The sequence below is a fragment of the Schistocerca gregaria genome, chromosome 9, assembly GCF_023897955.1.
Source record: "Schistocerca gregaria isolate iqSchGreg1 chromosome 9, iqSchGreg1.2, whole genome shotgun sequence".
In the NCBI taxonomy this organism is placed as follows: Eukaryota; Metazoa; Arthropoda; class Insecta; order Orthoptera; family Acrididae; genus Schistocerca; species Schistocerca gregaria.
The window spans coordinates 102,274,044-102,346,132 of NC_064928.1; the positions used below are offsets into that span (position 1 = coordinate 102,274,044).

The 72,089-nt window shown below is 43.9% G+C and overlaps 1 protein-coding gene across 2 annotated transcripts; it reads left to right on the top strand.

Annotated features, from left to right (window-relative positions):
- The first annotated feature begins 12,600 nt into the window (after positions 1-12,600).
- LOC126292116 (keratin, type II cytoskeletal 1-like) lies at positions 12,601-57,794 on the top strand. 2 transcript variants are annotated; one of them, XM_049985941.1, is made up of 4 exons: positions 12,601-12,655; positions 44,851-45,063; positions 49,045-49,393; positions 55,803-57,794. In XM_049985941.1, exons 1-4 carry the CDS (start codon positions 12,638-12,640, stop codon positions 56,162-56,164), a joined length of 942 nt encoding a protein of 313 aa, XP_049841898.1. In that variant the 5' UTR covers positions 12,601-12,637; the 3' UTR covers positions 56,165-57,794. The 2 variants fall into 2 exon arrangements, with proteins under 2 accessions (XP_049841898.1, XP_049841899.1); XM_049985942.1 differs by having other exon boundaries at positions 12,604-12,655; positions 44,854-45,063; positions 55,803-56,274.
- The last annotated feature ends 14,295 nt before the right edge of the window (positions 57,795-72,089 follow it).

A 72,089-nucleotide genomic window follows, 5' to 3' on the forward strand; every position in this document is an offset into this window, starting at 1 on the left:
CTGATAGGGATCCCAAACGATCGAGCAATACTCAAGAATAGGTCGTATTAGTTTTTTAATAAGCGATCTCTTTTACAGATGAACCACATCATCCCAAAATTCTACCAATGAACCGAAGACGACTATCCGCCTTCCCCACAACTGCCATTACATGCTTGTCCCACTTCATATCGCTCTGCAATGTTACGCTCAAATAATTAATCGACGTGACTGTGTCGAACGCTACACTACTAATGGAGTATTCAAACATTACAGGATTCTTTTTCCTATTCATCTGCATTAATTTACATTTATCTATGTACAGAGTTAGCTGCCATTCTTTACACCAATAACAAATCCTGTCCAAGTCATGTTGTATCCTCCTACAGTCACTCAACGACGACACCTTACCGTACACCAAAGCATCATCAGCAAACAGCCGCACATTGCTACCCACCCCATCGGAAAGATCATTTATGTAAAACAACAGCGGACCTACCACACTTCCCTGGGGCACTCCAGATGATACCCTCACCTCCGATGAGCACTCACCATAGGCCGAATGGAGCAAGTGAGTAGGAGCAGGTGAGGTAAAGCACTTCGGTACTGCGTGTAAACTAAAAGCACATTTACTACAGGCAAAAACAAGTTAATAAGTGGTTACATAATTTTGCTATGACGAGCACGTAGGTGCGGAGTCGTATTCCAGTCTCAATAGCGAGCCAACACCCTCTAAAGTCGAAGCGATGTACCTAGGCCGTATGGTCTTGACGAAATGCGCAGGAAGTGAGCGCCACAACGTCGGCAAGAGGGCGCTCTGGTGGCGAAGATCTTCCGCTCTCGTAGGGCCATCGGAACTATCGATACCACAGTTTCCTTGTAATGTGCTTCCTCAGTGTAGCCAACACTTGCGTCTAGTATGCTGCTGTAACAGTAGTGTGAGGGAATACTGCATGCTGGTAAAGCATGACAGTCGAAAAATGTAAACACCATCACTTCCTCTGCAGATGGAACAACTTTCGCCTTTTTTGGTATTAGGGAACCCGGCGATTTCCTCACTCTGCTGGCTCGTTTACCTTCAGGACCATGCTCGTGCAGCCATCACTCATTATCGGTGACAATAGATTCCAGAAACGCATCCCTTCCAGCACCAAAGACACACAGTATCTCATAGCACGTCTGCATTGATTGGCGTGCGAAATACAAACGGCGTCTACAAAACAGAGCATTAGTACCAATCTACCGTTACGAGAGTACTGCCGCTTATGGACATTATACACGAAAACCCGCTCTTTTCAACATTAATGGTTGTTGTTTTTGTTGTGGTCTTCAGTCCCGAGACTGGTTTGATGCAGCTCTCCATGCTACTCTACCCTGTGCAAGCTTCTTCATCTCCCAGTACCTACTGCAACCTACATCCTTCTGAACCTGCTTAGTGTATTCATCTCTTGGTCTCCCTCTACGGTTTTTACTCTCCACGCTGCCCATCTAATACTAAATTGGTGATCCCTTGATGCCTCAGAACATGTCCTACCAACCGATCCCTTCTTCTGGTCAAGTTGTGCCACAAACTCCTCTTCTCCCCAATCCTATTACATACTTCATTAGTTATGTGATCTACCAATCTAATCTTCATCATTCTTCTGTAGCACCACATTTCGCAAGTTTCTATTCTCTTCTTGTCCAGAGTATTTATTATACATGTTTCACTTCCATACATGGCTACACTCCATACAAATACTTTCAGAAATGACTTCCTGACACTTAAATCTATACTCGATGTTAACAAATTTCTCTTCTTCAGAAACGTTTTCCTTGCCATTGCCAGTCTACATTTCATATCCTCTCTACTTCGACCACCATCAGTTATTTTGCTCTCCAAATAGCAAAACTCCCTTTACTACTTTAAGTGTCTCATTTCCTAATCTAATTCCCTCAGCATCGCCCGACTTAATTCGACTACATTACATTAATGGTATGGGTAGGAAACTACACTGAAGCGCCAAAGAAACTGGTATAGGCATGCGTTCAAATACAGAGATATGTAAACAGGCAGAACACGGCGCAGCGGTCGGAAAAAGCCTATATAAGGCAAGAAGTGTACGGCGCAGTTGTTACATCGGTTACTGCTACTACAATGCCAGGTCATCAAGATTTGAACGTGGTGTTATAGTCGGCGCAGGAGCGATGGGACACAGCATCTGCGAGGTAGCGACGAAGTGGGGATTTTCCCGTACGATCATTTCACGAGTGTACGATGAAAAGCAGGAATCGGGTAGAACTCGACATCGCTACGGCCCGAAGAATATCCTGCAACAACGTGACCAAAGACGACTACCGACTGAGATGGCCGAGCGTTTCTAGGTGCTTCAGTCCGGAAACGCGCGCCTGCTACGGTCGCAGGTTCGTATCCTGGCTCGGGCATGGGTGTTGTGTGACGTCCTTAAGTTAGTTAGGTTTAAGTAGTTTTAAGGTCTAGGGGACTCATGACCTCAGATGTTAAGTCCCATAGTGATCAGAGCCATTTCAACAATTTTTGAACCAACGACGACTGAACAGAATCGTTCAACGAGCAGATGTGCAATCCTTCCGCAAATTGCTGCAGATTTCAGTGCTGGGGCATGAACAAGTGTCAGCGTGCGAACCATTCAGCGAAACGTCATCGATATGGGCTTTCTGAACCAAAGGCCCGTTCGTGTACCCTTGATAACTGCACGACACAAAGCTTAATGCCTCGCCTGAGCCCGTAAAAACCGACACTACACTGTTGATGGCGAGGAACATGTTGCCTGGTCGGACGAGTCTCGTTTCAAATTGTGTCTTGCGGATGGACGTGTACGGGTATGGAGACAACCTCATGAGTCCATGGACTCTGCATGTCAGCAAGGGACTGTACAAGCTCGTGCAGGCTCTGTAATGGTGTGAGGCGTGTGCAGTTGGAGTCATATGGGATCCCTGATACGTCTAGATACGTATTTGACAGATGACACGTACGTAAGCATCCTGCCTGGTCACCTACATCCATTCAATCATTTGTGCGTTCCGACGAACTTTGGCAATTCCAGCAGGACAATGAGACACCCCACACGTTGAGAATCTCCAGGAACACTCTTCTGAGTTAAGCATTTCCACTGGCCACCAAACTCTCCAGACGTGAAAGTTAATGATAATATCTAAAAAAAATGGTTCAAATGGCTCTGAGCACTATGGGACTCAACAGCGGAGGTCATCAGTCCCCTAGAACTTAGAAGTACTTAAACCTAACTAACCTAAGGACATCACACACATCCATGCCCGAGGCAGGATTCGAACCTGCGACCGAAGCGGTCACGCGGTTCCAGACTGTAGCGCCTAGAACTGCTCGGCCACTCCGGCCGGCTGAGAATATCTGGGATGCCTTGCAACAACATGGTGTTCAGAAGAGATCTCCACCGCCTCTTACTCTTACAAATTTATGGACAGCCCTGGAGGATTCCTGGTGTCAATTCCCTCCAGCACTACTTCAGACATTAGTCGAGTCCATGCCTGAGCAGAACGACAAATTTTACTGACCCATAAATTTCTTTCTCATATGAGTTACACGTCCTGCTGCAGCAGAGGAAAGAAGGGAACCAGTGGAAAAATACTCATATTGGAGCGCAAAAAATGCGACTATACTGCTGTTTATTTAAAAGACTCTGAGTAATAAGCATCTGCTACCCCATTGTTTCTTCAGCACTCAGCAACCGCGAATATGTTCGCATACCCAAAATTTTGGGGAAAATTTTATGTCCGGCTTTTCAGGGCTGCAGTGGGTCCCACCTTCCTCCTGATGGATGATAACGCACGGCCCCACCGAGCTGCCATCGTGGAGCAGTACGTTGAAACAGAACATATGAGGCGAAATGAGTGGTCTACCTGTTCTCCAGACCTAAACCCCATCGCGCACGTCTGGGATGCTCTCGGTCGACGTATCGCTGCACGTCTTCAAACCCCTACAACACTTCAGGAGCTCCGACAGGCACTGGTGCCAGAATGGGAGACTATACTTCAGCAGATGTTTGACCATCTGATCCAGAATGGGAGGCTATACTTCAGCAGATGTTTGACCATCTGATCCAGAATGGGAGACTATACTTCAGCAGATGTTTGACCATCTGATCCAGAATGGGAGGCTATACTTCAGCAGATGTTTTACCATCTGATCCAGAATGGGAGGCTATACTTCAGCAGATGTTTGACCATCTGATACAGAATGGGAGGCTATACTTCAGCAGATGTTTGACCATCTGATCCAGAATGGGAGGCTATACTTCAGCAGATGTTTGACCATCTGATCCAGAATGGGAGGCTATACTTCAGCAGATGTTCGACCATCTGACCCAGAATGGGAGGCTATACTTCAGCAGATGTTTGACCATCTGATCCAGAATGGGAGGCTATACTTCAGCAGATGTTTGACCATCTGATCCAGAATGGGAGGCTATACTTCAGCAGATGTTTGACCATCTGATCCAGAATGGGAGGCTATACTTCAGCAGATGTTTGACCATCTGATCCAGAATGGGAGGCTATACTTCAGCAGATGTTTGACCATCTGATCCAGAATGGGAGGCTATACTTCAGCAGATGTTTGACCATCTGATCCAGAATGGGAGGCTATACTTCAGAAGATGTTTGACCATCTGATCCAGAATGGGAGGCTATACTTCAGCAGATGTTTGACCATCTGATCCAGAATGGGAGGCTATACTTCAGCAGATGTTTGACCATCTGATCCAGAATGGGAGGCTATACTTCAGCAGATGTTTGACCATCTGATCCAGAATGGGAGGCTATACTTCAGCAGATGTTTGACCATCTGATCCAGAATGGGAGGCTATACTTCAGCAGATGTTTGACCATCTGATCCAGAATGGGAGGCTATACTTCAGCAGATGTTTGACCATCTGATCCAGAATGGGAGACTATACTTCAGCAGATGTTTGACCATCTGATCCAGAATGGGAGGCTATACTTCAGCAGATGTTTGACCATCTGATCCAGAATGGGAGGCTATACTTCAGCAGATGTTTGACCATCTGATCCAGAATGGGAGGCTATACTTCAGAAGATGTTTGACCATCTGATCCAGAATGGGAGGCTATACTTCAGCAGATGTTTGACCATCTGATCCAGAATGGGAGGCTATACTTCAGCAGATGTTTGACCATCTGATCCAGAATGGGAGGCTATACTTCAGCAGATGTTTGACCATCTGATCCAGAATGGGAGGCTATACTTCAGCAGATGTTTGACCATCTGATCCAGAATGGGAGGCTATACTTCAGCAGATGTTTGACCATCTGATCCAGAATGGAGGCTACACCCCAGCAGCTGCTCGATATCCTGATCCAGAGTATGGCAACCCATTGTGCAGCCTGTGTACGTCTGCATGGTGATCATATCCCATACTGATGTCGGGGTACGTGAGCAGGAAACAGTGGCGTTTTGTAGCACACGTGTTGCGGTACGATTTTCTCAACTTATCGCCAATACCGTGGACTTACAGATCTGTGTCATGTGCGTTCCCTATGTGCCTATGCTATTAGCGCCAGTTTCGTGTAGTGCCACGTTATGTGGCACCACATTCTGCAATTATCCTTAATTTATGAGCACGAATGTAGATATAAAGCCATGTTTGCTTTGTTTGTCGTTGCCATTCCTCTGCTTTGTATCAACACCACCAGCACTGTCGTGAGTTGTGAGTTACCCGCCGACCAAGCTGTTCACCTACGTTCCGTAGTCTCATGCCGTGCCCACCATTGGATATCTCCCGTCTCACCCATGTTGCTACTAGCAGTCAATACTGTGATTGCGTAGAAGATAATACGTGGAGCGCGGAAGGCCTTTTGCGTGCACCCAAGGGGCTCCTTGCAAGTAATCACAAGAAAACTGCACGCGCCACCCCTAACACAGTAGACTTATTCGCGCTGTAATCTGAGCAATAGAAATGGATACTCAATCGTAATTTACTACATGCTACTTAGTGGCCCTTGATTATCCAATGGCACGTGGGACTCCACCTCCACGCCACGAGGATAGGACAAGCCAGTGCTTCATAACTTCATCGGCCGTCCCTTAAGGGGGGTAGGACGTCAAACGGGCCGACTTGGAGCAGGAGAGGCACCACAGGACATTTTAATTTCCACTGTCTATACTTTTACAAATAAATTCATAAAACTTTAACAGCATGGCCAGGAAGGATTCAGGATTCATACTCATAGCAGTGGAAGCTCTAAAAAGTAACAAAACACATTTTTTTTTTACATGTGAAATTTCATCATTTTTTCACTTGCTACTGGCTGCATTCGTTGCTATAGTTACACTTTTCTTCCTAAGTAAGAGAGATTCTTCGATGACTTTTGTAAAGCATACAAACCATAGTTACAGGTGTATGAAGCTCTAGAAGTTACTTAATTTATGAAAAAATGATTGAAGTGTTACATTTTAAACTTCATGTATAGAAAAAACTCAAGTTTTTTAGTTAATTATCTCAATTTTTTCCACAGTTTTTTAATAGATTTGGAAAATTCTAGAGTTTCATACACCTCTAACTACTGTTCGTATGCTATGAAAAATTCATCGAAGAATCTCTCTTACTTAGGAAGAAAAGTGTACCTATAGCGACAAATGCAGCCAGTAATAAGTGAAAAAATGATTAAATTTCAAATGTAAAAAAAAAGTAATTTGATACGTTTTTGAACTTCCACTGCGATCAGTGTGAGTCCTCAATCCGTCCTGGTCATCCTGTTAAAGTTTTGTGAATTTATTTGTAAAAGTATATTAGCCGGCCGAAGTGGCCATGCGGTTCTAGGCACTGCAGTCTGGAACCGCGAGACCGCTACGGTCGCAGGTTCGAGTCCTGCCTCGGGTATGGATGTGTGTTATGTCCTTAGGTTAGTTAGGTTTAACTGGTTCTAAGTTCTAGGGGACTGATGACCATAGCAGTTGAGTCCCATAGTGCTCAAAGCCATTTTGTAGGAGTGGCAACCACCTGAGCAGAACGACAAATTTTACTGACCCATAAATTTCTTTCTCATATGAGTTACACGTCCTGCTGCAGCAGAGGAAAGAAGGGAACCAGTGGAAAAATACTCAATATTGGAGCACAAAAATTGCGACTATACTGCTGTTTATTTAAAAGTCTCTGAGTAAGAAGTATCTGCTACCTCATTGTTTCTTCAGCACTCAGCAACCGCGAATACGTTCGCATACCAAAATTTTTGGGAACATTTTTAAAATTTTGGTATGCGAACATATTCGCGGTTTTCCTGCTAAGAGAGAAGAAGACAGTGCCAAAGAGATGGAATGTAATACATACTGGAAGATACGGGGTGTTCAAAAAGTCTCTCCGCAGTGCCGTATGACTGATAGCCGCACGTACCGTATGCCGTAGTGAATAAATTTTTTCCTTACAGCTGTGTGGGCCGTTCCGATACTAACATCGATATCCTGGGCGAATTTTCTTACTGACTTTGTCGGACTCATGGACATTTTATCGGAAATATCAAGTAATTACTCCATATTCCCGATAAAATATCCATGATTCCTCAGACAAAACGCTAGGGCGACCACTTCCCGGTGCATCTGTCACTGAACCCGTACTTCGAAATTTGCTAATCAAATCTCGAACAGTATCGCGATATGGGAGTGTTGTCTCCGGGAAATATGAATTAAATGCTTGACAAACTGAAACTGTGTATTTATCGCCAGCTTTGAACACTTGTTCGACTAAAAACGCACGTTCTTCAATGGTTAGCATTTTAACAGTGACAAAAACGAAACAAACGAACAAAGGAACTAAACTTAAACGTTCACGTCAACACATAACGACATACAAAAACGACACTACTGACGCAGGCTGGGATAAACGAAACAGTGGAATGTTGGGAGACTCCACTTGTAGAGAAGGAACCCAGTCAGGCGAACAATCATACTGCACGCGCGGCTAACAATTATACGGCATTGGGGAGAGACTTTTTGAACACCCCTTAGTAGCCAATGGTTGCGTTATAGAAATACCGAAGAAAAAAGGTAGTGTGACAGAAAGAGAGCCGGCCGCGGTGGTCTCGCGGTTAAGGCGCTCAGTCCGGAGCCGCGTGACTGCTACGGTCGCAGGTTCGAATCCTGCCTCGGGCATGGATTTGACAGGAAGAGAGGGACAAAATGGCAGTGGTAGATAGTTGACAGTGACAGAACAGTGGTAGGAAATGAGTGAAGGAGGGAGTGCCAGAGAGGGAGGAGTAAAGAGAAAGGGAAAGCGGATGTGGGTGAGAGCAAGCGATAATGAGAGACATAATGTAAGACATTGACAATGAGAATGGGAGAGAGAGAGAGACAGAGAGAGAGAGAGAGAGAGAGAGAGAGAGAGAGAGAGAGAGAGAGAGAGAGAGAGAGAGAGAGATGGTGACAATGAGACGAGATGGCAGCAGTATGAGGGGAGGGATGAGATTTTAGCAGTAGAGATAAAAAGAGGGAGACTGACAGTAATAGGAGACTGTAGCACTAGAGTAGAATGAAAGGGTCTGTGGCTGTGAGACTGAAGACAACGAACAGATAGACTCAAATAGATAATGATGGGGAGGAATAAAGAAAGTGGAAGCGGGAGAGAGAAGTGAGAATGACAGATAGAGTGCATGACCTTGACAACGAGGAATAGACAGAGAGATACTGACAGCGACAAGATACAGTAGGAGTAGGAAGGAAGGAATGAGATATTAGGAGTACGAGAGAGCAAGAGGGAGACAGCGGCTATGAGACACTGTACTACACTGCTGGCCATTGAAATTGCTACACCAAGAAGAAATGCAGATGATAAACGGGTGTTCATTGGACAAATATATTATACTAGAACTCACATGTGATTAAATTATCAAGCAATTTGGGTGCATAGATCCTGAGAAATCAGTACCCAGAACAACCACCTATGATCGTAATAACATTGAGTCAAACAGAGCTTCGATGGCGTGTACAGGTACAGCTGGCCATGCAGCTTCAACACGATACCACAGTAGTGACTGGCGTATTGTGACGAGCCAGTTGCTCGGCCACCATTGACCAGACGTTTTAAATTGGTGAGAGATCTGGAGAATGTGCTCGCCAGGGCAGCGGTCGAACATTTTCTGTATCCAGAAAGACCCCTACACGACCTGCAACATGCGGTTGTGCATTATCCTACTGAAATGTAAGGTTTCGCAGGGATCGAATGAAGGGTAGAGCCACGGGTCGTAACACATCCGAATGTAATGTCCACTTTTCAAAGTGCCGTCAATGCGAACAAGGGGAGACCGAGACGTATAACAAATGGCACCCCATACCATCACGCCAGGTGATACGCCAGTATGGCGATGACGAAAACACGCTTCCAATGTGCGTTCACCGCGATGTCGCCAAACACGGATGCGACCATCATGATGCTGTAAACAGAACCTGAATTCATCCGAAAAAATGACGTTTTGCCACTCATGCACCCAGGTTCGTCGTTGAGTACACCATCGCAGGCGCTCCTGTCTGTGATGCAGCGTCAAGGGTAACCGCAGCCGTGGTCTCCGAGCTGATAGTCCATGTTGCTGCGAACGTCGTCGAACTGTTCGTGCAGATGGTTGTTGTCTTGCAAACGTCCCCATCTGTTCAGTCAGGGACCGAGACGTGGCTGCACGATCCGTTACAGGCATGCGGATAAGATGCTTGTCATCTCGCTGCTAGTGGTACGAGGCCGTTGGGATCCAGCAAGGCGTTCCGGACTACCCTCCTGAACCCACCGATTCCCTATTCTGCTAACAGTCATCGGATCTCGACCAACGCGAGCAGCAATGTCGCGATACGATAAACCGCAATCGCGATAGGCTGCAATCCAACCTTTATCAAAGGTACGCATTTCTCCTCCTTACACGAGGCATGACAACAACATTTCAGAAGGCAACGTCGGTAATCTGCTGTTTGTGTATGAGAAATCGGTTGGACTCTTTCCTCATGTCAGCATGTTGTAGGTGTCGCCACCGGCGCCAATCTTGTGTGAATGCTCTGAAAAGCTAATCATTTGCATATCGCAGCATCTTCTTCCGCCGGTCATCTGCTGTTTGTGTATGAGAAATCGGTTGGACTCTTTCCTCATGTCAGCACGTTGTAGGTGTCGCCACCGGCGCCAATCTTGTGTGAATGCTCTGAAAAGCTAATCATTTGCATATCGTAGCATCTTCTTCCCGTTGGTTAAATTTCGCGTCTGTAGCACGTCATCTTCGTGGTGTAGCAATTTTAATGGCAGTACAGAACGAACGGGAGTGTGGCTGTGGCACAGGAGACAATGATAGACACAAGGGAGCAATGACTATGAATTGGGCTGAATGAGCGAGTGAGAAAGTGCTACTGGAAGTGGATAGGTATGAGCGAGTTACAGCGATGGACTAGAGGGTACGGGTGAGCTACAGTTAGGGAAGCTTGTGGTGGTCTGATGTGAGTTGGATGTTAAATAATGTTCACATGCCAAAATTTTTGGGAAAGTTTTTAAAAGTGCCGAGGAGGGTAGAATGAGGCAGCTTGGTATTCCACTTTTCAGTCAGAGTCTTTTAAATAAACAGGAAGATATTCGAATTTTCCGTCTCCGAGAGGAGAACAGGGTGATCAAGAAGTCATTATAAATTTGAAAACTTAATAAACCACGGAATAATGTAGATAAAGAGGTAAAAATTGACACACATGCTTGGATGACATAGGGTTTTATTAGAACCAAAGAAAAACAAAGTTTCCAAAATTTCCGACATATGGCACTGGACAGCAAAACTACTACCGTGACGGGTGAGAGGTACCCCGATATGTTATAGAATGGCATCATCCCCAGCCTGGCTGAAAAACACCTACTGGAACGTACGATGTTTATGCAGGATGGCGCTCCACCCCATATTGCTATACGCGTGAAAGATCACTTGCGCGCACCGTTTGGTGATGATCGTGTTGTGATGTCTCTTGCAGCTGTCTCTCCGCGATATTTTCAGAAATTTTATAAATTTTATAACTCAGTACATATCTCGAAATATCTCTTCTTATCTTACCGATTCCTAAACTTAGATATACGATGGTTATCAATGCAAAGTAGTTTCAAGCCCTATTATTCCTTGGACCGTCCATTTAATCCATGGAATAGCTTCTCTGCTATCTATGTTTTCTCTTATGAAAAGAATGAAGCAATGCTTGCCGATTAGTCGTGAAAGAAGGAGGTTGTGTATGTATGTATTGTTGAGATAGTCGCCATCTTGATGAGATTCTGTATGAGAAGGAATTTAATACATGAACTAAACTAAAGTAAGTGTGTTCGCGTATTATTTAACTGATTATTATTGACAGTGTCTGCTTACTACGCTGTGTTGCACGGGATCAGTGGGGAACGTCTGATTTACACTGGACGAACCTGCCGTTTTGTACGCTCAAGATATCCGGTTTATTACTTTCAATAAATGGGCTAACACGATCTTACCAGCAGATCTCCGGTCTTCCCCATGTGATCAGCGAAAGTTAATAATTATTATAAATGTTTTCAGGAGATCGACTGACAAGTTTCGTCACACCGAGACTTCGAATTGCTTCACTGCCTTATGGAATTTAAGTTAAGCTCAATTTAATCAGGATAGAACAGTATTGAACTGTGTGAATGTGATAAACCTGCTTTGTGAATGAAAATTCCCTTAACATACGCATGGTTTTTTTTCTATCCTGATCAGTGAAGCTAAATCAGGCCGGTGTGAGAGAGGTTTTTAAATTTTTTGAATACCACAAAAAAATTATTAAAGTGTGCTCAGCCGCCACTTCCGTCGTGCTTGGCCTCCCAGGTTCCCAGACCTCAGTCCGTGCAATTATTGGCTTTGGGGTTACCTGAAGTCGCAAGTGTATCGTGATCGACCGACTTCTCTAGGGATGCTGAAAGACAACATCCAACGTCAATGCCTCACCATAACTCTGAACATGCTTTGCAGTGCTGTTCACAACATTATTCCTCGACTACAGCTATTGAGGAATGATGGCGGACATATGGAGCATTTCCTGTAAAGAACATCATCTTTACTTTGTCTTACTTTGTTATGCTAATTATTGCTATTCTGATCAGATGAAGCGTCATCTGTCGGACATTTTTTGAACGTTTGTATTTTATTGTTTCTAATAAAACCGTATGTCATTCCAAGCATGTGTGTCAATTTGTACCTCTCTATCTACATAATTCCGTGATTTATTCAGTTTTCAAATTTATACTGACGTTTTGATCACCTGGTATTTTTCCGCTGAGGAGGCATTTTTTTTGCGTGGGTGTAGAGGGCGTGGTCTCAAACGACCGGTGCTCACTAGACAGTTCGACAGTTGTAATATGTCAGATTAGGGGCGATACTGCCAGAGGGGAGTCGCCGGTTGGAAATGAGTAGCGAGCGAAATGCGCTCCGGCGCGGAATGGCGCAGGTGTGTCCCGGAGCAGACGATTCACTGCCAGGGCGACGCACCCGGTGGTACAGACGGAAGACGCGCTTCTGGCGAGAGCGGCGGAAGAAAGCGGCCCGGCAGCCGGGTGGGGGCGGAGGAGCGGTGGTATAAAGGCGGCGGCCAGCCTGCCGCGGCATCCGACACACACAGCAGCTGCCGCGGCCGACGTCACGCCATGGACCGCGTTCTCGAGGTGAGTCGCCGCGCAACGGAAGTGCTCCCCTCTCTCACGACAGACTCCTGCACCCCGTCCATTTCTTTCATCATCTCCAATTTCTGAGCACTCCTATTACTGCAATTGGTAAACCGGTCCAAATGCACACACATCAAGTTCCATTTATGTACATTAGCAACACTAATTCGCTTTGAGAGGCCCTGTAGATCTTCCCCAAGGCTCTTCCACTCCTGTCTATACTGCTGATACATCGGAGCCACCTCGCCCTGCTCCCCTCCGACTGTACGCTATAATATAATAAAATAATGGAATAGATGATAATAAAATCTTGAATGCGTGACTTTTTAAAATGTATTGAATTAATGAGATTAATTTTTCGGCATGAATGATAAGCACAATAAGCTGAGCTATGCCTGGAAATAAGTCCGTATTAGTTCATATCATTTTGCAGGGCGAAGTAGTTTCTTTCTCCGCTGTAGATTTGTGCTTACCATTCCTTATAATGCTACGTTTGGTCGCCGTGTTCACCTTCGAAGTCTTGACCGTGTTCCCATTAAGCTTATTGGATCTTCGTAATATTCCAAAGTACACAGGTGGGCTTCAGTTCTTGTAATTATAGTACTATTTGAAATAACGACTCACACGACCTTTCTGTTAATAAAACAATACTGTATTTTTCTAAACGGTGCACATATGAAATACATACTCCTCACCTACTCATAGCGACCCCAAAATGGCGGTCTACAATTACTCGCATAAAATGGCGTGCTTCTCACTCGTTCAATAGCTGAGCGCGGATCCACCCTTCCTCGTACTCCGTTTTTTAACAACTGAAAAACAAAAATACCTGACTGTAAGCATAGGTTCTATGATGGGCTACCGCTTCATCTTTTCTCTTTCCCTTTAAAGAAGACGGAAACATAAAAGAAATGCAAAAGGTTTATCACAACGCCGATGACATTTTGTAAGGCAGGAGATGCAACGGTTCCTCTGTCTTAACCACCTTACCTCCTGGCGCATTAGCGACAAAATCGTGTGTATTGTAGAGATACCTGTTCAGTTTGGCACATGAACAGTGAAAGTAATATTACGAGAGACTACCATTTTTGCGAAGAAATCGAAATATGATAGCAAAATGTAGAAACAAGCGATTATGATGGGTATTGTTAATGACCAGAGCAGAATTCATAGTGGAAATTCTTGTCAGAAGTCGTCTGATAAGTTCTTTACACACCTGAGAACTGAAAGAATAGGAAAAGTCATCCACACAGTTCAGAACATATATCTTTATCTGTTCGAGAAAATATATATTTGTAATCATATGAAACAATGCCTAGAACGCGGTAAATAGCGCCTTTTTGCTTTATCCTTTTACCTTTCTTTTCTTGCTAAATGTCAAATAACATCGAAAATTATTTACATCGTCACATAATTATCAGCTGATCACTGTTGCAATAATTTCCATTATAACACACCCGTCTGTTTACATTCTTACTTACATATAGTACTGGCTTTTTATATGTTGTTGTTGTTGTCTTCAGTCCTGAGACTGGTTGATGCAGCTCTCCATGCTACTCTATCCTGTGCAAGCTGCTTCATCGCCCAGTACCTACTGCAACCTACATCCTTCTGAATCTGCTTCGTGTACTCATCTCTCGGTCTCCCTCTACGATTTTTACCCTCCACGCTGCCCTCCAATGCTAAATTTGTGATCCCTTGATGCCTCAAAACATGTCCTACCAACCGATCCCTTCTTCTAGTCAAGTTGTGCCACAAACTTCTCTTCTCCCCAATCCTATTCAATACCTCCTCATTAGTTACGTGATCTCTCCACCTTATCTTCAGTATTCTTCTGTAGCACCACATTTCGAAAGCTACACTCCAAACAAATACTTTCAGAAACGACTTCCTGATCCATAAATCTATATTCGATGTTAACAAATTTCTCTTCTTCAGAAACGCTTTCCTTGCCATTGCCAGTCTACATTTTATATCCTCTCTACTTCGACCATCATCAGTTATTTTACTTCCTAAATAGCAAAACTCCTTTACTACTTTAAGTGTCTCATTTCCTAATCTAATTCCCTCAGCATCACCCGATTTAATTTGACTACATTCCATTATCCTCGTTTTGCTTTTGTTAATGTTCATCTTATATCCTCCTTTCAAGACACTGTCCATTCCGTTCAACTGCTCTTCCAAGTCCTTTGCCGTCTCTGACAGAATTACAATGTCATCGGCGAACCTCAAAGTTTTTACTTCGTCTCCATGAATTTTAATACCTATCCCGAATTTTTCTTTTCTTTCCTTTACTGCTTGCTCAATATACAGATTGAATAACATCGGGGAGAGGCTACAACCATGTCTCACTCCTTTCCCAACCACTGCTTCCCTTTCATGCCCCTCGACTCTTATGACTGCCATCTGGTTTCTGTACAAATTGTAAATAGCCTTTTCCTCCCTGTGTTTTACCCCTGCCACCTTTAGAATTTGAAAGAGAGTATTCCAGTCAACATTGTCAAAAGCTTTCTATAAGTCTACAAATGCTAGAAACGTAGGTTTGCCTTTCCTTAATCTTTCGTCTAAGATAAGTCGTAAGGTCAGTATTGCCTCACGTGTTCCAACATTTCGACGGAATCCAAACTGATCCTCCCCGAGGTCTGCATCTACCAGTTTTTCCATTCGTCTGTAAAGAATTCGCGTTAGTATTTTGCAGCCGTGGCTTATTAAACTGATAGTTCGGTAATTTTCACATCTGTCAGCACCTGCTTTCTTTGGGATTGGAATTATTATATTCTTCTTGAAGTCTGAGGGTATTTCGCCTGTCTCATACATCTTGCTCACCAGCTGGTAGAGTTTTGTCAGGGCTGGTTGTCCCAAGGTCGTCAGTAGTTCTAATGGAATGTTGTCTACTCCGGGGGCCTTGTTTCGACTCAGGTCTTTCAGTGCTCTGTCAAACTCTTCACGCAGTATCGTATCTCCCATTTCGTCTTCATCTACATCCTCTTCCATTTCCATAATATTGTCCTCAAGTACATCGCCCTTGTATAAACCTTCTATATACTCCTTCTACCTTTCTGCCTTCCCTTCTTTGCTTAGAACTGGGCTGCCATCTGAGCTCTTGATATTCATACACTTGGTTCTCTTCTCTCCAAAGGTCTCTTTAATTTTCCTGTAGGCAGTATCTATCTTACCCCTAGTGAGATAAGCTTCTACATCCTTACATTTGTCCTCTAGCCATCCCTGTTTAGCCATTTTGCACTTCCTGTCGATCTCATTTTTGAGACGTTTGTATTCCTTTTTGCCTGCTTCATTTACTGCATTTTTATATTTTCTCCTTTCATCAATTAAATTCAATATTTCTTCTGTTACCCAAGGATTTCTAGCAGCCCTCGTCTTAGTACCTACTTTATCCTCTGCTGCCTTCAGTACTACATGTAAAACGTAAATACCTTTTTGATTTCATGTGTCTCGTTTCCGTCGTTGGAAAGCACTGGCAGCAAAATTACCGAAATCCCGTGCAGCCTTTTCAATGTTTCACGAAAACAAAGCTGGCAATACAATAATGGTTAAGAAGACACGAAAGCCCAAGATCCACTTCTATAGCAAGACTTAGCTCGGCCAGAGTTACGTTAAGTTTCGATGTTAGCAGACGCCGCCATCACTTGTTTCTGCGCCTGCTCGAAAATTTAGAGCTCCCGCTCGTCAGTATCTACAGATCAGTGACGTCACAGGCACACTCGCGTCGTGGTTGGTTGCTGAGCTACACACTGGCACGAAAGGAGTCGTGTGAAGTTAGCAGCCCTTTTACAAGAAATATACATTTTTTCATAGTTCTTGATAGATGTGCCATTGTTCTAGAGATTTTTGTGCAAAATTTGAACAGTTCTGCAGAATTTAACGAAGAAAACAAAAATACTCGAAAAAATTTTCGTATCGAAAACATTCTTTGTCAATTTCCGCAAAATGTAAATAAGTACAAGAGTTCTGAGCACAGTTCTGAACAGAATCCCAAAAGCTCTATCGAAAATCCCAATAACATTTTTCTATGGCGATAATAGTTTATGAGATAAATTGATTTAATGTGGGACACACTTTCTCTACAGAAAATATAAATATATTCGTACAACAGTTCTGATGACCGTTCTGGACACCACGTGACTAGCTCTATCCAAAATCCTAGTAGCATTTTTTTGTGCAGGTAATAGTTTAAGAGGTAATTGCAAATTAATTAAGAACTCCATAAGAGCTCCTACTGAGAAGCTGGCACCATTTTTTCAGAAATATATATATTTTTTCAGAGTTCTTGATAGATAAGCCATAGTTCCGGAGTTCTTTGTACAAAATTTCAATACTTCTGCAGAATTTAACGAAGAAAACAACAGTACTCGTAAAAATTGTGGTATCGAAACCATTTTTCGTCGATTTTCGCAAAAAGTAAATTCGTACAACAGTTCTGAGGAGAGTTCTTAACAGAGCCCCAATAGTTCTATCGAAAATCCAAGTAACATTTCGTTGTGCAGTAAATAGTTTGCGAGGAAAACGGGTGCTGAATTCACACGACTCACGAAAGGCGCGCGCGCACTTGTCCAGAAAGTCGCTCGTGTAAAACGGACTTTGTAGTGCATCTTGATTCTGTTTGGTAAGTCATTTACGCACACTGAAGAAATTAGAGGTTCTGTACGGACCAGTCACATCAGTATCACCATCGCCTACCTTCGACGCCGACATACAATAACCACTCGCAGGCGGAAGGTGGCAGTGCTAAGCAGTAGAGGGTATACGAGAGGGGACGCAAAAGAAACCGGATTGCTGGCATAAAAAATTTATTGATGAAACTTTTTACAAATTACTTCAGTCACCTTCAAAATAGTCTCCATTACATGCGATGCACTTGTCAAGTCTCTTTTCCCGCTGTTGGAAGCATGTTTGGAACTCTTCAAATTTAGTATTGTCCAGTGCCCTTTGCGAACCTGTTTTTATCGGCTCCAAGTCGTCATAACGCTCCCCTTTTATCGTTTTTTCATTCGTGGAAATAGGAAAAAGTCGCACGAGCCTAGGCCCGACGAATACGGAGCGAGGAGAATGACAGACCACCTCTGAGATACCAAATAGGTGGTCACTCGTAAGGCCGTGTGTGCTTTAGCGTTGTCTCGAGATGCAGAAACCAGTCACCTGATCGCCAAAGTTCCGGAGCGTTTCCTCCTCACATCCTCTCGCAGACGCCTTGAAACATCCAAGTGAAAGTGCTGGGTAACAGTCTGGCCAGGGGGTACGAATTCCCATTGCACAATTCCACGAACTTCAAAAAAGACAATGATAATCGTCTTCACATTTGACCTCACTTCCCTTGATTTTTTTTTTGGTCTGGGAGAGTTGGTAGTCCTCCAGTGGCTCAACGCTTGTTTGGTTTCTGGGTCATAAACGTAACACCAACTCTCATACCCTATAATGACTTTTTCATGAAGTTTGGATCATGTGCAATCTCTGTTTTCAAGTCCTGACACACATTCATGCAGATGGGTTTTTGATCCTGTGTGAGAAGGCTCAGAATAAATTTAGCAGCAACATGTCTCGTGTGCAAATCCTCACTCAAAATCTGCTGGCACGAGCTCCAATTGATTCTTGTCTGTGCTGAAATTTGGTCGATCGTTTGGCGACGATCCTCGTTGATCTTTTGGCGGACCTTTTCAAAGTTCTCCTCATTTCGTGATGCTGAAGGGCGTCCAGAACGAGCTTGGTCTTCAACACACATATCACCACGTTTAAAGCGCCCAAACCACTCTAAAACCCGTGCGCGGCCAATAGCATCCTTCTAGAAAGCTCCCTGATGCAATTGGTGTGTTTCCATTGCAGTTGTTTTAAGCAGGAAACAAAATTTCACACACACTCTTTGTTCTTTTAAAGTTGCCATAACAACTTTGCACAGAGGTAACCCGCCAACAGTCAGAGAAACACAATACCACACTTGCACGTTCAGCTCCACACTGACGCCGTCTGCACAGCTGTTTCATGGAGGTCTCTACTAACACCATCTGGCGTGAGAACCCTGCACTACGTCTATGAGTGGCAGCGTCCTCAGAGTCCGGTTTCTTTAGGGTGCCGCCTTGTATAAAACGGAGAGATTTATTTGACGTTCAACTCGGAATGATCTTTTGCTTTCAGGTCGAAAGTGGAAACATTTTCTAAACGGGTACGTTTGTTGAAGTATACCATGGATGACAAAATGGTGCTATCTAAACCCAGTGCTGAACAGCGCCACTGGTCATACCTGAGGGAGTGAACGACACGCAGCTGTTGAGCAATGTATTGCCCAGATGAAGTTGAGCAACTTATCGCCCAGATGAAGTTGAGCAACTTATCGCCCAGATGAAGTTGAGCAACTTATCGCCCAGATGAAGTTGAGCAACTTATCGCCCAGATGAAGTTGAGCAACTTATCGCCCAGATGAAGTTGAGCAACTTATCGCCCAGATGAAGTTGAGCAACTTATCGCCCAGATGAAGTGGCTACCAACAGATCCTTAACCACCGTTGCTGGGTATGGGCCTCTGCACCAGCCGCCCGGTTCGTGCACTCATGCTGACTGTTGTTCTTCAACGCCGAAGGCTGCAATTTGTACACCAGTACCGAAACTGGATGTCGATTGAGTGGCGACCGATGGTCTTTTTGGGTGAATCACGTTTTACGCTGCACCAGACAGACGGTATTTGTGATGTACGGCACGGGACATCTGCGCCCTCGACCGAGCAGCTACCCCACGCAGCCCGAATTATGTCTTAGCCTGGGGCCTTGTTGATAAACACGGGAGAGAAATCTCAAGCGCGTAGCAAATCTACAGGTAGCACACGGTACCCGCTTACACTTGCGTGAAAGCGACTGCACTGAAGAACTCCCTTCAACGGGATCTTACGTTAATGGCGACCAGTTCTGCTTGCCCTGGAAGAGGCTATCAGCCGGACAGACGTAGCGGCCAATAAATGAGCTGACGACGCCACTAGGGCGGCCATTAGCTGCCTGCTCTCTCCCAGTAATTGCCTGCTATGAGGGACTCTCAAGCTCACATCGTCTCGGGGAAACGAACCGGATTCCGTTTCCATACAAAAAGGAAAGATACATTGTTATTTTTATGCGTTCTCACTGGCTCAGGGGTACTCGCCGTACTGCTGAGCAGCTGTTCTATTCATACACTACTGGCCATTACAATTGCTACACCACGAAGATGCCTTGCTATAGACACGACATTTAACCGACAGGAAGAAGATGCTGTGATATGCAAATGATTACCTTTTCAGAGCATTCACACAAGGTTGGCGCCGGTGGTGACACCCACAACTAGCTGACATGAGGAAAGTTTCCAACCGACTTCTCACACACAAACAGCAGTTGACCGCCGTTGCCTGGTGAGACATTGTTCTGATGGCTCGTGTAAGGAGGAGAAATACGTACCATCACGTTTCCGACTTTGATAAAGGTCGGATTGTAGCCTATCGCCATTGCGGTTTAACGCATCGCGACACTGCTGCTCGCGTTGGTCGATATCCAATGACTGTTAGCAGAGTATGGAATCGGTGGGTTCAGAAGGGTAATACGGAATGCCGTGCTGGATCCCAACGGTCTCGTATCACTAGCAGTCGAGATAACAGGCATCTTATCCTCATGGCTGTAACGGAGCGTGCACCCAAGTCTCGATCCTTGAGTCAACAGAAGGGGGCCGTTTGCAAGACAACAACCATCTGCACGAACAGTTCGACGACGTTTGCAGCAGAATGGGCTATCAGCTCGGAGACCACGGCTGCGGTTACCCTTGACGCTGCATCACAGACAGGAGCGCCTGCGATGGTGTACTCAACGACGAACCTGGGTGCACGAATGGCACAACGTCATTTTTTCGGATGAATCCAGGTTCTGTTTACAGCATCATGATGGTCGCATCCGTGTTTGGCGACATCGCGGCGAACGCACATTGGAAGTGTCTATTCGTCATCGCCATACTGGCATATCAGCCGGCGTGATGGTATGGGGTGCCATTGCTTACAAGTGTCTTGTTCGCATTGACGGCACTTTGAACAATGGACGTTACATTTGAGATGTGTAACGACCCTTGGCTCTACCCTTCATTCGATTCCTGCGAAACCCTACATTTCAATAGGATAATGCACGACCGCATGTTGCAGTTCCTGTACGGGTCTTTCTGGGTGCAGAAAATGTTCGACTGCTGCCATGGCCAGCTCATTCTCCAGATCTATCACCAACTTAGAACGTCTGGTCAATGGTGGCCGAACAACTGCCTTGTCACAATACGCCAGACACTACTCTTGATGAAGTGTTATCGTGTTGAAGCTGCATGGGCAGCTGTACCTGTACACCCCATCCAAGCTCTGTTTGACTCAATGCCCAGGCCTATCAAGGTCGTTATTACGGCCAGAGCTGGTTGTTCTGGGTACTGATTTCTCAGGACCTATGCACCCAAATTGCGTGAAAATGTAACCACATATGAGTTCTCGTATAATATATTTGTCCAACGAGTCCCCGTTTATCATCTGCATTTCTTCTTGATGTAGCAATTTTAATGGCCATTAGTGTATTTGATACAGCTTAGTTCAGATGGTACTTCATTATTGATTACTTTATTATCTGCAGAAAGTCTGTGGTCGTTACTGATATAACGTATTAGGTCGTTAATACACAGAATGGACAGCAAGGGTTCCAACACACTTTCTTGGGACACATTTGAAGTTACTTCTACGTCTCTTGGTGACTCTCTGTTCAAGATAACATGCTACCTTTACCCTAGAAAGAAATCGTTGATGCAGCCACAAATTTCGCTTGCCACCCCATACAATCGTAGCTCCTATCGTTGGTATAGTACTGAGACAAATTCTTTTACGAAGTTAAGAAACTTTGAACCTGCCTCCATGGATGTAAGGGTGTAATGATTATCCAACTGAAGTCGTCTTATTTTCAGAGTGGACAATAACGGGTTCCCACTCTCATTAGCTGCCTCCTCTCTCCCCGTAACTGCTTGTTACGATGGCCTCTCAAGCTGGTAGTTTTGTCGGAGGTTTGGTTCCTATTTTAGTTCTAAGAAAAAAACGTCAGTCAACATCTGGCGTCCACATGAAACATCCCTGATCTCCAAACGCAATTTAAAAGAATATGAGACGTAGATGCTTGCTGCTTGTAGCATCATTCGAAGAATCTTAATAAGTGTTGTAAGAAACGTTATTACACTTCTATAAATATCTAGGCGACATTCTATCTCGGCCCACGTGGGCGGAAACGTTTCTGTGCAGATGGAGGCTACTGAATTCACAATTCTGCTTAGATCCCCAAGGTCACGCACAGGCAAGGAATACAAAATGCCTTTCACATATCCCCATAGGAAGAAATCCAGATGGGTTATGTCTGGAGATCGCCTTGACCACTTCTATCACGTCTTATATTAGAACAAATAAGCCCTCGGTCACAAATATTAAGTCAAAATTGACCAGGTTTCGACGCTACTATGAGCGTCGTCTTCAGAATTAAACTAACTGTTCTAAAACATATTAGGTATATAATACATTAATAAAATTAAAGTTTGTACTGACTGCAAAGAGATGGAGTACTTACAAGTCCCATTTTAAAAAATCTAAGCCAGAAAGGCGACGTCATGAATAGTTGTAAATAAGAAAGCGAGCTGCTAAGGGCTGCTCGTACTTGAGTGAACAAGGGTTGCAACATGACTGAGGTGCCCACGTGAGAAAGTGTGGGCAAGTAAACATGGTGTTGCTACGAGAGCCATCTAGCAACCGCAGAAACAACTAGGCTAGTGTACATTCAAAAGTAGACACATGAAACTGTGATGCAGCTGATTCAGGCATAACGTAAGCACTAATAGCAATAGGATGAAGTTACATATTTATCTGCTTTAAACAGAGATACATTTTGTAACGCAAAGATGTAACAGGAAAACAACATTTCGGCAGACTGCATGAGGAAATCTGAATCAAAGATCAAGCAACGGCTTTATACAGTCGAAAAAGTTTTTATTTCGCAGCTGCAGCTGTTCGTTGAGAATGAGGCCATCATGACGAGAGAGATGTTTGAAAATCTCCAATTCCTCTAAAACATCTAACCTACGCCCCTTCTTTCGGTATGCAGAATATTGCTATCGCCTATGGCTTTAGGGACGTGTCCAGTAATTAAGAGATGATCGACAAAGGATGAATTTAGGGGACTGGTGCCGTTCTTTCTCAAAAGATGTTATTTATATCTGATGGCGAAAGCACGTCCAGTTTGCCCTATATAATAGGAGGAGCAGGTATCATAGATGCTCTTATAAACGCCAGAACTTTCTGTAGGGGAGCGAATGGATTTCAAATTATGAATGAAGTTTCTCTTCACGTCTTATCCACGAGTGTGGAAATGTTCGGTCCAGGAAGTCGCGAACATATCAACTCCATCGCGGTGTTGCACCATCCTGCTGGAAGATCAGGTTTGGCTGTAGAGGAATTAGCTAAGAGATTACAAATTGCTCAAGTATGTACAGATAAACGGTTCCTGTTTGGCCGATGAAGGAGAACTGTTCACCTTTCTTGTTTTCACCTTTTTAACTCATTGTGGCCGGAGTTCACAGTCATGTGCAATTTTTTAAAGGACCTTATATTCAAAAAAATGGTTCAAATGGTCCTGAGCACTATGGGACTTAACATCTGTGGCCATCAGTCCCCTAGAACTTAGAGCTACTTAAACCTAACTAACCTAAGGACATCACACACATCCATGCCTGAGGCAGGATTCGAACCTGAGACCGTAGCAGTCACGCGGTTCCGGACTGAGCGCCTAGAACCGCGAGACCACCGCGGCCGGCCCTTATATTCGCCGTTGACTGTAGAAATTAGATATTTCACTAGTTCAATTTCGGTTTTTGGGCCATTTTCACGTGGTACTGCAAAAGATATTGCTGCAGGCTTTAAAATCCTCCGGACCTATTTTTGACAATGACATGTAAGCGTGTCGAAGCATTTTAAAGTCTAAAATGTACTGAGGCACAGTCTTTTGCACCCGAAAATGGCCCAAAAGTCGAAACTGCAATAGTGAAATAAACTATTTATACAGTCCTTTAAAAAATTCAACTTCTCGCTGTCTCTGAAATGTGTCCGAAAGCTGTGGGTGTTTTCTGAACTCCAGATGTAATTCCGATTAACCATCCCACATGTGTGGCAGTTTGCTTCGTCAGAAAAGAACACTTTCTAGATGGATGCGGCTTTGTCCGATCTAGTCCAACAACTCAGCAGCTAATGCGTGCCGAAGCTGCAAGGTTTTTTTTTTTTTTTTTTTCAAATCTTGACCGATACATATTGTAGGGTATGGACATCAGTCGTTGGTATGACTCCATTTGGTGTACAGAACTGAATACAGTGTGTTATCTCAGAATTTAGGCAGAGTCTGATTACAGAGAACCACTCAGTAATTATTTGAAAAACATCACTAACAATGTCTTCTGTTGCTTTCTCTCTGTAATGTGATTTATGACACTGTCTATTCATATTAATGTCACGGTCTGACAAAAGCCTGAATAACCAACTTTCGCACCGCAGACTGCAGCGAGACGAATGCCGGATATTTGCCACGCCGGACATTTGCCACACTTGTCCCTTCGCCAGGTAGCGATCCCTCAGGTAAGGGACACCCTTCCTCGTACTACTTCTGTCCGCTTTCAAACCGCCGTCTCCACATCTTACTCGATACAACCAGTACGTAAGGGACCTTCTTCTTCGACATCTTGACGAAATAGCTTCTTTTCCGAAATCGAAATATTTGTAACTTTTGGGAAACGAAAGCAATTTCGACGATTATGTCAGTATGTAATTAGTTCTGCCAAGTATAAACGTAGATCCCTCTGTCTGTACGGTAGCTTCCTCTCGCGCTTACTGATTGCGATAGAAACAATCCGTCACCATGGGAGCAACAAGAAAGGAAAGATGTAAAGAGAATGGGAATGTATGTTAATCATTTCTTTCTGATCAATGTATTTGTGCCTACTTTAATTACTACAATTGCATGCTCAAAAGACAATAAGGAAAGAAGAAATGGGTATGTGAATGTTTTAAAAGAAGAACGACATTCTCCATATTAGTTTATTCTCTAAAATCCGATATCCCTTGCGGCGAAACATCTGTTAATAAAGTGTAGCGTGACAACGTTCAAGACAGGACTGAAAGTACGTTCATAAACATAAGAACATCTATGACTCACATGTCATTTAAAGTCGACGTACAATTTTAAAATGTTAGAAATAAAGAAATGAAGTAATACAGAATGCTATGCTTGTAATGTATATTGTTGTTCTACATTGTTTAGGTCTGGTATTTACAGGGTCACACAGCAATCATCGTAGGTTTTTGAGGGAAAAGCGGTAATTGTAATGATCACTACTACAGAAACATAAAGCACAACTTAAAAAAAAATATTTAATGTGTGTTCCAGCTCACAAGCGACATTGAAGCAGATAGTTCCTGTGACTTAGTATGGCCAGAGGTTATATTCGACAACCGGAATAAATTAATAACTACAGGGGGTTTCAAAAATGACCGGTATATTTGAAACGGCAATACAAACTAAACGAGCAGCGATAGAAATACACCGTTTGTTGCAATATGCTTGGGACAACAGTACATTTTCAGGCGGACAAACTTTCGAAATTACAGTAGTTACAGTTGTCAACAACAGATGGCGCTGCAAGTGATGTGAAAGATATAGAAGACAACGCAGTCTGTGGGTACGCCATTCTGCACGTCGTCTTTCTGCTGCAAGCGTGTGCTGTTCACAACGTGCAAGTGTGCTGTGGACATCATGGTTTATTCCTTAGAACAGAGGAAACTGGGAAACTCTATAGTACGATATTTTCCACATATCCACTATGCATAGCAATAATATGGCGTAGTCTCTGAATGAAATTACCCGAAACCTTTGACAACGTGTCTGGCGAAATGGCTTCACATGCAGATGAGATGTAGTGCTTCAGCTGTTCAATTGTTTCTGGATTCTGGCGGTACACCTGGTCTTTCAAGTGTCCCCACAGAAAGAAGTCACAGCGGTTCATGTCTGGCGAATAGGGAGGCCAATCCACGCCGCCTCCTGTATGTTTCGGATAGCCCAAAGCAATCACACGATCATCGAAATATTCATTCAGGAAATTAAAGACGTCGGCCGTGCGATGTGGAGAGGCACCATCTTGCATAAACCACGAGGTGTTCGCAGTGTCGTCTAAGGCAGTTTGTACCGCCACAAATTCACGAAGAATGTCCAGATAGCGTGATGCAGTAATAATTTCGGATCTGAAAGAGGATGCAGGGACGATGGGATTGCAACATGAGGCTTTTTGGTTCCCAATATTCGCCAGTCCTGTTTATTGACGAAGCCGTCCAGGTAAAAATAAGCTTCGTCAGTAAACCAAATGCTGCCCACATGCATATCACCGTCATCAATCCTGTGCACTATATCGTTAGCGAATGTCTCTCGTGCAGCAATGGTAGCGGCGCTGAGGGGTTGCCGCGTTTGAATTTTGTATGGATAGAGGTGTAAACTCTGGCGCATGAGACGATACGTGGACGTTGGCGTCATTTGGACTGCAGCTGCAACACGGCAAACAGAAACCCGAGGCCGCTGTTGGATCACCTGCTGCACTAGCTGCGCGTTGCCCTCTGTGGTTGCCGTATGCAGTTGCCCTACCTTTCCAGCACGTTCATCCATCACGTTCCCAGTCTGTTGAAATTTTTAAAACTGATCCTTTATTGTATCGCTTTTCGGTCCTTTGGTTACATTAAACCTCTGTTGAAAACTTCGTCTTGTTGCAGCAACACTGTGTTCTAGGCGGTGGAATTCCAACACCAGAAAAATCCTCTGTTCTAAGGAATAAACCATGTTGTCTACAGCACACTTGCATGTTGTGAACAGCACACACTTACAGCAGATGACGTACAGAATGGCGCACCCACAGACTGCGTTGTCTTCTATATCTTTCACATCACTTGCAGCGCCATCTGTTGTTGAAAATTGCAACTACTGTAATTTCGAAAGTTTGTCCGCCTGAAAATGTACTGTTGTCCCAAGCATATTGCAACAAACGGTGTATTTCTATCGCTGCTCGTTTAGTTTTTATTGCTGTTTCAAATATACCGGTCATTTTTGAAACACCCTGTAGCTCCTTTTACTGACCTCCGGTCTCAGATGAAACAGTTGCTGAACATTTCAAAGAAAACTCGAGTCTCATCGCAAATAGGTACCCTACTCAAACAATTACAGTTGCCAGTGACTTCAATCTACCTTCTGCATGTTGACAAAAATAGGTTTTCAGACGCTATTGTAGATAGAAAACAACTTCCGTAATTGCTCTAAATGCTTTTTTTAAACATTATTTTGAAGAATTAGTTCACGAGGCCATTCAGATTGTAAATGGTTACGAAAACACACTTGACCTCTCAGTCACAAATAATCCTGAGCGTCACAACGGATACATGGATTCATGAACACACAGTCGTAGAGGGCTCAATTCCGTAACAAAGAAATTCACCAAAACTAAATGCGAAATATATCTATTTATAAAAGCAACTAAAAATTCGGTTGCCGTCTTTCTAAGAGACAGTCTCCAATCTTCCCAAACTATGCACGTGAAGACCATATGTAGCTTAAATCCAAAGAAATAGTATCAACAGCACTCGAGAGTTTCATACCACATAAATTAATAACAGAGGGAATGGATTCCCCACGGTACACAAAACACGACAGAAAGCTGCTGCAGGAGCACCGAAAAATGCACGTATAATTTAGACGAGCGCAAAATCTTCGAGACTGGCGAAATTTTAGTAGGGCTTGAAATCTGGTGCGGATTTCAATGCGAGATGCATTTAATAGTTTCCGCAACGAAACTCTCTCTAGAAATGTGGCGGAAAATCCATAGAGATTCTGGTCCTATGTTAAGAAAACCAGCGGAAAGGCTCAGTAAGTACCTTTACTGCGGGTCGGGAGGCGAGTGAGGAGGGTGGGAGGAGGAGGGGGAGGAGGGGGGGGAGGGGGAGACAAAGGACCCAACCCTTCGGAGCAGGTAAAACCGTGGCAAATGTCCGGCTTGGCAAATATCCGCACACCATCCCGACTGCTAGTGATACGAGGCCGTTGGAATCCAGCACGGCGTTCCGTATTACCTTCCTGGACCCACCGATTCCACATTCTGCTAACAGTCATTGGATCTTGACCAACGCGAGCAGCAATGTCGCGATACGGTAAACCGCAATGGCGATAGGCTACAATCCGACCTTTATCAAAATCGGAAACGTGATGGTACGTATTTCTCCTCCTTACACGAGGCGTCAGAACAACGTCTCACCAGGCAATGGCGGTCAACTGCTGTTTGTGTGTGAGAAGTCGGCTGGAAACTTTCCTAATGTCAGCACGCTGTAGGTGTCGCCACCGGCGCCAACCTTGTGTGAGTGCTCTGAATAGCTAATCATTTGCATATCACAGCATCTTTTTCCTGTCGGTTAAATTTCGCGTCTGTAGCACGTCATCTTCGTGGAGTAGCAATTTTAATGACCAGTAGAGTAGTACTTGTCGGTTATAACATCGAAACTAAAATATTCTATAAAATAATGCCTTTTTTCAAAAATTTTAGCTTGAAATGAAACATACTGTGCATAAAATCGTATGAAAGTTTTCAGAGAAGCGAATGAGATAATACTGACCCGTCCAGAATTCGAAGAATAATACTGGTATCGACAACTACTGTTGAGGAAAAGTAATGCTAGAGGAGGATGTCCCGTTACAGCATACGATCTGCGGACAGACAGTTCGATCAGGTGGCTGATTGCTACATACCGCGGCTGAAATCGGAGACAGGGGGTGTCTCTAGGGACAGCGGTTGTATTGGTCAGGGACACACCACGTGTGGATAACTCGCCCGTGGCGAGACGAGTGAAGGGATGTCAGAGGAGAAAGCGGCACTCTCGCCAGAGCTGTACCCGGAGGTCACGGCCATTAGGGGCAGCGCAGCGTGCGACCTTCGCTTTCCACTGCAGACCGGAGCAACCTGTACTGGCAACACCGACTCAAAGGAAGGCCTCGGCGCTTGTTGGTGACGTCACGTCAGCTAGGCACGGCGAACGCCGGGTCTGTTGCAGGCATACTCATAATGGTGGTGTCTCCCTCCCTGACACAGGTAGACGTGAAACTATTGGCGGTAGTTGACCAACACTCATTGTTCTGAGAGATTTCTGCACTCAATTAATTGTGCAATTCATTACACTTCTTAACAAATAGAGTACTCCTGAACTTAAATTTCCGTCTGAATGACACACAAAAACAACTTCATGGTCCAGCAGCAACAGAATTTGTGCTTGTTTACCTCATTTGTAAATCTGAGAAAGTCACGTTTGTACTGGGTTGCTTTTACAAGAAACTGTGAACATATTGGTGCTCTTCTTTAGTTATCTTGGTTGACTATGGGGTGAGGAGCACTGAATGTTAATGAAATGTCTTGCGATTGTACACGTTGGGGGAGAGGGTAGGGGACAGAAGAAGAAGCAAAAGAGAGATACTTGTTTTATCAAATACAATTTTTTTATCTTATAAAGTTTCTCCTTTCAGTTGCAAGAGGGGAAAATTTATGTTTTCTAATGTGCATGCTTAAAAACGTTTAAGCTCAGCAGCTTTTCGATGTATGAAGTTATTTTGTTTCCTGTTTAGAATTCCTTTCGTTGAAAACGACTATAATCTAATGACTGGCAACAGTTGGACATTTACACATGTAAATTAGTTCACATTTCCACTGACGATGTCAAACGAAAATAAATAAATAAATAAAAGAAACGAGTTCATAGTAAGGGGGTTGGGGTAAGTTTCGATAACAAAATGGATCAAGTAAATATAGTTACTTGAATGTAAAATTTCCGAAGCTTGTAATGGGGCAAAGCATCTTCTCATATTGATCTACATTTGTTTCGAGAGGATTCAGTAATACAGAAGTATGATCTTCATTTGTAGCTTTACGATAGTAAGAAAATCTTTCATCTAAATAAAATAGCAGAATCCAAACCAGAACCAAACATTTTGTCCAAAAATAAGAGATTTATAGTGATAAGGACGCCCAGGCGTTTCTGCCTGCAACAGACCCGGCGTTCGCCGTGCCTAGCTGACGTGACGTCACCAACAAGCGCCGAGGCCTTCCTTTGAGTCGGTGTTGGTACGGGGCGGACTTCGTAACTGGCAAGACATTCACCTTCTTCTTAGACAATTCCACAAGACTTTGCGAGGTGTTCGGCAGAGGGCAAAGGATCGACAATTGTTCTTCGCTCACAGTCGCTTTTCCGTGTAGAATGCTCTGTCGGACAGATGCACCCGTGCTCGTGAACAACGTGAGACATACGGAGACTACATCGAACTGGTGACGTCACACAAGTCGGCCTGTCTGCCAAGCTTCGCGAATGCTCAGCTCCTTGAGAGTCCACGGGAACGCAAAATATAATTGAAAAGGTAGCCACTAAATGTCTTAAATTTCTCGTGTACTGTATAGAGATTACATACATTTAAACGAACAGTGAAGTAGTATTAAAGTTGTCTGAAACAGCTACTCGCTCCCTGCCAGAGACGGCTACTGCATTCTAGCATAACAGTCGCGACACACAACTGTTACCGTTCGACAGAGGGAGCGACACTAGCGCTCCAAGCGGCGAGTAAGGTGAACATCAGACGCGTCATATGCATGTTTGTTTTGCATCCATTTACTACGTAATTTACGAAATATTTGAGTTAATTTCTTGTCTCCAAGGGTTTGTGTAGTATTAGAAGGAATATATGTTTCTAAAAATGATGCTAAAATAAGCGCAAGTAATGGACAAAAACCACGAATCGAGTGGCAAGCTACAACACATTCGTGAAGAAACACTTGTGACGTTGGATAGAATTGCAGCTGACCTCGTTGATATCAAAAGAATATAAACACACAGATTCACACATAAGAAGCACAGACATGTACCCCTACATGCAAAAGCGATCGTCAGCTCATTTATCGTTCTGTAGGCCTACTGTGTTTGTCATTGTCGCCTGTTGCCACAAGTACGACCTTCATCTTTATATTATGGGACAAGCAACTGCCAAATAGTGGGTGAAATATGTTAAAACATTATACTGAGCTGATTACTTTACATTTCATGCAAAACCAAATATTTGAATAATTTTCAAACAATGTCTTGGTGAACAAGGTGCTAACAAAATAGTGTCAGCACACGAAGGAAGCAAGGAAAATTAAGTGACTAACAACAGAAGCGGATGAAATACATACCAAACATTATGCTTTTGTAAGACACGAATAGCTGCACTTAATCTAACCACTTCATCAACAGGTCTCTGTTGACGATCACACGAATCTGGCACTGATACGTGGAGAGCTGGACTCGCTGCTTCTGTATCATAGGACTGTTTTACAGCTTTAGATGGATTGTCGAATCTTTGTGGCAGTTTCCTCAGTCAGTTGAGGTGGCTTATTTTGGATGTCAAACAGTGTGGGTACTGCATTCCACAGGAGATTTTTATTGTCTGCGTTCATGAAGTGGTTTTGTTCGAAATGTAGCAAACAAAACCTAATATTATTATACAGGTAAACTAAGTCTTTTTTTCATAAGATCTTCTCGTCTGCTATTAACTAGTCACTTTCTGCTTCTAAAACTAAACATTAATTATTAACACACATGTAGTTTGCAAGTGAATCCTGACGATACAGTTTAGTAACGTGATGGTATATACCTCTCAGGGTCCTTAGGAAACCTAAAAAAGACAGTTGAGGTGTCTTCTTCCTGTTGTTGCTGCAATTTATTGCGCAACAAACGCTCCCGCTTGCAAAAACCATTGTAGAAATCAAAATAAACAATCACTATTCGCTTTCACGATCGCGCCGAACTCACAGTTTAAGTAACTGGTCGCTTGGGGCGCCACTGGCGCAGTAGGCAACAACATCAAGGCGAAGTGTCGCGACTGTTGTATTAGACTGTGGATACTGGCACTTAAAACCTGCAGTGTCACGTGATGTGAAGCACGCGCCTAGTCCTGTCTTTGAACTGTGATGTCACATCGTAATGTAGATGGCGTCTGCTATGTTTTTGTTTGTATGTTTCAGCTGTTGGCATCGTTCGCCTGTTTCGGTCACAGTATGTTGTTGTGCTCTGAAGGTGTTGGCTTGGATTTTGTTGTTTACTACACCCACACTGCTAACCTAAAACATTATGACCGCCTGCTTAACCCTAGGTTACTAAATCCTCGTAAAATTGACGACTGCAGTTGATACCAATTCGCTGTTGACGCCAATCTGGTATTGTCAGTGTAGGATGTAAACAGGACATTTTGTTTGTTTTGCAGATCAAACTGCCTTTTCCTGCTGCTATTTATTTTATTTAATCCATACGCGTTTCGCCTTCTACTGTTTTAAGGCATCATCAGTGGGATCTATAATGATACAGTATATGTTATAAAACAGTTCACGACTTTTTGTAAAAAATGTAATTGCTTACGATTTGCTGATTTGCGTTTCCTCACATCTGGTCTGAAGGTCGCACTATCACTTTTATGTGATGTGAGGAAACGCAAATCAGCTACTCGTAAGTAATTACATTTTTTACAAAAAAAACCGCGAAGTGAACTGTTTGATAATCTATAATTAACAAAATTGTATCATTATAGATCCCACTGATGATGCCTTACAACAGTAGAGGGCGAAACGCATACGGATTAAATAAAATAAATAGCAGCAGGAAAAGGCAGTTTGATTTGAAAACAAGTATTTATATGCTTGCTGCGGAAGATGGCATCACAAACAAATGTGTTAGGACATTTTGTACCTATTCTGTACTGGCATTTCAGTGGAAACATTATAATTGTAATTAACTAGCGCATAAACTACAGACTACGACAACGCAAACGAAAATGATTCTCCGTGCCACTGATTCGACAAGTACTTGGTGGGTTTCCGCCTAATGAAGATCTACATGACTACTCTCTCACAATTAAGTGCTTGGCAGAGGGTTCGTCGAACCACCTTGAAGCTATTTCTTTATTGTTCCACCCTCCAACAGCGGCGGGATAAACGAACACGTAAATCCGTGCAAACGCTTATTTCTCGTATTTCATAACAATGTAGGTGAGCGCTAACAAAGCATTTTCGCATTCGGAGGAGAAAATTAGAAACTTCGTGAGAAGATCCTGCCGCAACAAAAAGCGCCTTCGTTTTAATCGTTGCCAGCCCTATTCATGTATCATATCCATGACATTCTCTCCCCTGTTTCGCGATAACACAAAACGAGCTACCGTTCTTTGAATCCATCAATCCTATCTGATGCGGATCCCACACTGCACAATACTCCAGAAGAGGATAGATAAGCGTAGTGTAGGCCGTCTCTTTAGTAAACCTATGGCATTTTCGTAAGTATTCCACCAGTGAGCCACAGTCTTTCGCCACAACATTATCTATTTGATAGTTCCAAAGCCGGCCGCTGTGGCGAGCGGTTCTAGGCGCTTCAGTCCGGAACCACGCTGCTGCTACGGTCGTAGGTTCGAATCCTGCCTCGGTCATGAATGTGTGTGATGTCCTTAGGTTTAAGTAATTCTGAGTCTAGGGGACTGAATGTCCTTAGGTTAGTTAGGTTTAAGTAGTTCTAAGTCTAGGGGACTGATTACCTCAGATGTTAAGTCACCTTGAGTCACCTTGACCAGTTTAAGTTATTCGTAATTGTAATCCCTTAGTATTTAGTTGAATTGATTACGAGACATCGCCAATCTGTAGATTTTGTATTATTTTAAATTTGACAGTTTCCGCAACAGTGGTCTAACGTGTTTTGTGTTCCACGGGGAATCAGTACCGTCTTTTATTAATTTATTCGATGTAAATCTCTCAGTTGCCTTACATGCTATTACGTTGAATTTTTGCCGCGTCTGCTTTACACTTACGTCGTCAGTTGCGAAGGAGTGGGGACTGTCTGTCAGGAAAGTATCAAGCGAATTTTTGTCTGCTTTTGTAAATAGATGTATTTTGCGCTTGTTTTTGGTGGATTTGTATGGTACGTTATTTAGTGTTGTTACAACGACCTTCTGGCACCTAATCCATATATTGATCACGATATTCCCTATTTTCTCAGTATTATTTATTGCAGAGCTCAAGTATATTTTCGAAACAAGTTACCCTTCGAGTGGGCCCCTGAACTAATTGTTGATTGGTTGGTTGATTTTGGGGAAGACTGGGAAAGGAAGTCGGCCGTGGCATTCCAAAGGAACCACCCCGGCATGTGTCTGGATCAATATAGGGTAATCACGGAGAACCTAAATCAGGATGGTCAGACGCAGGTTTGAAGCGTCATCCTCTGGAATAAGAGTCCAGTGTGTTAACCACCACGCCAGCTCGCTCGGTGAACTAATTGTTCAAAATAATTTTCAGGCAAAGCATCCAGTACGATTTCGGACGACAGTTGATGTCTACAAGCTCCTTTAAACATTTATGTTCTCGCCAACATATCGAGAGTAGATTTAAATCACCGCCAACTGTAATTGTATGAGTGGTGTAGGTATATGAAATGGGGCTAGGGTTTCTGTGAACTGTTCAGCGACTGTGTCATCTGACTAGGGGGAGGCGGTAAAATGAGCCAGTTATAAATTTATTCCTATTGTCAAGTATAGGGGATGAGACGAAATGATGATGACAGTACTCACACAGTTTCATTGAGAAACATTTCAGCGGTTTGGAGTTTTCAGTAAAAACCAAGAACTATGGGAGTATCATTTGGCCTCTCTCTCTTTCTCTCACTGAGGCGTTCGTCGGTTGAATACGTGATCACTGCTGCCAGAAATGAAGGGATGCTGAACGGGACCAAAACGAGCCTAGGGAAACTAGATACTTGTGGATTCCGGATACGTTACACGATACGAGCTTTCGGAAGTTTTCACTGAGCGACGAGGAAAGGACGATATATCGGTGCCTAATTTTCGCTGCCTCCCGCGCTTAGTCATAGGATATCAGCTTTTTGCTTAGAACTCCAGAATGCACGTACATGTTTCGAAGAAACTTTCAGCAGTGTTTAGAATTGCTATTGCGCACAGATTTGAAGCAATATGTCTCAGAATCAGGCGGAGAGTGACCGAGATAGATATTTAGTGTTCCATAAGCATCAAAGGTTTTATGTGATTTAGAAACTGTCTATAACGATCGGTTTCCTCCCAAGATTATTAGTTTTCCTTCGTGGCAATTCCACTAGACCATGCGGCTTATTTTCGCGTTCCTTCCTCGTGCGTTCTATTGGATGAGGCTGACGTTTGCATAAATTGCAGCCCTTTGATTGGGACTGGTAATATTAGCCAACAGTTCTCTGGGCCACCTCTTTAATACACGCTGTAATAACACTAGAGACGATCGAACGCTCGTTACTCCGCATATACCCACTCTTCTTCGTATTCTGAACATTTTCTTGCAATGCTAGACGATTATCCATCACTTCCGGAAATTGAAGTAAATCATTAAGCATACAAAGTTAACTGACTGACACTGGCAACTAAGACCATACGAACAGAAACGACGTATATCACTGCGCGCCGATCAACACCTCTAGACAGGCAATGGGCAAAAGATTTTGGGGGCCCCTGTAGGCCGGTGGCAGCGTTATTCCGGGAAAGGCCACTTCCCCCACCAAAAGCGCTGCTCGCTCTTGAGTTTACAGACAGACTATACTCGCCAATAGAGTCAGCGTTGGAGGGTTCAGTTAATGGTGCAAAAAGTACACACCATTAGTTGGCTTGCGGAGCACGATATAGATGTAATCCACCGCCAACGGTGTCACGGTATGTGGTATGCGGTACGGAGGAACCTTGTGAGGAGCGGTCGCGAAACAGCGGGAGGGCCAGCTCGGGCCGACACCCGAGCAGGAAACCCCGGCCGCAGCTCCACAGGGGGGGGGGGGGGGGGGGGGGGGGGGGGGGGGGGGGGGGGGGGCGAAAGGCGGAAAGCGAAGACACTGCGAAAGCCGGGGCGAAAGCGGCGCCAAGCCGTGCGGTTTTCGGCAGCGCGGCTACCTGTGGAGCGGCAAGCCGATCCGAGAGACAGGGCTCACGTTAACTCCTGCTGCACCAGCTGCTAGTCCGAGGGCTTGTGCTCCCAGCATCCACACAGCCAAAAACGTGTAGCTTTTCATTCGACAGTGCATCGCCTCGTATCCGTTCCATTATGTGAATCGGCGTTTCAAATAGAACATCAGGCCATGAAAACATATCGCTTCCAGCAGTGGCGCTGGCTCTGCCCTGATTGATAATACACTGTGAACAAAGGAAATGCATCAGATTTCGCCACTTCAGTATGCTGGTCAGCAGCAGTCACTCAGTATTACAAAGCCTGGTGCAATATCCCATGTGTTGGAAACATTTCACACAATCTTACAAAACTGTTTAAGTCTCGCAACTACAGACTTTTTATAATACCAACAGCACATCAAAATTTTTATTCAATAGTAAAGACAAATTGCAATCCTGGGCAATGAGCAGTGTACGAGGGGGTACCCAAAACAAAAAACCGGATTGTAGTCATAAAAAATTTATTGACGAACCATCTTACAAAATTACTTCAGTCACCTTCAAAATAACCTCCATTACATGTGATGCACTTGTCAATTCTCTTTCCCCACTGTTGGAAGCATGTTTGGGACTCTTCAAGTTTGGTATTGTCCAGTGCCCTTTGCGAAGCTGTTTTTATCGGCTCCAAGTTGTCATAACGCTCCCCTTTTAGCGTTTTTTTCATTCGTGGAAATAGGAAAAAATCCGGCGAATACGGAGCCTGGGGAACGACAGACCACCTCTGAGATGCCAAATAGTGGGTGCTGGTGCGTTGTCGTGATGCAGTCACCTGATCGCCAAAGTTCCGGGCGTTTCCTCCTCACATCCTCTCGCAGACGCCTTAAAACATCCAAGTAAAGGTGCTGGTTAACAGTCTGGCCAGGGAGTACGAATTCTCGATGCACAATTCCACGAACATAAAAAAGACAATGATCATCGTCTTCACATTTGACCTCACTTGCCATGCTTTTTTTAGTCTGGAAGAGTTGGTAGTCCTCCACTGGCTTGACGCTTGCTTGGTTTCTGGGCCATACCCGTAACACCAAGTCTCATCTCCTGTAATGGCTTTGTTCAAGAAGTTTCGATCACGTGCAATCTCTGTTTTCAAGTCCTGACTCACATTCACGCGCATGGTTTATTGCTCCTGTGTGAGAAGGCGCGGAAGAAATTTAGCAGCAACACGTCTCGTGTGCAAATCCTCGCTCAAAATCCGCTGGCACGAGCTCCAACTGATTCCTGTCACTGCTGAAATTTGGTCGATCGTTTGGCGACGATCCTCGTTGATCTTTTGGCGGAAGTTTTCAATGTTCTCCTCATTTCGCGATGTTGAAGGGCGCCCAGAACGAGCTCGCTCTTCAACACACATCTCACCACGTTTAAAGCGCCCAAACCACTCGAAAACACGTGTGCGGGTCATGGCGTTCTCCTGGAAAGCTTCCTGAAGCATTTGGTATGCCTCCGTTGCAGTTTTTTTTAAAGCAGGACACAAAATTTCACACACACTCTTTGTTCTTTCAAAGTTGCCATAACGACTTCGCAGAGGTAACCCGCCAACAGTCAGAGAAACACATTACCACACATGCACGTTCTGCTCTACACAGACGCCGTCTGCACAGCTGTTTCATGAAGGTCTCTACTAACACCATCTAGCGTGAGAACCCTGCACTACGTCTACCAGTGGCAGCGCCCTCGGAGTGCAGCTTCTTTTGGGTCCCCCCTCATATATACATTGAAGAGCCAAAGAAACTCCTACGCCTGCCCTCGCAAACACGCAGAAGTGCCACAACACGACGTGGCATGAGCTCGACTATTCTCTGAAGTACTGCTGGAGGGAACGGACGTCATGAATCCTGTACGGCTCCCCATAAATCCGTAAGAGTACGAGGCCGTCGAGATCTCTTCTGAACAGCACGTTGCAATGCAGCCCAGATACGCTCAATAATGTTCATGCCTGGGCAGTCTGGTGGCCAGCAGAAGTGTTCCTGGAGCAAATTTTCAGCAATTCTGGGCGTTTGGAGTGTCGCATTATCCTGCTGGCATTGCTGAAGTCAGTCGGAACGCACATCGGACACGAATGGCTGCAGATGATAAGACAGGATGCTTATGTACGTGTTACCTGTCAGAATCGTATCTAGATATATGAGAGGTCCCATATCACCCCAACTGCGCACACCCCACACCATTGCGCAGCCTCCTCCAGTTTGAACAGTCTCCTGCTGACATCCAGGGTCCATGGATTCATGAGGTTGTCTCCATACGTCTTTCACGTCCATCTGCTCGATACAATTTGAAACGAGACTCGTCCGACCAGGCAACATGTTTCCAGTCATCAACAGTCCAATGTCGGTGTTGACGGGCCCAGGCGAGGCGTAAAGCTTTGTGTCGTGCAGTCATCAGGAGTACACGAGTGTGCCTTCGGCTACGAAAGCCCATGTCGATGATATTTCGTTCAATGGTTCGCACGTTGACACTTGTTGATCGCCCAGCATTGAAATCTGCAGCAATTTGCTGCAGAGGTGTACTTCTGTCAAAAAATGGTTCAAATGGCTCTGAGCACTATGGGCTTAACTTCTGAGGTCATCAGTCCCCTAGAACTTAGAACTACTTAAACCTAACTAACCTAAGGACATCACACACATTCATACCCGAGGCAGGATTCGAACCTGTGACCGTAGCGGTCGCGCGGTTCCAGACTGTAGCGCCTAGAACCGCTCGGCCACTTCTGTTACGTTGAACGATTATTCTCTTCGGTCGTCGTTGGTCCCGTTCTTGCACGATCTTTTTCTGGCCACAGCGATGTAGTAGATTCGGTGTTTTACCAGAGTCCTGATATTCACGGTACACTCATAAAGTGGTCGTAAGGGATAATCCCCACTTCATCGCTACCTCGGAGATGCTGCATCGCATCGCTCGTACGCCGACTGCCACGCCACGTTCAAACTCACTTAAATCTTGATAACCTGACATTGTAGCAGCAATAACCGATCTAACAATTGCGCCACACACTTCTTGTTTTACAGAGGCGTTGCCGACCGTAGCTCCGTATTCTGCCTGTCTATATTTGAATACGCGTGCCTATATCAGGTTCTTTGGCGCTTGAGTGTAAAGCAGTATGTACAAGTGGATATTGTCAGTCAGGCAAACCTGTGGCAATTGGGCTACGTGAAAATGAGAGAAGCTGGAGATAATGAAAAAAGATTCAACTTCTGCAGATCATCTTTTGGCAGAAAACCATTCATATGATATAGAATGTGAAGTTTTAGATCCTGTTAAGAAAAACAGAAAGATGACTCTGCTGGAAACACTGCAATGGAAATCAACAAACACGTGACACAGAATCTCAGTCTAGTATTAAATGGTCAGTCTCAACTGAAAAAGTGTTCAAATTGAGTGTCCAGATCGCTTTCCTTTATTTTGGTATAACCTGTTTCGGGCCATCTGTCCATCTTCAGATCATTTGTTACGGCAATAGAGTAACCTGCCGAATATGGGCGTAAAAGTCCACTTTCGCGAACACTCCGCTTTTCGCGAAATGCTGTTTTGCTTCCAAGGTAGCGGAACCCCTCACTTCATCCAACACATGGTCCCCATTTTGATGTCGTTTCTCGCTGTTCTTACTTCTGCTACTCCTGTTTACTTTCGTCATTCTTCGATTTACTCTCAGTCCACATTCTGTACTCATTAGACAGTTAATTCCATTCAACACATCCTGTAATTCTTCCTCACTTTCACTGAGAATAGTAATTTCATCAGCGAATCTTGATATTCTTTCACCCTAAATTTTAATCCCACTCCCAAACCTATCTTTTATATCCGTCTTTGCTTCTTCGACGTATAGACAGACTGCATCGCTGTTTTACACCCTTACTAGTGCGAGCACTTCGTTCTTTGTTCTTACTGTTCCATCATCACTCTTATGCATATTGTATATTACCGGCCTTTCGCTATACCTTACCCCTATTCTTCCCAGATTTTCACACATCTTGCACCATTTTACCTCATCAAACCTGACGTTGACACACACTATGAAGTTGTCTTGATTTTTCTTCAGGCTTGCTTCCATTATCAACTGCAACGTCAGAGCAGCCTCTCTGGTGCCTCTACCTTTCCTAAAACCAATCTGATCGTCATCTAACTGATCTTCGGTTCTATTTTCCATTCCTCTTGTTAGCAACTTGGATGCATGAGCTGTTAAGCTGATTTCCGATAATTCTCTCACTTATCTGCCCTTGCTACCTTCGAAACTGTGTGGATGATATTTTCGCGAATGTCTTCAGTCTCATACATTCTGCAGACCGACTTGAATAGTCGATTGGGTACCACTCTCTCCAATGGTTTTGGAAATTCCATATGAATCCTTCTGCTTAATTTGATCACGCGTCTTCCAAAACTTTGTCAAACTTTGTTTGTAACATTCGATCCACTACGTCTTCAGAATCGACTTTCATTTATTTTTCAGTGGCGTCAGCAGACAGTTCCTAGAGTATTTTCTTTGCACATATCCGGTCTCTTCTCTGCTTTTACAATAGAATTCCTCCTGCTGAGGTGGCAGGGTAGGATAAAAGTTTCCTGGTGCCACTAGGCCAAGGGAAAGAGAAAGTGTTCCGCTTTGATGAGTGAAGAGGAATTACCCGTCTGTTCAGTTCCGCCGAGTCACTCGGTACAACACGGCTGTAATACAGCAGCGGAAATCACGACAGTTTAGGTGCGTGCGTTTTTCCAGGAATTTCCCTCATTCCCATTTCTCAAAAATTACCTTGATCATATTGGAAGGAGATTTAATTTGAAAGAAGAATCACTGTAGTAATCAATTAGAGGCAACGATGCACTGCTGTCCGATTAAACTATTGTTGTCATATCATTAGAAACAGTAACAGCAGGAGCATACCTAGGCGTAAGCATGCGGTGCGTCAGAAAGTAAAATGACCAGGTAAACCAAGTTGTAGTGATAGCGTAAGCCAGGCTGAGATTCAGTGAAAGTATGTTAAGGAGACGTAATTCGTCCAAGAAAGAAGTGGCTTAGAAAACACACGTCTTGAGCAGCGCTCACCAGCATGGGACCCTTACCAGGCATGATTAATAGAACAGGTAGAGATCCAAAGAAGCATTGTGCGTTTCGTCACTGAACCGTTTAATAACGGCGAAAGCGTTACAGAAGTGCTCGACAAATTTCTGTGGCAGACGCTACAAGAGAGGCGTCGCGTATAACAGAGAGGTCTGCTGTTGGAATTCCTAGAACGTTCACTGCAAGAAATTCAGGCAACATTTTACTTCCCCCACCCCCTCGCCGCTTATGTTTTGACCATAAATTAGAGGTCATCCGGAGGTTTACCGAAGAAAAAACTTAGGATTCGTTCTGGAAGCGCGAGTGATCCTTATTTTCTTCTCCCCGCCCCACTTCCCACTGACTAAATACACTACTGGCCATTAAAATTGCTACACCAAGAAGAAATGCAGATGATAACGGGTTTTCATTCGAAAAATATATTATACTAGAACTGACATATGATTACATTTTCACGCAATTTGGGTGTATAAATCCTGAGAAATCAGTACCCAGAAGAACCAGCTGTGGCCGTTTTAACGACCTTGACACGCCTGGGCATTGAGTCAAAAAGAGCTTGGATGGGGTGTACAGGTACAGCTGCCCACTTCAACAGGATACCACAGTTCATCAAGAGTAGTGACTGGCGTATCGTGACGAACCAGTTGCTCGACCACCATTGACCAGACGTTTTCACTTGGTGAGAGATCTGGAGAATGTGCTGGCCAGGGCAGCAGTCGAACATTTTCTGTATCCAGAACGGCCCGTACATGCGGTCGTGCATTATCCTGCTAAAATGTAGGGTTTCGCAGGGATCGAATGAAGGGTAGAGCCACGGGTCGTAACACATCTGAAATGTAACGTCCACTGTTCAAAGTGCCGTCAATGCGAACAAGGGGTGGCCGAGACGTGTAACCAGTGGCAGCCCATACCATCACGCCGAGTGATGCGCCAGTATGGCGGTGATGAATACACGCTTCTAATGTGCGCCACCGCGAAGTCTCCAAACACGGATGCGACCATCATGATCCCGGGTTCGAGTCCCGGTCGGGGCGCACATTTTCATCTGTCCCCGTCGACGTATGTCAACGCCTGTAAGCAGCTAAGGGTGTTCATTTCATTGTAATTTCAATCTAACGAGGTGCATGATCACCAATGGTATCTGTTCTTTCGGACATGCCCGAAAGGACAGATACCATCTTAGTATATATGAATTCGTTCCGGTTTTACCCCAACTGTACATATCTGTATAAGTTCCTTACTTAGCACAAGATATCAGAAGTAAGAAACACAACCACAAAAATGTAACAAATTTTTCTGCTCAACAGCTAAGCGTCTGATACTGTCAAGCCACATGGCGGTAGTGAAGTCGCCGGTTGTCTTCACGGTCAAACGGCCAAAGAGCAATGTTGCCAACTCGTAAAGAGCAATATGAGGGTTCCCTTTTTGACGCCCATATCCTATTATCCTAGAGGAACGGAACAGCTTGTATCACCAAGACAATGTACCCGTTCATAAAGGAGCGACTGAGCGAGATGGCGCAGCGGTTGTCACACTGGACTCACAACTGGGAGGACGACGGTTCCGCCCACCCTGATTTAAGTTTTCCATGATCTCCCTGAATCACTTCAGGGAAATGCCGGGATGGTTCCTTTGAAAGGGTACAGCCAACTTTGTTCCCCATCCTTCCCCAATCTGATGCAAACCGATGACCTCGCCGTTTGGTTCCCTCCTCTAAATCAACAAACTAACCAACCGTAAAGGAGTGTCTGTGAGGCAATAGTTTGCGGACGATAATAACCCTGAAATAGACTGGCCTGTCCAGAGTCCCGATGTGAACGCAATTGAACCCCTTTCGGACTTCGCTCCAGGCTGCAAAGTCCAACACCAGTATCTTCTCTCATGTCGGCTGATTTGGAAGGATGGACTGTCATTGCTCCACATACACTATGTGATCAAAAGTATTTGGACACCCCCAAATACACACGCTTTTCATGATAGGTGCATTGTGCTGCCACGTACTACCAGATACTCCATATCAGCGACCTCAGTAGACATTAGACATCGTCAGAGAGCAGAATCTGGCGCTCCGCGGAACTCACGGACTTGGAATATGGTCAGGTGATTGGGTGTCACTTGTGACATACGTCCGTACGCGAGATTTCCATTCTCCTAAACTTCCCTAGGTCCACTGTTTCCGATGTGATAGTGAACTGGAACGGTGAAGGGACACGTACAGCACAGAAGTGTACAGGCTGACCTCGTCTGTTGACTGAGAAAGAATGCCAACAGTTGAACAGGGTCGTAATGTGTAATAGGCAGACATCTATCCAGACCATCACACAAAAATTCCAAGCTCCATCAGGATCCACTGAGGGTACTGTACATTTAGCCAGGAGGTGAAAAAACTTGGATTTCACGGTCGAGCGGCTGCTCATAGGCCACACATCACGCCGGTAAATGCCAAACGACACCTCCCTTTGTGTAAGGAGCGTAAACATTGGACGATTGAACAGTGGAAAAACGTTGTGTCGGGTGACAAATCACGGTACACAATGCGGCGATCCGATGACAGGGTGTGGGTATGACGAATATTCGGTGAACGTCATCTGCCAGCGAGCGTAGTGCCAACAGTAAAATTCGGAGGCGGCGGTGTTATGGTGTGGTCGAGTTTTTCTTAGAGGGGGTTGCACCCCTTGTTGTTTGCATAGCACTATCACAGCTCATGCCTACATTGATGTTTTAAGCACCTTCTTGGTTCCCACTGTTGAAGAGCAATTTGGGGATGGCGTTTGCACCTTTCAACACGATCTAGCACCTATCATAACGCACGGCCTGTGTCGAAGTGGTGAAACGTCTCGTTCGAAAAATTTGTGAACTACTGTGCTGGTAAACCCCTTACGTTATTTGATTTTCAAACAGCTGAGGAAAACTGAACGTACTCAGACATTTCTCTCTTTACTTATTCTGATCATCACTAAACCGACACACAATATTTTTAGCGCAACGCAATCTGACTAACAATAGCCTATACCTTTCATGAATCACTTACCTCACAAAAATCTTCATTACTCGAACTACTGCAATACAGCGAGCGCCAATACTGCCAGCTAAATAAAAGATTCCAACTACTGAAGTCACTAACTACTGATAGGCATAGTTAGCAAATGAAAGATTTTGATAAACAACAAACAATGTATTTACCTTAATAGTGTTCAAAAGTTATATATATATATATATATATATATATATATATATATATATATATATATATATATATATATATATATGTCTCTGATGGACACACGTCCAGATCATCCGCTCTCAAAACTCCGCCGTCTCTCTCCCCACATCCACTTCTGCTGGCGGCTACGCTACGCGCTGTTAACATCCAACTGCCCAACACTACAACAGCAAATATTGCAACAATGAAGACCAGCCTCAGACAACACACAGCACACGCAGTGATTTTCATACAGAGCGCTACGTGGCGTTACCAACATAAAAACCTAAACAGCCTACTTACAGTGGTTACACGGCAATAACGTCCATGTAATGGATTGGCTTGACCTGAATCCTATAGAACACCTTTCGGATGTTTTGGAATGCCGGCTTCGTGCCAGGCCTCACCGACCGACACAAATACCTCTCCTCAGTGCAGCACTTCGTGAAGAATGGGCTGCCATTTCGCAAGAAACCTTCCAGCACCTGATTGAACGTATGCCTTCGAGAGTGGAAACTGTCTTCAGGGCTAAGGGTGGGCCAACACCGTACTGAATTCCAGCATTAGCGATGGAGGGAGCCACGAAGTCGTAAGTCATTTTGAGCCAGGTGTCCGGATACTTTTGATCACATAGTGTACATTCAGACACCTCACTGAAAGTGTCTGCAGCCGAGGTGACGCCTTGATAAAGGCGAAGGGTGGACACACCCCACAATAATGTCCAATCACAGGTGCCCAAATACTTTTGATGGGACACTGCAGATCAAGATATACAGTAGTTGGTGCTTCCGAGCTCGGCTGATACGTTCGCTATTTCTGTGTGTTTCCAGAAGATGGTGATACTGGCGACGCTGCTCTCTGTAGCGTCGGCACGCCCTGGAGTGGTCGAGGGCCACGGAGCGGGGGCGGAGTTCCTGGGGGACGCGCAGCTGCTGGACGGCGGCGGCGGCGGGGGCGGTTACGGCCACGGCGGATACGGCGGCGGCGGATTCGGCGGCGGCGGGTTCGGGTTCGGTGACGCCGGCGGCGGCCACGGCCTCCAGGTAAGCTAGTCCCAGACTTAAATACACGCGCCGTGCCCATCCGATCACTGTCACTCTGGGGGTGGGAAAAATCGACCGGTTAAAACCGACACTATTATTTTAGTTCTGAATAACCGGTATTTTTCGGTAATGATTTGGCCTCGGTTATAACAAGTGTTCTTATTTTTTACTAATAAGGGGATTAAAAATCCTATTAAACATAGGTTTGTTTATTAATAAATAAATCTTCTGCTACCAGTTACGATTTTTCTTTATTTTACTCTTCGCACGTTTCGAGAAATAATTCCCATTTTCAAGTGCGTTTTTTGTGTGTATTAAGCCGTTTCTTTTGATGTTGTCAGTGTGTGCGAGTCAATTACCAAAAGAAATGGCTTAATACACACAAAAAACGCACTTGAAAATGGGAATTATTTCTCGAAACGCGTCGTGGGAAAAGTAAAATAAAGAAAAATCGTAACTGGTAGCAGAAGATTTATTTTTAATAAACAAACCTATTGTTTCTACAGTTGCAGGCTTTCAAAAACCGTTTATAATGGATCAAATCATAAAACCTGTTAATCATCTCAAACTTCCTGGTAGATTAAAACAGTGTGGCGGACCGAGTCTCGAACTCGGGACCTTTGCCTTACGTGCGCTACTGCTCTACCATCTGAGTTGCCCAAGCACGACTCACGACAAGCGCTCACGGCTTCAGTTCTGCCAGTACCTCGTCTCCTACCTTTCTAGGTTCGCAGAAGAGCTTCTGTGAAGCTGTGAGGGCGGGCTGTGAGTCGTGCTTGGGTAGCCCAGATGGTAGAGCAGTTGCCCGCGTAAGGCAAAGGTCTCGAGTTCGAGTCTAGGTCCGGCACAGAGTTTCAATCTGCCAGGAACTTTCATATCAGCGCACACTCCGCTGCAGAAAGAAAATCTCATTCTGGCTATTATTTACCTGCTTAATTTGGTATACTGATTCGAGACATCTTGAAACTTACAACGCAAAAGTCTGAGGTAGTGTTATAATTCCTCAGATATTGTTCGATAACAACGTGTATTACTGAAAATAATTGCAATAAAAACAGAAAAACGGTTATTTTAAAACCCGGTTATTTTGAGTGGTTTTAACAGTGGCGTTATACTGGAGACGGAAAGAAACGGTAAAAGTGAAACCCGATTGTCTGGCAATAACCGTCATCCCTAGCTCGTGGGGCATTTTTTTCTAGATTTGACCTTTTAAAAAAATGGAACACTTTCCTGGATTAAAATTCTAACGTCTTCAAAATGTCTCAGGAAGTGAGGGTATGTCACACTGTTGATGATGGTCCATCCATCAGATAGGAACATCTCTCGTATTTTCTAGGCGAGTTTGATTAAAGATGCACTTCTCAGCGTTCTGTCGAGTTGTTGTGTCAATTTTGTGCATAATTTTGTGTTCATCAAGTGCATCGAGTTGTGCTGTCATATACACGCTCTACCTGGAGTCTGGCCATACTGTGAGCTACTCGGACTGCGGGTTATAGCTGACTGTGACTTCGACGGCCTTTGGTGCGGGAACACTAATAAACAGGAACGGACTTTTCACTTTAAACAAGGCTTGAGGCTGGCGCTCAGTTTATTGAGACCTCGCCGGCCATCACTTCCACCAGAAATGGGAAACGCTGCGAGAATATCAATGCCGACTATGAGAAATAACAGACCATCAAACGGTCTGGTGAGTGTCGTGAGTCAAACTCAGATGCAAAAGCAACAACAGTTCACAGTCTAGTTGGGATAAACAGACAGCAAGTACACGCAGTAACAAAACTTGGAGCACGCCAAGAAGACCAATAGCTTGGACTCCAAAATATAGCGCACAATATTGAAACAAGAGCTCGCCTGAACACCCAGAGTCACACCGTTAATTACGTTCAGTGGTTCGCTTAGGCTGTTTGAGAAGAATAAGCTCTCTACCAGTAGCAAGGTTTCTCAAAAAAAAAAAAAAAAAAAAAAAAAAAAAAAAAAAAAAAAAAAAGGTTCAAATGGCTCTGAGCACTATGGGAATCAACTGCTGTGGTCATTAGTCCCCTAGAACTTAGAACTACTTAAACCTAACCAACCAAAGGACATCACACACATCCATGCCCGAGGCAGGATTCGAACCTGCGACCGTAGCAGTCGCACGGTTCCGGTCTGCGAGCCTAGAACCGCGAGACCACCGCGGCCGGCCAAGTTTTCTCCTCCGCACAAGACCAACATGACACCACACTATATACACATCAAAGAGTCACTTACACTCAACTAATAACTATAAGACAGACTGTAAAAGACCATGTGGAAATAGGGCATTGTATCGAGGGGCAGAAAATCATTCCCTGTTATGCAGCTGTGCTTACCCCTCAAGGTCTCCCAGCCAGCAATGACACGACTCTTTTTCTTTACGCAACATTTTTCTTAATCACCCAGTATCTAGCAACTGCTCCTTTTACTCACTAGAAACTATGACATGCACACTATTGAATTTTATGTCAACTCTTTATGTAAATCCAGTATATTAGTAACATCCAAACAAAGTACACCACTGGCCATTAAAATTTCTACACCACGAAGATGACGTGACGCAGGCGCGAAATTTAACCGACAGGAAGAAGATGCTGTGATATGCAAATGATTAGCTTTTCAGAGCATTCACACATGGTTGGCTCCGGTGGCGACACCTACAACTAGCTGACATGAGGAAAGTTTCCAACCGATTTGTCTTACACAAACAGCAGTTGAGCGGGATTGCGTGGTGAAACGTTGTTGTGACGCCTCGTGTAAGGAGGAGAAATGCGTACCACCACGTTTCCGACTTTCCTATCGCGATTGTGGTTTATCGTATCGAGACATTGCTGCTCGCATTGGTCGAGATCCAATCACTGTTAGCGGACTATGGAATCGGTGGGTTCAGGAGGGTAATTCGGAACGCTGTGCTGGATCCCAATGGCCTCGTATCACTAGCAGTCGAGATGACAGGCATCTTATCCGCATGGCTGTAACGGATCGTGCAGCCACGTCTCGATCTCTGAGTCAAGAGATGTAGACGTTTCCAAGACAACAACCACCTGCACGAACAGTTCGACGACGTTTGCAGCAGCACGAACTATCAGCTCGGAGACCATGGCTGCGGTTATCCTTGACGCTGCATCACAGACAGGAGCGCCTGCGATGGTGTACTCAGCAACGAACCTGGGTGCACGAGTGGCAAAACGTCACTTTTTCGTATGAATCCAGGTTCTGTTTACAGCATCATGACGGTCGCATCCGTATTTGGCGGCATTGCGGTGAACGCACATTGGAAGCATGTACACGTCATCGCCATACTGGCGTATCACCCGGCATGATAGTATGGGGTGCCACTGTTTACATGTCTCGGTCACCTCTCGTTTGCATTGACGGCACTTTGAACAGTGGATGCTACATTTCAGATGTGTTATGACCCGTGGCTCTGCCCTTCACTCGATCCCTGCGAAACCCTACATTTCAGTAGAATAATGCACAACCGCATGTTGCAGGTCTTGTACGGGCCTTTCTGGATACAGAAAATGTTCGACTGCTGCCCTGGCTAGCACATACTCTAGATCTCTCAACAATTGGGAACATCTGGTCAATGGTGGCCGAGCAACTGGCTCGTCACAATACGCCAGTCACTACTCTTGATGAGCGGTGGTTTCGTGTTGAAGCTGCATGGGCAGCTGTAGCTGTACATGCCATCCAAGCTCTGTTGGGCTCAAGGCCCAGGTGTATCAAGGCCGTTATTACGGCCAGAGGTGGTTGTTCTAGGTGCTGATTTCTCAGGATCTATGCACCCAAACTGCGTGAAAATGTAATCACATGTCAGTCCTAGTATAATATATTTGTCCAATGAAAACCCGTTTATTATCTTGATTTCTCCTTGGTGTAGCAATTTTAATGGTCAGTAGTGTATATTCGGGTGAAATGGGCTAGTCGGGGAGGACAGTCACTGAGTGTCGGCTCGCGATGTTCCAGCTGGTGGACCTACACGGGGGTGGTGGCCTGCACCACGGGGCAGCACTTCTGGCGCTAGGCGGCGGCGGGCACGGCTTCCCCCTGGGCCAGCCGGAGCTGGTGGAGTTGGGCCCCGTCGGGGAGCCGTCCGTCCAGATCATCGAGGCGGACGTGCCGCCGCCCAAGACCATCCGCGTCACCAAGACGGTCGCCGTGGGAGTCCCGGTGCCGTACCCGGTCCGCAACGACGTGCCCGTGCCGGTGCACGTCCCCAAGCCCGTCCCCGTACCCGTACCCGTGCACATCCCCGCGCCGCCTCCACTGCCCGCGGCCGTCATCTCTGCTCCTGCTGGAGACTACGGGTCTCAAGGTACGCCACACACTGGACTGCCTCCCGGTCCTTATTTGCGTTAGCCGTATCTAGTGTAAACCTGTGTCTGACGTGACAGCTGCTCTGTAGTAGCTGAGACAAGTGGCACGTTGAGGAGTCCCGGAGTCAGTTTTCGTTGTGTTCTAGCCAGAAAATCAATACGTGAATTTCATCTAACACGGAATCCCTTCAGTGCGAGATTGCCAAAAGTTAATAACGTTTATGGCGTTCGATGTCCCCCGTATTGTCTACCCACAATATTGGCTGCTAATGGCAACAGGGGTGGGGGGGGGGGGTGGGGGGGTGGAACTAAAGTATCCGATGGTGAGCACAGCATGAGGCTACGAAGTTTAGCTGAACTGTTTAGTCGACAAGCAATTCACAACAGTGCTATATAGTTCAACTCTTTTATCTTGGCGGCTCGCGCATGCCCGCCCAGACGCGGGAGATTGCTGCGTTGCCAGTTGCAAACGACGCACGCGCCGAGAGAAGCACCGCCATAGTATAATATAGTTCGCAAACTTACGTTTAGGGGGGAGCGCGCGGTTTATGAAGTAAAACTGCCGCGGCCGCGTTAACCCTTGCGCTGCTGCAGAGACGTGCTCCCCGCATTCCGCGCTGTGCGCGATTTTGTCATCACTGCACTGCTCGCCTGTGCACACACATGGTGTTCCGACTGCTTTGACACACTTTATCATTCGATTTCACAAAAACTATTTGCCCAAAAATTTGATTTTCACACATCTTCTTGACTGTTACCTTCCCCCCACAAATGACTTAATTTTGTTTCGATGTTCAAAGCAGCTATTGTGCAGCATTAACTGTAGTAAACTATTGCACGAAATTTTGAAGAGTTTGCAGAGGTAAAAGTCGATAGCGTATACTTTCCGTATGGTCGATTCTAGTTGCCACAATGTTGAGAATGAAATGTGGCCAAGGTACCTAACTTTCATTTAAAATTTACTGTATAACAATATCTCATTTAATTTAAGTACCAGACAGGTGTCGTATGTAATACTGAGAAATATTCCGTCTTTCGCGACTGTAATAGAAGTTTTATCTATACCAGAGTCATTTCGCTTTTTTCTAAAAAGTTCTGATTAAAATTGGCGAAGTACACAAAACTGAATTGTGGACGTAATAAAACATAGAAAGTAAAATATATTATTTAATGAGGCACAATGTGCAAACAATTTTGTGTTTGTCACAACGGACAGCAAATACTTGCCAATACATAGAACATTCGACGAAAACATTGAATATGATGATGTTGCCAAAGCAGCGAACCAAAGAATTGCGTCCGACAATCAGGAATCTCTGCTCTAAATAATACTTTTAATACTGTCGCAAAAGATTATATCTCGATATGAATAGTAAAACAGCGACTGCGGAAGAGAAGATATACAAACAAAACAGATAACACGAATGTTGTATGTGTGCCTTTTCATTGTTTTTAGTTGCTGTAAAAAGAAGTATTGGAGGGCAAAATTAGAAAACCGAAAACTTATTATGATTATAGTGAAGAGACAAAGCACTAGAAATTTCAAAAAATTACATTCAAAAGAATAAAATTCATGAAGTAAGACACTTCGATATTGTTTTTAAATACAGGTAATATAAAGCACTGACTGAGATTTGAACTCAGATCCTCTCACTTAGCAACTAAACACCTTAACCAATACGCTAATGCATATCGTCATTCAATAGAGCTCCTGGAGGACTTTAACATGCCACGCAAAATACGGACAAACATTGTTGGTATGACTATGAATTACGTTTCGTCGAAGTACAATAGGAAATAAACAATTACCGCTGTTCTTTATTGCGAAAAAGCGGTTCGTGAGAATGATACAAACACCTTTCCTTGCTATCGCCTGAATTAGGGGCTTATTGCTTCTTTGATTTAATTAATTGATAGAATGTGAAGAAATTGGTATAAAGAATGCTTTTTCCAAACTTTCTATAAAAGGAAGTCCGCTATCAAGACATTGCTTTTGTTCAATTATTTTATTTATGACTGAACGTTTCTAAAACTGAAGACACTCGTCCGTGCTCTGCACTGCAGTCAAGCTCTGGCAATGTCGTTCTCTGTTCATTGGCTGACTGCGTTTTGTGACATCCGATAAACTCGGCCTTCTTCGTAAATGACGCGCACTTTAGTAATGTTGGTACAAGTAGAGCAATGGCAATGATAAACAAAGGAAGTATTGCATTATGTCTACAACAACAGTTGCTAGAGCTGACATTTCATCAGAAAGGAACGCAAGGAATTTCGCACAGTGGGAAAGAAGTGGCAGACTAAAAATCAGCATTTCTGCCAGATGAGTCAGTGGACTGTGTGGTGTCATATATGCTCAACTGTGCAAACAGTGCACATGAGGAGTAAAATGATGGCAAGTGAAAGTGAGACTGAAACAGGTGTCAAGCTGTGTAGTTGATCATCGTTGTCAGACAGGGAGCCACAAATCCTGTTTTCAGTTAAATGCAGTAAAGGAGAATTGTTTTCCAAGGAGCATCTACTAAATGTAATCACGTACATGTAATCTTGCCTAGATTCTGCTTTTGAGGAAGAACTGGCAATCATTCCTCCACAGACATTCAAACATCTGACTGAAAATGTCCTCAGCACAGCTGAAATCATCGTAAAGGCAAAGGGTGGACACAACCTGTATTAATGTCCACTAATAGGTCTGTATGCCCAACATGCCGTAACTGAGACATGTCTGACACTTTTACATGATTGTAATGACTGTTAGAGGAACTGTCGTAAATTGCTTAGAAAGTTCTGTTTGGTTGAAAGTTCTATCTGGCTGTAATGCAAGACTTATGCACAAGGATGATTTGATAATGGAGAAGTCCTCTGAAAGTAGTCATCAATAAATAAATAAAACTTTCTGCGTAACTGAAGATCGTTCCTATAACAGTTATTGTAATCCACTAATAGGTTTCTGGATACTTCTAATCAAACAGTGCAACCAAGAAGCAATATTCAACCCACAGTAAAACATCCATTAAATTCCACAACAGAGTTGGGATCCATCAAATTTTATCTCATCAAAACTTCTATTCAGTCCTATGGTGGGTGATGTTACAACAGTGGACTTGATCTTCAGGATCAGTTAATGACATTTTTGTTCCATATTAACAAAACGAAGACATTGTGCTTCACTACTGATCTACAAGAATCCAGAAACATTTACTCTGCCAACATGGACTTACCGCAAGTGACTAAGTTCAGGTATCTCGTATTGGCAATGGCTAACATGTAGAAGTCAACATATAAAGAGCTAGTGTAGCCTGGCACTTAAGCAAATAATAAATAGCCAATTTCAAGCATAAAATTAAAGAACATCTGAACTCAATAGTGTACTTCATCTTCATCTGTCCTGACACACACTCTGGTACCAAATGTCTGCCTGCTTCAAAAGAGGCAGAATATCCACTCATTGTTATGAACATGTACATGCTTACATTGACAGCTAATGTCACTAATCTGAATCTGTTGTACATTGCACCACTGTAAAATGCTTCAGGATTGTTTTTGTCCACGAAGAAATGGGAGAAAATTGTCTACCATAGTTTGGATGAATGCTACAAGCAGACTGTAATTCACTGGCAAACACAGGCTTTGCAGTGGAGGAGGAAAGAGGTCCAGGAATCATAATGCTGGATAGTAAACCTACCCAGTGACCTGAAGGATGTAGATCACTGCATAAAGTGGCTCAATAATATGCAAATAAGAAAAGGCAGTTCTGCACACTGAATCTCTCTACACTGCAAGATAACTGAGGAAAAGAAGTTCCAAAAGCTAGTTGGAACAGAGCATAATCCAGTGACTGTTTGTAAAATTACTTTCTTTGCAACCAAAGTCACAGTACATGTTTGTAAAAGTACTAGCATCTATGACTAGTTGTAGAGAGACAGGAGATGAGCTAACTGAGGATGAACAGAGTAAGTCCACATTTGTCAGTTATATGTACGTGACGATGATGAAGATGTTGATGATATGTTGATTTGTGCACATGGTGGTCATCTTCAGCATCAACAGTAAAGTCTAATGACGCAAGTGTCATTAAAAGTGGAAAACCATTTAAAAATTTCATAAATTTTTAAAAAATAAAAAAGACACACATATGGTCTCAGTTGTGTAACTGGATTCATGGTTTCCTGTCAGAAAGATCACAGTTCATTGTCATTGATGGAAAGTCATCAAGTGAAATGTAAGTGGTATCTTGGATCCCCTGAGGAAGTGTTACAGGCTCTCAGCTGTTACTAATACTTTCAAAAAAGAAATAAAAAATTTCCTAATAAACAGCAGCTTCTACAACATTAACGAATACCTGGAATTTTGCTCAAATCTGTAGATCTACTCCATAACTCCCTAAACAAAAATTCATAATTATCAACCATACCTAGATAAAACCAAACTCATTTCATCCATTTATGTATGTAATTATGCACCTAGCTTTTGTACTGTATGTTACTATGCCTAGTTAACTAAAGTACTGGTATTTAATAGTTTTAGAAAAATCAACCAAGGTCAACCAAGGGATTTCGCAAGCTTTTCTTCTACCTGTGTGTACATAAGCAGAATAATGTTTTTGTTATAATGATGTGTTGATACCAGTGAAGAGATTTTTTACATGATGTAAATTTAAAAGAAAAACACCAGACTGCAATATATTTGTTTCCTTTCACTGACAGGTGGGAGCAGAGGGGGGGCATAGCCCCCCCCCCCCTTGTCGACGGGTATGGGTGCCCTTGGTACCAGCTGTCAGTCCTATTTGGTGTGGGTCTCAAACAGTTGAGCAGTAGTCTAGGATGGGGTGACACAAGTGTTTATGAGAAATCTTCTTTGTAGACTGATTGTATTTCCATAGTATTCTACCAATGAACTAATGTCTGCTTCTTGATGTACCTTCACCTAAGCCTATATGATCATTCCACTTCATATCCTACAGACAATGTTGATTGGAATACTCTCTTTCAAATTCTGAAGGTAGCAGGGGTAAAATACAGGGAGCGAAAGGCTATTTACAATTAGTACAGAAACCAGATGGCAGTTATAAGAGTCGAGGGGTATGAACGGGAAGCAGTGGTTCGGAAGGGAGTGAGACAGGGTTGTAGCCTCTCCCCGATGTTATTCAATCTGTATATTGAGCGAGCAGTAAAGGAAACAAAAGAAAAGTTCAGAGAGGGTATTAAAATCCATGGAGAAGAAATAAAAACTTTGAGGTTTGCCAATGACATTGTAATTCTGTCAGAGACAGCAAAGGACCTTGAAGAGGAGTTGAATGGAATGGACAGTGTCTTGAAAGGAGGGTATAAGATGAACATCAACAAAATCAAAATGAGGATAATGGAATGTAGTCGAATTAATTTGGGTGATGCTGGGGGAATTAGATTAGGAAATGAGACACTTAAAGTAGTAAAGGAGTTTTGCTATTTAGGAAGTAAAATAACTGATGATGGTAGAAGTAGAGAGGATATAAAATGTAGACTGGCAATGGCAAGGAAAGCGTTTCTCAAGAAGAGAAATTTGTTAATATCGAATATAGATTTATGTATCAGGAAGTCGTTTATGAAAGTATTTGTTTGGAGTGTAGCCATGTATGGAAGTGAAACATGGACAATAACTAGTTTGGTCAAGAAGAGAATAGAAGCTTTCGAAATGTGGTGCTACAGAAGAATGCAGAAGATAAGGTGGATAGATCACGTAACTAATGAGGAGGTATTGAATAGGAATGGGGAGAAGAGAAGTCTGTGGCACAACTTGACTAGAAGAAGGGATCGGTTGGTATGACATGTCCTGAAGCATCAAGGGATCACAAATTTAGCACTGGAGGGCAGCGTGGAGGGTAAAAATTGTAGAGGAAGACCAAGAGATGAATACACTAAGCAGATTCAGAAGGATGTAGGTTGCAGCAGGTACTGGGAGATGAAGAAGCTTGCACAGGATAGGGTAGCAGGGAGAGCTGCATCAAACCAGTCTCAGGACTGAAGACCACAACAACAACAACCCTGCAGATTGTTGCACCCTTATATTTACACAAGCTGGCGGATTCCACTGTTACTTATTGATATTGAATTCACAGGATTCAATTTTTTTTGTGAAGTGCAAAGTTTTACATTTCCAAACGTCTAAAGAAATTTGCTGATCTTTCAATTACTTTCAAATCTTATCAAAATCTGACTGAATATTTTTTTCTTGGACAGCACTTCATTATAGGCAATGAATCATTTTCAAAAAATCTGATGCTGCTATTAATATTGTGTCTGAGATCATTAATATACAACATGAACTGCAAGGATCCCTGCACACTTCCTTGGAGTAACTTAAGTTACTTCTACATTCGACCAAGCAATACCATTGTTTCTTTGTTCCTCAACAGAGGTGTCTTTCTTTTAGGGAGTTACGGGCCTAGCGGAGGTGGCATAGCTGCCAGTGCGAGTGGCTTGTCTGCTGTCAACGGGGGCAGCTACGGTGCCAGCGGGGGCGGCTACAGTGCGGGTGGTGGTGACTACAGTGGAGGCATTGGCGGAGGTGGTGGCCTGGATGCAGCAGCTGCATTGGCAGCGGCAGGAATCGGCCACAACGCAGGTGTAGGGCTGGCGGAGGCCCACCCGCACGACCTGGGAGCCGCAGCATCCGGGGGCAACTCCGAGGAGATCTCGCGCAGCGCCACTGCCATTGTCGGCGAGGAGACCATCCAGAGGGCGATAGACGCTGCAGAGGCCATCGAGCAGGGCAACAAGGTCCCTGATCACTAGTTGTTCTACAACTCCGTGGCACCACTCTTGCATCTCACTACGCCTGTATTACACTGCCTTTCATTATCCATATCCACATTTCATCCTAATCACCAATCTCAGGATTTCTTGTCACAACAATAATAGTGTGTATTTTTGAGGGGATCTGTGAGGGCTGTTCATAGCTATTGTCCCCAATCCAAAAAATTTACGTAACTATTACTTGCTACAAATCCCCACTAATATAAATGGCACCACTCTTGCATCTCACAATGTTTTTATTAAACTACATTTCATTATTCATCCCACTTTTCTTCACATCAGTTCCAGCATTTCTTGTCACAACATCCATAGCAGATACTTTTCAAGAGGATATCTGCAGACTGCTTAATCACTGTTGTCCCTAATCCACAGAACGAACTTACAAACACAATCATTCATTATAGAGCCTCAACAAGACCCTTTTTGGTTATTAAGTTCCATATATCTGCTCCACATATTTGTTAACTCAGAAGGGAAAAAATCTATAGTGACACCACATCATCTTAACTGCTTCCACCATAAATTAAAAAAAATAGAGTTCTTGTAGGAGAATTTGGCTAGGAAGTAAAATGTGTTTGGCAATCTACTCTGCTATTTGTCGGATGTTAAACTCTGATTGAACAAATGATGGAGTTAAGAAGACACAGAGGATGACCAAAAGTGGAGTTCATGAATGGAATTAAAGCTGGCAGAAGAAATGAGAGCAGTGTCAAGGGAGTTAAAATGAGTGAATCCATCAACTTTCACAGTGAAGAGAAAAAGAAAAGGATCCAGATTTACTTCTCTGATGTGAAATTTCCATTACTGCTCTCTGATGGGAATCCATTGCTAGCTTTCACGACTGATTAATTTTTTTAGATCCAAATAGGTGCAAATCTTGTCAGTTCACATATAATTACCTGTTTTGAGCTCGCAGAGATACCAAACATAGATCTGAAACTGCATGCTGCCCATTTTCTGCCATTTACAATAATATTGTGAACAACACAAAAACGATCAGAACATTACAGATTTCAAAATTACAAATTTCAACAACAGGAATCTAAAGCTTACAGCTCTTGTAAACAAATAACATAAAGATTTGGTGAAACATGTCACGGTTGGATTTTTTTCAATTTGAGGACGATAATTATTGAACAGTTGTTATGGCTTCCTTCCTCTATCAAATGGTGCTTTCAAAAGTGAGTCTGTCAAATGGTGACAGTCACTCCTTGATACCATAATGCAGAATCTGTTGCACTTTTTATGGATAAGTGATTTCAGCATTAACCCCGACATTTTATGCATATCAGAATGTTTAGTCCATTCTATTATCATACTGAAATATTTTTCAGTGTCACTTGCCATTTTCATGTTCATTCCACATTGTGCCCACTACATCTGAAAATCTGCATCGCCTTCCATCATCATTTTTATGTTCTCAAATGACTGAAAGTAATAGTCACTGTTAAGTTTGTTGATTTTGTTGAATATGTTCATAATATTCCATATGTGTGTTTTTTGTTTTCTTTGTTGTATACTTGATGTGGAATGTTATTTGTGGTACAAAGAATTTCTTTTATTCTTGTTTGTCTTAATGTTGTAATAAATAAACTGTTTTGTACACAAATCACTGCTTATTACTTTAATGTCCATAGAGACTGTTCATTCCTGTGCAGAGTTCAGAATGAAATTTCATTTTCTGGTATAAGTCTTCAATAGTCTGACACCAGACATAAGGCGTGAAACTGGATGTCACCAGATATTCAAAACTAAAGTAACATGGTAGCTTACAAACCACCCCTTCTGTAATTTAACCAGAATTTTTTTGTGTGTGTAATGTAAATTCCAGTCATCTCTAACGGTCATGTCAAGAAGTTTCAACTTTTCCAGTACACAGACAGTTTTTGTTATCTGTAAAGTTACACAAGAACTTAATATATAATAGTAGATAGTCGCAGTTATTGTGTCAGAGCGTAAGAACATGCGAACACCCTAACTTTTGAGAGCTTGAAGATTTATTGGTTATTTTTCTTTGAATGTTGTTAAACATAACATAGACGAGGTAATCTGAAATATATGGCCCTTATACCTACTGCACTACTGCTGCTCTAGACGCAGTGAAATTTGGCGAGCACATTTTCAGTCGTCCACATTTTAAGGAGCTTCTGCACGTGCCCAGCTGACATGATGTAATTGCCTTATAGGTCAAATACAAACGGATTTGATTAATAATTTGCACAGTTTGTGGTATCCACAGCTACACCTTACCACTCAACTACAAGTTTAGGTCTGTACCACTATGTTGTAGCACACTGCATCAGATGGCGATCTCTGTTCCTTCGGCAGTCGGCATTAAGCCCATGGTAGCACACTCCTCAGATATTTCAATTCCCTCATTATACAGTAAAATAAGATTGGAAATCATTATTACATTATTAGTAATATTACTGGCAGTGGCTGCAGCTGTATAAATTTGTTCATAATCATAACTTGCACAGCAGCTGCTGTTTCATACTGTCAGGTTTATCTGAATCAAAAAATATGTGAACATACAAAATGTACACTCATGAGCCACCACTGAGTAGATAGAATCTGCAACTGAGTACACACACACACACACACACACACACACACACACACACACACACACACACACACGCAACTCACGCACACAACTGCAGTCATAGGCAACTGAAACCACACTACAGTACCAAAGCATGCTGGGAGTGGTGACTGGGTGGGTGTACGGAAGGGGGGAGGGATAGTATGGAGAGGGTGCTGGACAGTGAAGTGCTGCAGGTTAGACGGAGGGCAGCAGAGAGGTAGGGAGGGGAGGGGGCAGAGGGAGAAGTAGTGGAAAAAGAGAAAAGTAAAAAGACTGAGTGTGATGGTGGAATAACAGCTGTGTACTACTGGAATGGGAACAGGGAAGGGGCTGGGTGGATGAGGACAGTGACCAATGAATGTTGAGGCCAGGAGGGTTACAGGACTACAGGATGTATTGCAGGGAGGGTCCCCACTTGCGCAATTCATACAAAAGCTGGTGTCGGTGGGAAGGTTCCATACGGCACAGGCTGTGAAGCAGTCATTGAAACGAAGGATGTCATGTTTGGCAGTGTGTTCAGCAATAGGGTGGTCCACTTGTTTCTTGACCGCAGGTTATCAATGGCAGAATGTTACAGGGAATGAATTACTTGTTCTCGGACGACAGCCACAAATATGAAGGGGCTATGGTGTGCTCAGAGGAGAGTATAGTGATCTTCCATTGTGACTATCAGATATGGTTGATCACAACCTTGATGAAGAGTATGACTGCCCTCACATTCCCTTGCAGTCCAACACTGGGCCACTATTATATCCAAATGCCTCACAAATCTGTATATTTCACAATTTGACCCTCTGGTTAAGTGGAGGTCGACAATAAGACCCGTTTGTCAGCTGCTGATACGCTGCCTCACTCATGTATGCGGTATCTCCATATCTTTCACAGTGATGATAACATCTGACACTGTTTTAATGTGAGTTTACAGAACACAGTGTCTGAAGGAATGAATTCAGTGAAAATTTTACTTCGTGTTATGGAAGGCATTCAGAGAATATTAACAATGTTATTGGCATATTTGACTTTGGATGATTATAACAGAGTGCGAGTACTATGTGGAGAATATTAAGTAGTGAAGTTGTAAGGTTACAGACCTGTTCCTGGTACCTTATTACTCCCAAGTTTTCATATTCACTCATTTCCTTCAGCTGATTAACAGGTTCTTTCAAAAGTAAATAATAACTTAACATCAAAACACAGTCTAGTACACTCTTTTAGTTTATTTCCAATTATTGTTTTGAACATGCAATTACCGACTTGGAATTAATGATTTTGACTTCGCATGATCTATGAATGGTCTAACAAAATTTTACAGTGAACAGCACAGTACCAGTCATTAAAAAACTGAATTTCTGAAATGGAACACAATATAGTGATTGACCAATGTGCAGTTCTTACTGATTGAAAACTTGTTCCTGACTGACTCATAACATTCTAACTATACTTGTAGGAATACAAAATTACAGCTTACCAGTTGCTGAATTGAAGTTTTATTAACCCTTTACCATGATTTTAACATATATATAGTTGTCTTCTTCAGAAGAAATGAACCTACTGAACAAATTATTACAAAATGGTTACAAATGTCAACCAGAGAAGAACCCAAATTTGATAAATAATGATTGAAATTTTTTTTTAGAAGAGCATACTCACTCATAAAATCACATTTAGAGATAAACCAGTGTTGAAGCTACAAGACTCATGTCTCATGCAATGCGCAGTTCATCAACAAATATGAACAATTAAAATGCGTAATTGACTTTGTCAAAATCATAAAACTTTAAAATAAACCACACTGACATTGACTCCAGCAGACATTTAGTATGACACATACAACGCTAGTGACATCAGCTGACTGCCTAAGATGTGCAGGCACTGTCAATAGGTTGTGGTGTCGATGTGGTCGACACCAGCAACGATATGTGTTTGTCTTTGGACTCTGAGCATTGTCTTTGGTCTGTTCCACCATGTTCACTTCTTTGTGAGCCTTGCATGTGTTTACGTGAATAAATGAACTACAGTTCAATGGTTGTTGTTTGGTGTAACCAACCCGAACTCTTCCCTCACTGGTGACCCTGAGTTGTAATGACTTCTGTTTTTGCCATTTTACTGTGTCCGCGACCTCCGCGTCGGTTATTTTTGCATGTATTACATCGCACAGCATTCGAACAATGACTTTGGCCCAGTGCCTAACGCCAGATTTTGTTATCGACATGCATCGTGTTGCGGGCGATGTACACCCGCCAGGACTGCAACATGATGCCTCTCACTAGATGATTCCGATTTCGCCGGACGTTTTTGAGCCTGCAACAATAAGTGAGGTTAGGAGTGCGCATCACTCCAACTGTCAAACGCCTTTGTTCCCGCCACATGTGCCCTCCCTCATCGACTGTGCAGTTACCTCTTATGCATCTCAGTGCAGAGTGGGACCAATGCCGATTTCTGCAAATGCTTCGTCAGACAACCTACTACCCCCAGGACAACGATTTGGCACGCCGCAATCCGTGCAGTACCACGCAGATACCTACCATGTGGCCGGAACTGCTTAGTTCACAGGTCTACACCTCCACAGACCATGCCCATGCCTGCCTTGGCTCAGCATCAGCACATGTCTTCCTGCTACGATACCTCGGCCTGCAACTGGAACAATAATTTGTTATCTGTGCCTGAGCTCCACCTCCGTCCCACTGCTACGCCTCAGTGTTTTGTGCCATGACATTCACCTTATCCGCACACCGTTTTGAGTGGAGTGACTATGAACAGTGAACATTCACACATTCTGTTGCACGTTTGACATCATTTCGCACACTATGCTTCTGGACAGCCCAAACCTGTGCAGCCTCCCTGCAACACAGGTGGTCCTGGCTCTGATCATCCGTCGAGATTTCTGCGGACTGACACACATTCTCAAACTTTGAACTTTTTCTCACCTGTTGCCCCCACACCGGACCCAGTCGAGCTTTCGCTACCATTCTCAGCACATCTCAGTGCCTCATCCACGTCGGCCTTTAGCAACGCATCAATCCGAACACACCCACAAAGCGTTGAGCATCCGCAACCACAACCTCAATCGACACATTACGGTGTCTCATCCACATCGGCCTTCCACATCGTAACGGATCGCGCTCAACCACAACATGTCACCTTCACACTGCCACCCAAACAGCCATCATTGCCACATCCCCTGGAGGCACACTCTCCTGGAATGCCACAGCAACAACAGCTCGATTCAGGCAGTGCCCTGACGAACTCAACTCAACCTGTTCTTCAGAACATTCTACAACGCTTACCGACGCTGCCACCTGACAGAGCAACAACCTGGTTCAAAATTGTAGACGAAGTGTTTGACCATCACAAACTCGACGAGTCAACCAAGTTTCTGTGCCTCATCACCCACCTGCACGACCAGGAGGACATGATTGCTGACCTGATAAATGCCCTGGACTCGTCTACCCAGTACACACTAGCCAAAAAGACAGTTCTACGTCGGCTTGTACGCTCAACTGAGGCAGCAATGCGGCAAGTGCTCCACGTCGAGCAACTAGGCGACGACAAATCTATTCTCTGACACAGCTCTCCTCGCCATCTGGTCAGATAAACTATCTCCTTACATCCGCTTTGCTCTGGCTCAAACGTCTCCTGAACCTGTCGAGCCAAGAATGACAATTGCTGACAAGCTACATGATGCATCACTGCTCTATTTCGCCAGCCATTGCCTACCTGGCAAGTCTCAGGTTCTGGCTCACCGCCCTGCGGCCGGGGCCGTACTGTGCCGACTATTCAGCGTGCTCCGAGAAGCAGTAAACACGCAACAGTCACGCCCCCTCCTGCAACCGAACCTGCTGCGGCCACCGAACCTCAGCCACTGCCACTGGCAACGAACTTTCCGCAGGAAATGCAACTGCATTACCCGTACTGTTGCTTCCACACACGGTTTGGTGAGACAGCATGGAACGGCAGACCATCCTGCTTCTTCCCAAACGCCAATCGCAGTGTAGGTCCGGGTGCCACCTCCTGTGCACAACATGACAGGCACCCCCCAGTACTCCATTCTGTCTGGGAACGACTGGACGATTGCGGATGACTTTACATTAAAGACATTTTGTCAGATACCTTTCCCTAGTGGACACAGGCACCGATGTTTCGCTGCTACCTACGTCCTTAGCATCGTTGACCATCCGCCCTCACCATACTTCACTGCAAGCCGTGAATTCAATTAAACTACAATGCTCAGGTTCAACTTCCCACGTCGTCTCACTCTCCGCAAACTCGGTTGGAATTTTGTTTAGTGTGCGAAATTGATGGACCTGTACTAGGCATTGACTTCTTGCAACACCACTAACTTTCACCGGACCTAGTGCGAAACACCGTGTTTCATCACCCGTCAAAGATTCACTTCTGCACTCCGTCGAGCAACCCCCCCCCCGTGAAACATCGTCAAGGCTCATCTCTCATCCGTACATGCTCGTCTCTGTCGACGACGTTACAAGAAACCACAGACAAACGCCTTGTCAAGCTGGAACACGTCACTCGCCTACGCAAGGAAAACTTCGAGCTCTCCCTCCGGCTCCATGAAACACAGCTCCAGATCTCCGATGCAGCAAAGGAATTACAGACACTACAGTAAGGACAAAGCAAGGTCAGTAAGTGTGACAAATCTGCTTGCAGTCCCAGCAGTCGAGCCTCTGTGTGTTTACCTCCCGCTACCCCTCACAACTGTGCTATCAAGACTGCCATAATGTGTACTGACAGTTCTGCAGGGCCACACCCTCCTAACACAGCAGCGTTTACACACTCGGCAGGACACAAGTGTGCATGTGCGACGAGTGTCACATGCTCTCGAACTGATGGCTCCTACCCCGCCCCTCGCAGACAGCACCTCGCAGACAGCACCTCACAGACAGCACCTCACAGACAGCACCTCAAACTATGCAACTTCGGCTCTTGCGCGCCGGCGTGCGACTGCCACTGACAACACAAACAGTGCACTCGCGCCAAGTGTTTCGCCCGCGACTGTGCTGCCACAGGCCGCGCCCTCCGGCAATGGACTCACTAACGGCTCATGAGCTCTACCGAGCTCGCCTGACCATGGTGCCACTGCTTCAGGCCGGCGGCCATCTTGTCGTGTTGACTCGTGGGACACCTTGCCACTTCGGCTCCCGTCGGATCCGCCGAGTGGCTGCGAACACCATGAGCACGCCTCACCTGCCCCCACCACCTCACATTGTAAACAAACCGCCTCCCGCGCCGCCGGCAACATTTCCGTTGTCACCAACAGCACGGTTCACAAGCTTCGCCTCACGCCATGTCCCCCGATCTCCAGTAAACCACATCGACTTTGTCCCGAGCACCTCTCCGACCTTAAAAATCAGATTTCTGTACTACTAAGCCCCGGCGCCATTGAACCCTCTGCCAGTAGCTGGTCTATGCCCATACATATGACACCCAAGAAAGACGGGTCCTGGCGCATGTGCGGAGACTACCGCCAACTAAATGCACGAAGAATTATGGACACACCCCGTACCCAACACTGCTGATTTTACCTGTTCCCTTGCAGGTGCGACCATGTTCTCTGTCAGCTCCTCCATCGAGAACCACATTAGACATGTGCAAACTGTTATTAACACTCTTGCGACAGAAGGTATTGAGACCAATCAGGACAAATTGGAGCTACATCAACCCGCTGTCACTTTTCTTGGTTTTCGGGTCTCTGCCGACGGCATTTCACCACCCCCTGATAAAGTACAAACAATTCTAAACCTACCCAGACCTTTGTCAATCAAAGAGCTCTGGCGGCTTTCTGGCGATGGTTAATTATTATCGTCAACATCTACCTCGGACTGTGCAGATTCAGGCTCCACTGACAGATGCATGGGTAGGCACCAACACTTCTGGATCTCGGCCCGTTCCATGGAGCCCTGCTATGACTGACTCTTTCACTGCCATCAAAAATCTTCTTGCCGTGGCCTGCACCACTGCAGTTCTGGAATGTGACTTACACCACATGTATAGTTGGGACTATAAGATAAATAATATCATAAAATATTTATTAAACATTTAAAGACCTCAAGTTTTGTAGGCAGTTGATAAGACAATTTACTTTTCATTCAAAATGGTTTATTTGATGATGTCCAGCCAAATCATAAGCTCTCACAAAGATCTTCATATATATTCAAACACACATAAAGACTGCTATGAGACAATTTATATTTTTTTACTCTTTATACATTTCATTTGTTAGTTATAATATTCATTATAATAGATTTTATTTTAAAGAGAAAATTTTGCAAAACTTACCATCTGACAAATTATTTAATATTTCTTTCTAAAATTGATAACATTATAATCTTTCACAAAATTTTCTTCTTTCTTACAATCTATGGCAAAAAAATGCACTATGAAGGAATTACAAGGGTATTTTGGAAAATAAAGATACACCATATAGGAGAGGAACAGAAGAGTTTTGGCGAGCAAGTTGGCAACACTGGTGTTAACCTTGAACCATTAGCTTTCTCCTCGCGATCATTCGGTAGTTGAACGTTGCTTCTGGTTGGAGTAGGTCATGTTTAAAATGGCTGCACCAATTCAGAATTCCACAAAATGCAAAGTGTGCTCCGTCATACGTTTTCTTCATGCAAAACGTCAGTGACCAGCTGATATTCACAAAGAAATTGTTTCTGTTTATGGGAACATTATAAATCGACAAAAAGTAATGAAATGGTGTTGTCATTTCTCTGAAGGTAGGACCGATGTTCATAACAAACAAAGAACAGGTTGGCCATCTGTGATCTTTGATGCCCTTCTTCAGAGAACCGATCGCGGTCCTCTGGTTTGGAGCCGAGTGGAAGGCTTACAACAGAGGCTCAGACGATTCTGCGGAGAGCTGGGGTGCAAATTTCTCGACCTCCGCTATTGGGTGGAGAAATGTAGGGACCCCCCTGAATAGGTCGGGCGTGCACTACACGCCGGAAGCGGCTACGAGGGTAGCGGAGTACGTGTGGAGTGCACATGGGGTTTTTTTAGGTTAGAGAATTCCCTCCCTAGGCCCGACAAGACGCCTCCTGAGACGCGGCAAGGCAGGAGTAGGCAAAATGCAACAGGGAATAACAATATTAATGTGCTAATAGTAAACTGCAGGAGTGTCTATAGAAAGGTCCCAGAACTGCTCTCATTAATAAACGGTCACAACGTCCATATAGTACTAGGGACAGAAAGTTGGCTGAAACCACATGTAAACAGTAATGAAATCCTAAACTCAGATTGGAATGTATACCGCAGAGACAGGCTGGACAGTGAAGGGGGAGGCGTGTTTATAGCGATAAGAAGTGCAATAGTATTGAAGGAAACTGACGGAGATTCGAATTGTGAAATGATTTGGGTGAAGGTCACGGTTAAAGCAGGGTCAGACATGGTAATTGGATGTCTCTATAGGCCCCTGGGCTCAGCAGCTGTTGTGGCTCAGCACCTGAAGAATAATTTGGAAAATATTTCGAGTAGATTTCCCCACCATGTTATAGTTCTGGGTGGAGATTTTAATTTGCCGGATTTAGACTGGGAGACTCAAACGTTCATAACAGGTGGCAGGGACAAAGAATCCAGTGAAATATTTTTAAGTGCTTTATCTGAAAACTTCCTTGAGCAGTTAAACAGAGAACCGACTCGTGGCGATAACATATTAGACCTTCTGGTGGCAAACAGACCCGAACTATTTGAATCAGTTAATGCAGACCAGGGAATCAGCGATCATAAAGCGATTACTGCATCGATGATTTCAGCCGTAAATAGAAATATTAAAAAAGGTATGAAGATTTTTCTGTTTAGCAAAAGTGACAAAAAGCAGAAAACAGAGTACCTGACGGCTCAACACAAAAGTTTTGTCTCAAGTACAGATAGTGTTGAGGATCAGTGGACAAAGTTCAAAACCATCGTACAATATGCGTTAGATGAGTATGTGCCAAGCAAGATCATAAGAGATGGGAAAGAGCCACCGTGGTACAACAACCGAGTTAGAAAACTGCTGCGGAAGCAAAGTGAACTTCACAGCAAACATAAACATAGCCAAAGCCTTGCAGACAAACAAAAATTACGCAAAGCGAAATGTAGTGTGAGGAGGGCTATGCGAGAGGCTTTCAATGAATTCGAAAGTAAAGTTCTATGTACTGACTTGGCAGAAAATCCTAAGAAATTTTGGTCCTATGTCAAAGCGGTAGGTGGATCAAAACAAAAAGTCCAGACACTCTGTGACCAAAATGGTACTGAAACAGAGGATGACAGACTAAAGGCCGAAATACTAAATGTCTTCTTCCAAAGCTGTTTCACAGAGGAAGACTGCACTGTGCTTCCTTCTCCAGATTGTCAGACAGTTGTCAAAATGGTAGATATCGAAATAGACGACAGAGGGATAGAGAAACAATTAAAATCGCTCAAAAGAGGAAAGGCTGCTGGTCCTGATGGGATACCAGTTCGATTTTACACAGAGTACGTGAAGGAACTCGCCCCCCTTCTTGCAGCGGTGTACCATAGGTCTCTAGAAGAGCGAAGCGTTCCAAAGGATTGGAAAAGGGCACAGGTCATCCCCGTTTTCAAGAAGGGACGTCGAACAGATGTGCAGAACTATAGACCTATATCTCTAACGTCGATCAGTTGTAGAATTTTGGAACACGTATTATGTTCGAGTATAATGTCTTTATTGGAGACTAGAAATCTACTCTGTAGGAATCAGCATGGGTTTAGAAAAAGACGGTCGTGTGAAACCCAGCTCGCGCTATTCGTCCACGAGACTCAGAGGGCCTTAGACATGGGTTCACAGGTAGATGCCATGTTTCTTGACTTCTGCAAGGCGTTTGACACAGTTCCCCACAGTCGTTTAATGAACAAAGTAAGAGCATACGGACTATCAGATCAATTGTGTGATTGGATCGAGGAGTTCCTAGATAACAGAATGCAGCATGTCATTCTCAATGGAGAGAAGTCTTCCGAAGTAAGAGTGATTTCAGGTGTGCCGCAGGAGAGTGTCACAGGACCGTTGCTATTCACAATATACATAAATGACCTGGTGGATGACATCGGAAGTTCACTGAGGCTTTTTGCAGATGATGCTGTGGTGTATCGAGAGGTTGTAACAATGGAAAATTGTACTGAAATGCAGGAGGATCTGCAGCGAATTGACGCATGGTGCACGGAATGGCAATTGAATCTCAATGTAGACAAGTGTAATGTGATGCGAATACATAGAAAGATAGGTCCCTTATCATTTAGCTACAAAATAGCAGGTCAGCAACTGGAAGCAGTTAATTCCATAAACTATCTGGGAGTACGCATTAGGAGTGATTTAAAATGGAATGATCATATAAAGTTGATCGTCAGTAAAGCAGATGCCAGACTGAGATTCATTGGAAGAATCCTAAGGAAATGCAATCTGACAACAAAGGAAGTAGGTTACAGTACGCTTGTTTGCCCACTGCTTGAATACTGCTCAGCAGTGTGGGATCCGCACCAGATAGGGTTGATAGAAGAGATAGAGAAGATCCAACGGAGAGCAGCGCACTTCGTTACAGGATCATTTAGTAATCGCGAAAGCGTTACGGAGATGATAGATAAACTCCAGTGGAAGACTCTGCAGGAGAGACGCTCAGTAGCCCGGTACAGGCTTTTGTTAAAGTTTCGAGAACATACCTTCACCGAAGAGTCAAGCAGTATATTGCCCTCTCCTACGTATATCTCGCGAAGAGACTATGAGGATAAAATGAGAGAGATTAGAGCCCACACAGAAGCATACCGACAATCCTTCTTTCCACGTACAATACGAGACTGGAATAGAAGGGAGAACCGATAGAGGTACTCAGGGTACCATCCGCCACACACCGTCAAGTGGCTTGCGGAGTATGGATGTAGATGTAGATGTAGATGTAGAGAACAGAGGAAGCAATTCATGCAAATAGACATCTCATGTTGAAAGAACTGCATCAGATCATACCGTTAACAGAACAACACAAGAAGAAAAGGATGGGCTTTACACTAGACTTCCTCACACGCTATGCTGAAGCAGGTGATGAGTTCCTTGATCACATTGCGACAGGTGACAAGACATGGGTTTATCACTGTACACCTGAATCCAAGCAACAATGAATGCAATGGTGCCAATCGAATTCAACAAAAGCCAAGAAAAGTAAAACGTTGATTTCAGCGAAGAAAATCATGGCTTCCATTTTTTGGGACAGACAAGGCATTCTTCTATGAGAATTTATGCCTCCTGGAACAACAATTAATGCTGCTGCATATAGCCAGACTTTGAAATGTCTTCGAAGGGCAATTCAAAACAAACACAGGGAAATGCTGATAAGTGGAGTCCGCTTGCTTCATGACAACGTTCGGCCTCACACAGCACTCGTAACCAAAGCACTACTCAGACAATTCAAATGGGGCGTACTGGACCATCCACCATACAGACCGGACCTTGCGCCCACCGACTTCCATGTCTACCGTTACCTGAAGTCACATCTTGGTGAAAAATCATTCCACGACAATGAAGAGATCAAAGTTGAAGTTGAAATGTGGTTCCGACAACAGGCAACAACCTTCTATGACTGTGGGATACAAAAGCTTGTGCACAGACTTAAAAAATGTTTGGATAATGAGGGTGATTATGTCGAAAAATAACAAATAATCCAGTTAATAGGATGTAACTGACGTTTTCTAAATAAATGTTCTATTTAAGGACTGTGAGCCATTGTATCTTTACTTTTCAAAATACCCTCATATCTGCACAAGACAAAAATTGGTAGATGTGATGTACATGTACATACAAACAAGCGATTACAATTTCAGGAAAATTGGATAACCTATTCAAGAGAGGTCTATACAGGGGCAATGTTCTTGACGGCAATATTATGGAAATGGAAGAGGATGTAGATGAAGATGAAATGGGAGATATGATACAGCGTAAAGAGTTTGACAGAGCACTGAAAGACCTCAGTTGAAACAAGGCCCTTGGAGTAGACAACATTCCATTAGAACTACTGATAGCCTTGGGAGAGGCAGTCCTGACAAAACTGGCATCTGGTGAGCAAGATGCATGAGACAGGCGAAATTCCCTCAAACTTGCTCACCAGATCCATGAGACAGGCGAAATTCCCTCGAACTTCAAGAAAAATATAATTCCAATCCCAAAGAAAGCAGGTGTTGACAGATGTGAAAATTACCGAACCATCAGTTTAATAAGTCACAGCTGCAAAATACTAACGCGAATTCTTTACAGATGAATGCAAAAACTGGTAGAAGCCGACCTCGGGGAAGATCAGTTTGGATTCCATAGAAATGTTGAAACACGTGAGGCAATACTGGCCCTACGACTTATCTTAGAAGAAAGATTAAGGAAAGGCAAACCTACATTTCTAGCATTTGTAGACTTAGAGAAAGCTTTTGACAATGTTGACTGGAATATTCTCTTTCAAACTCTGAAGATGGCAGGGGTAAAATACAGGGAGCGAAAGGCTATTTACAATTTGTACAGAAACCAGATGGCAGTTATAAGAGTCGAGGGACGTGAAAGGGAAGCAGTGGTTCGGAAGGGAGTAAGACAGGGTTGCAGCCTCTCCCCGATGTTATTCAATCTGTATATTGAGCAAGCAGTAAAGGAAACAAAAGAAAAATTCAGAGTAGGTATTAAACTCCATGGAGAAGAAATAAAAACTTTGAGGTTCGCCGATGACATTGTAATTCTGTCAGAGACAGCAAAGGACTTGGAAGATCAGTTGAACGGAATGGACAGTGTCTTGAAAGGAGGGTATAAGATGAACATCAACAAAATCAAAATGAGGATAATGGAATGTAGTCGAATTAATTTGGGTGATGCTGGGGGAATTAGATTAGGAAATGAGACACTTAAAGTAGTAAAGGAGTTTTGCTATTTAGGAAGTAAAATAACTGATGATGGTAGAAGTAGAGAGGATATAAAATGTAGACTGGCAATGGCAAGGAAAGCGTTTCTCAAGAAGAGAAATTTGTTAACATCGAATATAGATTTATGTATCAGGAAGTCATTTCTGAAAGTATTTGTTTGGAGTGTAGCCATGTATGGAAGTGAACCATGGACAATAACTAGTTTGGTCAAGAAGAGAATAGAAGCTTTCGAAATGTGGTGCTACAGAAGAATGCTGAAGATAAGGTGGATAGATCACGTAACTAATGAGGAGGTATTGAATAGGAATGGGGAGAAGAGAAGTCTGTGGCACAACTTGACTAGAAGAAGGGATCGGTTGGTATGACATGTCCTGAAGCATCAAGGGATCACAAATTTAGCACTGGAGGGCAGCGTGGAGGGTAAAACTCGTAGAGGGAGACCAAGAGATGAATACACTAAGCAGATTCAGAAGGATGTAGGTTGCAGCAGGTACTGGGAGATGAAGAAGCTTGCACAGGATAGGGTAGCAGGGAGAACTGCATCAAACCAGTCTCAGGACTGAAGACAACAACAACAACAACAACAACAATGCTGCTGTGTCAGCTACAAAATTATAGCTTCATTTTGATTACAGCACCCAACAATTACAGTCAGTGGCAGTTATTTCAACAGATCTGGATTTAGCATGCAGTTGTATTTACATTATTTGCTGATGATACCACAATTTTTTTGAGCAGTAGAACAGATAGTAATCTTGAGGAACTCATTAATCACATACTCTCAGATGTGGTTAACTGGTTCAAGGTGAATGGTCTCTCATTAAATTCCAGTAAGACCAGCTTTATTCAGTTCTTTCAAAAACAGAAAAAGAGAGAGAGATAAGTGTGACATGTGGTAATCAGCCAATGGAACAACAAAATTTCTTGGAGTGCACATTGACAAGAAAATAAACTGATCTTCACATATTACAGATCTCTGTAAGAGGCTTAGCTCTGCTACATATGCTTTACGGGTTGTCTCTACATGTGTTGAACTTAACACTGCAAAAGTTTCATACTATGGCTATTTTCACTCACTTGTTGAATACGGTATTATTTTTTGGGGCAACCATCCATTAGCAAGGAAAGTGTTCATTGCACAGAAGCAAGCCTTAAGAATTATATGTGGATTGCGCCCAAGAGACTCGTGTAGAAATAGCTTTCAAAAACTTAAAATATACACAACTACATGGGAATATATCTTTTCTCTCATGTGTTTTGTTTGTAAAAATATAGAGATATTTCAACCAAACAGTAATTATCATGAGCATAACACACAGAGGAAGAATGACATACACAGTGAGCATAGAAATTTGAGCTTGGCATAAAAGAGTGTCTACTACACTGGAACCCAACTCTTCAATACTCTTCCTCCTGAAA

Bases quoted from the DNA above. Each gene is read 5' to 3' on its own strand.
- LOC126292116 (XM_049985941.1), top strand. The intron at 45,064-49,044 runs GTAAGCTAGTCC...GCGATGTTCCAG, and splicing joins GCGGCGGCCACGGCCTCCAG to CTGGTGGACCTACACGGGGG. The intron at 49,394-55,802 runs GTACGCCACACA...TCTTTCTTTTAG, and splicing joins TGGAGACTACGGGTCTCAAG to GGAGTTACGGGCCTAGCGGA.